This window comes from Pseudonaja textilis, chromosome 7, assembly GCF_049901715.1.
Source record: "Pseudonaja textilis isolate UNSWEBS1 chromosome 7, rPseTex1.2, whole genome shotgun sequence".
Taxonomy (NCBI): domain Eukaryota; kingdom Metazoa; phylum Chordata; class Lepidosauria; order Squamata; family Elapidae; genus Pseudonaja; species Pseudonaja textilis.
The window spans coordinates 34,219,972-34,292,060 of NC_141996.1; the positions used below are offsets into that span (position 1 = coordinate 34,219,972).

The following is a 72,089-nucleotide window of genomic DNA, read 5'->3' on the forward strand; positions in this document are numbered from 1 at the left end:
ACAAATTATATCAAATTTTAATTTCCCTAATTTATGAAAAATCTTCCTTCTCTTAGCAGCTGAATTCAGTCCATTTATATTCATTGTAATCAGTTTTTTCTCTTCCATGGTTATATTTTATATTTAGGTTTAGCCGCTCTCGTAGACCTTGGTTCCCGCTGATCTTTAATATCCACCTGTCCACCTACTGCACCTTCTTCTTTTTCAGTCTCCATTTGTTCCTCTTGGAATTCAATTAATGAAATCTCCCTTTCTGCCTCTTCTTTTCTCCTTCCAAAAAATTCTGCGTAAAAAAGTTCTGCTTTCTCAATTGAATCAATTCTGTGTCTCTATTCTTGCCATGTAAACATCAATCCTTCTGGGATCAGCCATCTGTAATTCACCTCCTTTTTCAATAGCATTTTGGTCAGAAATCTGAAAATCAATTACTAATATCTTAGCTGCCATTGAACAAGCCTTTACTGGAATGAGAAATAGCAAATATTGATATAAATTCTAAATTGCACCATTGGGCCTGCAAATCAGTACAACAGAAATATGATTAACTCCGTTTTCCTCCATAGGAAGAATGTGTATTCTTGCAGTCTCCCTGATCTGGCAGATTCAGAAATATTATAATAAATGTTTAAATGTTTATTGGAAAACATCTTCTGCAACATTAGAGACTGATTAGTATCTATATCATTACCTTGTGTGAATTACTCTCCAAATTCCAGCAAATATATAAATATTTATTTATATATATATAAAATTGTGGCTTTAGAGAATTAGCAGTAATTAAGGGATCAGACACTAAACCCTAATTTTAGTGAAGGAGTGAGATGGAATCAGAACTTACTCTGATCAGGCTTCAGTGTCTAAGATTCATAATAAATCTTAGACCACCTGACTTCACATGATTAACTTTAGTCCCTAGACCATCAGAAGTGTCACAGTTTTTCAATATAAAGATCTATACTGCAATTAGAAAGAAGCCAAACAAAATTGTTTGTTGTCAATAATGCCATCTGTATGAGAGTGCAAATGCCTCTTATTATAAGAGTTGGAGTTGACAAAGCAGGAAAAATAGCTCTAGAATTAAACAGGGTTATTCTTTAAATACGAGGCACATGTCAAATTTTACCAGTGTGGGGAGAAAAGACAAAAGTTGCAATTAGTTAATTATAAAGCTTGGAAGAACATGCAGAAAGAATTTGAGAATTTAAACCCTTGAATGGAAAATATATATAGAAGAGACTTGCTGTCTTGTTGAGATGGTTGTTCATCTTTTTAAGGCTAATATTATCTCCAGTAAAGAAAGGAACAGTGTCTTGACATTTATACATACAGATATTCTTTCCGTGTTTTTTTCTTCCAGTCATTCCCCAAAATTAATTAATTCTTCACCCAGAACTGACTAAATGTTTACATCACTATCAACTGCAGCTTGACAACTATTGACTTTTGGCTTAATTCTCACAAGCTCCTTCTCCTGACGCCTGTGAGTCAGACTTTCAAGTCAGTGAAAGTAAATATATTTGTGATTATGAAAACATGTTTAGGGTTCTAAGAAATGGTGCCATAGGAACTGGCTTATTTACAAAACGTCCACAATGCATTGAATAGCCTTTTCCATACAGGTTGGACATCAGTTTCAAAAAATCCCAGGCATGGAAATTAGGCATGTTTGAAATAAATAATAGGTTGGAGGGAGATGTAATCTATACTTGGGTCACTGAAAAGAATTTTTTTTCCTACTAAATAGTGTGAAAAATGTATAGGAATAAACTGATAAACAAACAGAAAATAAATATTATTCCTTGCTTTCTACTTTCTAAGGAGTTGTCTAGACTTGACAACTTCTGATGATTAATGATGCTCAGAGAACAGTCTCCAAAAGTACAGAGGGCTGAAATGCAAGATGTCAATAGAGAAGCAGGATTAACTTGCTTTTAGTCCAAGGAAGAGAAGACTGACAGCTTGTTGTCAGTTTGTTCAAAGTTGACTTAAAAGGATAATGGCAATAACTGAATGAACTTGATCACATAGAGATCAAATAAAGGATTAATTTAAGAAATAAAATGCAGAGTTCATGTGTAGAAGGAAACTGCATTGACAAGTTTGGCACCAAATCTTTTTCCCTATCTAATCAACTATCAAGTGAGTTACCATTCAGAATCTTCTAGCCTTCTCTTTCACAGCTTGCTAGATATTGTTAAGTTACCATTCTAATCAGCATTCCTCACGACCAGTACTGTCTGAATAGAATTAAGCCACAATTTCCCAAACTTTTTCAGTTCATGGTACTTTTAGTGTCTTTGTAATTTTTCTCAATTCCTAAACTGCACTATAGTGCCAGGGGCCTTCAAGCAACTCACAGGATATTTTAATTTTAAAGGGAAACACATTGACCTCAATATCTGTCCGAACGTTTGGTGATCCTTTAATGCTGTTTTTTTATCATTGGTTTGTCTAGCACCATAAAATAAAAAATAAGACTATAATTACAGTTAAGTGGCTGTTTAAAGACTCACAGTTATAGTCAAGGTGACTGACTTCCAAACAGATCATGTTATTTTATAAATAATGATTTATATATGTTCTTTTTGATCGTAAGTTGTGGATTAAAATTAGATGACTATGTGTATAAATTATACTAGACCTGAAGTATAATTTATATAGTAATATATAGTAATACTAATATATAGTAATTAGAATCTAAAGATGAATGTTAAAGGAAATTAACTCAGTCATAATTTGCTTTCCAAAGGGTAGAGAAAATTGTCGAATGTGCAGGAAAGTATAATATACTCTTATAAAGTATTTTTGAGAATTTTTTATCTGACCATATGCAGAATAACGGATAAAAAAACTGTGGGAACCAGTGGTGAGAGGTCAAATTACCTAGAATTGCTGATAATTTATTGGATAACATTCCATATTTATATTTAGGGAATTAATCTCCCTGTCCCTGTCCCTCCCTCCCTCCCTGCCCCCTCTCTTATGCTGATATGCCCCTTACCTGTGCTTCAATTGTCTTTTAAACCAGTTTGTCCTCACCTTTCCCATTCCATTTTTGTTGCCTTATTTCAGAGGTGGAATTCAGCATGTTCTGACCAGTTCCGGAGAACCAGTAGTGGAAATTTTGAGTAGTTCGGAGAACCAGCAAATACCACCTCTGACTGGAGATTTTACAGTATCCTTTCCCTGTGAAGCCCACCAAGCCACGCCCACAGAACTGGTAGTAAAAAAAATTGAATCCCACCACTGCCTTGTTTCATATATTCTGTTTCTGGTTGCATGCAGATATGTGGTTATATATGTTGAATGGATGATAGTGATTAAATAAATAGATGTAGAGAAAAAGAAGATTGCCATAAGAGCAGATGTTTAATCCTTAGGATACCCTTTAAAAAAAAACCCTATCATTTAGTATTATTTCCATTTCAAAGTATACGCTTTTCTCCCCAATTTCAGTGAGAAGCTGAGTTTCTGTCAAGCATGTTTAGAACGCATCTGTCTGCAAGGGAATAATTTCTTGCCTCGAGCAGGAACAGCTCTTGCCAAATTCTCAGAAAAAGCTTTCTTTGAAAACAGTTGAAACTGTCCCTAGAGTTCAAGATCTCTTTTATTGTGCTACTGCCTGACCTCCTGGGACCTTCTTAGGTTCAGCTTAACCACAACTGTTCCAAAAGAATTGTATGGCAATCAATGTAAGATAAAATAGAGGACAATTGGTAAGCATTTTTTTTTCAAAAACATTCATGGTTATTACTCTGGAATTAAAAGTATCTACAGAATATAACTCAAGAAGTCCTGTTGGTATTCTCTAAATGTGGGCAAAATTAATATATACCAGCCCTAGCTTTCTTAGGATTTTTTTTTTCCCAGCGAGGTAAGTGGATGATGTTATATCGCCACCTCTTGGCAATTCTTCAGTACTGTTTTCTGGGAAGCTGTATTACATGTTGTAAATTTTAAAGGATAATAAATACATTGCGATATTGAATTATTTGCAGGATATTTTTGTTGCAGCATTTTAAAATGGTTTTAAATGCAGTGAAGACAGCTTTAAAAGAAAACTAACTACACACTGTTACCACTATATAGAGAAAAATAATGTTTTATGGTTAAAAACTACAGAAATTGATTCTCAAATCCTCAAGCTATGGTTATATTAGGACCTCATGGTTGTATGCAATACAATTATAGTCATAATCTACAGGTAGTCCTCGACTTACAACAGTATGCTTAGTGACCATCTGAAATTACAATGCACTGAAAAAAGTGACTTATGACCATTTTTTACATTTCTGACTAGTGCAGCATCCCCATGGCCCTGTGCTTTACATTAAGATGCTTGACAACTGGTTCATATTTATGACAGTTGCACTGTCTCAGGGTCATGTTGCAACCTTCTGATCCTCAAAGTAAATGAGGAAGCCACATCTACTTACAACCATTTAACAACTGCAGTGATTCACTTAATGAATGTGGCAAGAAAAGTCATAAAGTGGGTAAAAACTCAATTAGCAACATAAATTTTGCCCTCAGTTGTGATCGTAAGTCGAGGACTACCTGTATAGCTTAGTAAGATTTTTAAACAAAAGGAAAGAAAGTATTTGTTTGTTTATTGTCTCTTCTGATACCTATACAGCAGGTATTATGAAATGTTGTAATAAAAACATCTAGAGTTGGATGTTAGTAATAAACTCTGTTTACCAAAACACCTAAATGCTGGATTGATGGTTGGATAGAAGCAGGGATGGGATACCTGCCCAGTTTTACAGAGCCAGTATCTCTGAAGAGCAGCAAACACAGAACCGGTTCTGTGTTCGTTGTTGTTTGTTCGACCCGCCCGTCCGCCCACCCAGGCTCTTACCTGTCCTTTATTTCCTGCTTTTTCACCCTCAGCTGCTTTGCACTGCACAGCTGAGGTTGAAAAAGCAGGGAAAAAGAGGCTTTTTGAACACTGTGCATCTGCGCACAGCACTTTTAAGCTGTCTGGGAGGCAAAGCCTAAGGTTATTTTACATGCGCACACAGCGTAATCACCAGTAGTTACACCGGTTGAATCCCACCCCTGGATAGAAGTCACTGTAGGAGCCTGTCTAGATACTTTATTGTTAGTGGGGATAATCTCTAAATATAAACTGAATAATTACTGTATCCTTCTTTCACAGAGCACTTCGATATCAATTCCATTTTCACTTCCTAAATTTGCCGAAGTAACGTAGAAGTGAACTCTGATTGTGAAGTCTTTCTAATTAGACAGATTAGGAAAGCTAATCAATGCCAGAAAATGTTAACATTGTTAAAGTTAGTTGCAGAATGCAGGAAATAAGAGATAGCTTGTCTTTGCTTATAGCCATCCTTAAATCTAAAGTACATGCATAAAATGTCAGGTCGTGGACGAGGGATAAAAAAGAGGGAAATGAAAACAAAACTATTTTGGGGAAGAGACATAAACTAACCAAAACCACAAAAATCTCCATTTTGACATGGCAAAAAGAGAGAGAGAGGGAGGGAGGGAGGGAGGGAGGGGAGAGAGAGAGAGAGAGAGGGTAGGGTATTTTGGGAACTAGTACTATTCCTTATTACATCCTTTATTCCAGTGGCCCCCAACCTTTTGGGCACCAGGGACTGGTTCTGTGGAGAGAGGTTTTTTCCGTGGACCAGAGGGGGTGTGGTTTCATGAGCTGCCTGCATCCTGCAGATGGGGTTTCCCTTTTTTTGTATGGACTAGTTTCTGGCATGCCACGAACCAATGCCAGTCCATGGACCAGGGGTTGGAGACCCCTACTTTATTCCATTACATGGAAACACATAAACAAACTCTTGTTTCACTGATAATTAATTCAGCATTTATAAGAAAGTGAAAAAGATCTTTTGGAACTTTAGATTTGCATAGATTTTCGCAAGATTATAAAGAAATGCAATGCCAAGAAGGAGAGGGAATATGCACAAAATCTGCATTCTCTCTTACATGACAGATACCACTACACTTTCATGATTGTTGCAAAGAAGTGTCAGACAAAAAGATAATCACTAGCCCTGTGGTTCTTACTAGTTTGAATAATGCGACGTTCGCAAAACAAAAAACAAAAAAAACCCTGCAACTAAGCTCAAGAGCCACTCAAAAAGATAATACTGGCAATCCAAAATGTATTTTGAAAAATTCCCTTTTGCTGATTTATTTTATCTCACATCTAAGTAATTACTTATCCTGTGCGTCCTAGCTTAAGCAAGATAAATTATTCTTCTCTTATCTTCACTGACTTGTAAATTCCCAGTGGTATGACAAGTGTCAGCATGTATGGTCCACTCAAAGCCAATGCAGAAGAATAATGGTTTTCAGCATGCCTCTCTGAGGATAGGAACTTATGACCTCCGAATTACTGAGACTGATAGATCAAACCTCTTGTGTTCATGGCAAATATCATGTTGTGTGTGGCTGTCATGTCCAATTGTGATGAATAGTTATAGGATCAATATAACTGTGATGAAGCTATTTTTCTAGAGAGTCATTTAGATAGGGTATATGTTGACTTCTTGCTCTCCTCCAGATAAGAGAGAAGGAGTAAGGGAAGGAGATCTGAAGAAAGCAATACAGAAAACAGACGCTGGTGTCATGAATTTAATACCCTATAATATAAGAACTAATGGTTTAAAAAAGGCCAGCAAGTTAGAGGTTCCCTATTCTTTAGTCATTCTAAGTTTTTTCATATAAGGCTTTAGATTGTTTAAAGCACTTCACACATGCTATGTCAACTTTCTTTCAACAACTCATAAAAACAGAAGAGTTCTTCCAGATTTGGCCCCAACCTATGCAATCCAGGTTCACCAATGACCTTTGTTGGGTTTGTTTTTGTTCAGATATTATATTACCTAGGCTCCACAAATGTAGATCAGTGTAAAGAATAAAGAGTAAAAAGAATCCCTAATAATCATGTTTGTACACTATTAATAACACATCCTAAAACTTCTAATAAAGTAGACTTCATTATAGTTTCCATTATAGTTTTTCTTGATTTAAGTACTGCTATGAAAAGTCAAATTCATCTAGCCAAAGTTGTCTAGTCTAGAACTTGCTGTAGAGTCAGGTATCTAATGCTGAATTTCTAGCACAGAAATGAAGGGTGAGGGAAGGAGCACTAATGATGATCAAACACCCACTGTTATTATGCATATTATATCACTAATCAGTCTACATGTTTTTCAATAAGCTTTAAATTCTACTGTCAATAGTCACTGGTTGCTATGGAATATTTTACTGAGAACTGAATTCTTAAACTCTGCATGTCAATAATATTTGGGGAGTAGGACAAGTTAATATAGCATGTGATTTTATTTAATCTTTTTTAAAAGTCAAAATGCATTTACATTTTAAAAACACCCTCAGTGGGTGGTTTCATTTCCTGTACGTATGTTTCTTCTCAAATCTGCGAAAAAGAAAGTATAAAAAACATACTGTTGAAAGAATGAATCTATCCATTGTTGAATACTGAGACAGACTGTTATTAACAGTATTTATTTTTTTATACAATTGGAAGATGGGATTTCAGGTGTCTTACATACTGATCCTAGTATGTATCCTCTGTGGTAAGTTTTTTCCATAAAATGATGATATCTAGGTGTATAAATTTGTTTTCTCAGTTCCTTGTTAGACTGCAAGGTAGTGTACATGGTTATTGTTTTTGTTTAAACACAAAATTATATTTTCTAGCTCAAAGTGTTGGATCTTTGCTCTTATAAGGTGTTTAATCTACTAAGAACCAAATTAGTTTGGTTGCATTATGATTTTTCTAAAAAGTTAAGAATTAAAAGTTTGTTGGTATTATGGGATTAAACTATAAATGTTCTTAATTAAAGAATGAAATCATCTCATTAGTGGATAACCAAATAAGCTAACAAACTTAGAGTACCTTGAAGATACAATCAGGAAATCTAGTCTGTAGGCTTGATTGGGAAATCCAAAGGAGTTTGGGAGAAAAGAAAAAAAAAATATAAACCATCTCTCCCAGGAAAAAAAGGCAAAACTAAATCTGAAGTAAAAATAAGCTGCATGAAGAAGTTCAGGAAGTCATCAGGAATCAAGCTTGACCCTTGATTTACTTAATAATTCAGTAAATACTTGAATTATTTGTTATTTTTTGTGCCCCTATAAATATAGCTTTTGCCCTAAATGTTAGAAAAAATGTCTTTAAAATGAGGATATGAACTGTCCATCTGTGTTAACTGCATTGTTATAGTGAAGCTTACATGATGTCTCCTTCCCACAATGCAGTTTAATTGAGCATGAACAGCAGATCATTCTGGGATGTGACCTAAATCAATGCAAGAAAAAAATGTTTTTGATGCTAACAGTCTGATTTTATCCCCTGCTCATGCATGAGAAGACAAGCAGGTAGTGTAACCAGATGATTCTCTATATAGGATATTAGCCTGATACAAACCAGTTAGACGTCTGCCAGCCAGCCTTAACAACTTTGGCCTGATAATAGAACATTCCTAACTTGAAAGAGAAAGTACAAAGAGTGGCAACACATTTTAAAGTAAAAAAGCTATTAATAAAAGTTACCTATTAAAATATTTATTCTTAATGCCCTGAGTGTTGCACTTTGATCCTCCATATGAACCATAGATACTTACAAGGAAGAATTGCCTGTGCCAAGCATTGTCAAAAGTAGAGCAGCTTCCTGAAACTAAGATGCTGAACAAAATAACCATTCTTTGAATTTCCAGGCCTCTTTATATACTGCTCTTTTTGTATCTTTTTGTTTAGACATATACACCTGCTTGTTTAAATTTCCAGTCAATTTCAGTCCCACCATGTTAGAGCTCAGAAGAAAGCAGAATTTTATATTAAGAGTACAAAACCAGTTTGGTTTAATTAAAAGAGGCCAGACTTGAAGGCAGGAAGTTGTGAGATCTAGTGCTGATTTAGGCTGTAAGTAGGCTGGATGACTTTCAGCCACTGATTCTTTCTCAGTCTAACCCACCTCCCAGGATTGTTGTTGTGTGGAAAATAAGAGCAAGAAGGAGTACTAGGTAACTGTATCAACCTATTTATACAAACAGCAAAGGTGGCATTTAAAAAAAATCTAGCGGGCGGAAATTCCTATTAGGACTGCATGCAGTCTTTTTCAAAATCTTAGTTGTGACCAGGGATGGGATTCTACTGGTTTGGACTGGTTCTATAGAACTGGTTGTTATGATTCTGTGAGTTCAGAGAACTGGCAAATCGTGCCCTTGGCTGGCCCCGCCCCTCTCTGCCCACCCCACCCCTCCCACCCAGTCAGTCCTTATTGAGCATGCGCAACATCACATGCATACACGACATCACTGACTGCGTTCTTCCCTGCCCAGTTATTCCTTAAGGTATTTCTTTTTTCCCCCTTCTGATGATCAGCTGTTCTTAGAATCAGCTGTACCAGGATTCCCCTCGCTGTCTTACTGTTTCACCTAGGAGGCTTCCCTGAGGCCTAGAAGGCCCCAAAATGGAGCGTGGTGGGTGCTACACGCACCCCAGGCTCCATTTTTTTCCTTCCTGAGCCCTAGGGAAGCCTTCTGGGAGCAAAAACGCTCCCCCAGGAGGCTTTCCTGAGTCCCAGAAGGCCCCCAAAACAGGAGGGGCCTGCAAAAAAAGCAGGTCAGATGGCCATGCCCACATAGCCATGCTCACAGAACCAGTTGTTTAAAAATTTGAATCCCACTCCTGGTTGTGACTCCAGATGACCTGTACAGTTTGCCAAAAAAGTTAAAGTCTAATGTGATAGAATGGGGAGGAGCATTTTAATGAATTGCACTTAAATATTTAAATTTTTATCTAGTTTTTGTCAGGTTTCTACCCATTGTTAGCAGTGCAACCTTTGATAAGGCTCTGAATTAGTTATTCTTTTAGATGGTAACTGGGTGAGTTTGGGCCATTGTCATCTACAGTTATTTCCTCTGTACAGAGCCAAAATCTTTAATATACTTACTTATAAATAATATAAATATTATATGATATTTATTTATGACTGTTTTAAATTATAAATCATAAATATAAGGATATGGACCTTTTTTTCAATGAGAGCATCAAACAAGTGAAGGCTAAGTTAATGCAATGACTATTATACATGACTGCGATAATATGCACATTATATTGATTTGTAGGTTGTTCTGCGGTTATAATTACAAATGAAGAAACTGTCTATGCTTTGGCTGGTAGCAATGTGACTCTAAAATGCAGCATCTTGCAAGGAAAAGAAACCTATGTAACACAGATTCAGTGGTCTAAATATGCTGATCGTCAATCAAGAATAATAGCTGTATATAACCCTCTCTATGGTACAAAATATACTGAAGCAGCCTATAACAATACAGCAAGTTTTGAGAAAGGCTTCTGTGATTGTTCAACTGACTTCAGCAGGACTTTCAAAGAGGTTAATTCTGTAGCAAACAACCTAGAATGCAACCACTGGGTTCTACAACTGAAGAATGTCACACTTGAGCTCTCTGGCTCCTATGAATGTATCTTTACCACATATCCAACTGGAACAAGCAGTTCAAAAATACGTCTTTTTGTTAGGAAAAGAGGTAAGTACAGTAATAGATTTTTTTAAAAAAATGAAGAAAAAATATACAAAAAAGTAATGTAGCATAACTCTAAATTGAGGGAGTAAACCTGAATGTGGTCCTCAGAGTTGCCATTATACAAGTCAGATTATAAATTTATTATCAGCATTGTTATTTTTATATTGTCATTGCTACTGTTTTTCATTTTTCTTAAAAGTCACTTGACATCATGTGACTACTCTCAGTAAATGCAACACTTGGATACTAAAAAATTTCAAGCTTTACTCTTTTTATTTTTATGGTCCTACTGATTGTGTGTGAGTTTGTATTATAGCTGTTTTGTTGTAAATGATATAAGCTGATAACTACTGACAAGAATTGGACATGATTCTTATGTAGAAACTATAGAGAGACTGCTACAAGGAGACATTAAGCCAAAACTGGGGTCAGAGGTCTAGTATTAAATGGTGCAGTGGTTAGATTGCAGTACTGCAGGCTACTTCTGCTGATCGATGGCTGCCAGCAGTTTGGCAGTTCTATTCCCACTGGCTCAAGGTTGACTCAGCCTTCCATCCTTCTGAAATCAGTAAAATGAGGGCCCAGGTTGTTGGGGGAAATATGCTGACTCTCTAAATTGCTTAGAGAGAGCTGTAAAGCACTGTGGAGTGGTATGTAAGTCTAAGTGCTATTGCTATTAAGCAAGAGTTCCTACAGTGTGGCAATATCAGATGGTAGTGGGAATGTTATAAAACTGAAGATCAGAATTTATAGTCATTATAACCAGGCATCCAGTTAGATAACTGGGTAAAATGGCTAGTATGAATACCCCCAGAAACATCAACTCTATTACCCACCTGTTCTGTCTCACCTGTATCCAAAGGTGAGAATCCAAAGTTCCAAAGTTCAAATATTCAAGCAAACAAAACCAGACCCAAAAGAGTTAACTGCTTCTGTTTTCACAGTCCTTGGCAGTCTTCCTGGAATCTGTCTGGCAAGTCTGAACTGTCCATAAATCACGACGACGCAGCCAAAAGAGTTATACACAATTCTTTCACACCAAAATACACTTTGCTTCCAACAAGGATTACGAGATAGTACGCTTCCTTATATCCCCTGAGGGGGCGTGTCAGTCTCACTAATTAATCACTGGCTTGACGCTTCTTTTCAAATTGTGATTGACGTTTCAATCTTCTTCTAGCCCTAGCATCAAGCCAACATCCGTCAGTGTCGTCATCGCTCGAAACCTCTGGCACATTCTCCTGATTGTCTGTTAACAGCTGAGGTGTAATCAGGGAGGGAGATTCAGGGGAGGGAGAGGACTCCAAAACCTCCAGTAAAGCAGGCTCATCTCTCAGAGCCAACTCCTCCCACTCTTCCTGACTCCTCTCTAAGTCACTTAATAATGCAGGCTCGAATCTCAATGCCAGATCTTCTTCATCACTCGAGCCTACATCTGCTGACTGACCAGGTTCAAGTCTCGGAGTCACAACACCCACCTTTGTGCCATCAGCAAAAAGATGAACCTTATCTAACAATCCTTCTATCACTTATAAATACATGAATAGAATAGAATAGAATAGAATAGAATAGAATAGAATAGAATAGAATAGAATAGAATTCTTTATTGGCCAAGTGTGACTGGACACACAAGGAATTTGTCTTGATGCAAATGCTCTCAGTATACATAAAAGAAAAGATACACTCATCAAGAACCATAAGGTACAACACTTAATAACAGAATCTAGAACAGAACAGGATCTACGACTGAGTCTTGTGGTACACTACTTGTGGACGTTCTTTGTTCAGGTAGTGTCCCATTAACAATCACACAATAGGATTTACCCCTTAGCCAACTGCAAGTGCTTGTCCACTGGATCACCTAGTAGTTAAGCCCTAGCTTGTACAGCTGTTTTACGAACTCACTATGTGGAACTGAATCAAAAACTTTGCTAAAATCAAGACAGTTTAGCACCACCTTTGTCCAATACATTTGGGACATAGTTTTAAAAAGTCAATCAGATTAATTTGACAATTTTAATTGAGGGACTATATATCACAACCAAGACAGATCTACACATCAAATGGAAACAACACCAGTCTATCTCAGAGCTGAGGTTATTTTTTTTAATCCAAATATTAATAGAGATAAGGTAATCTGAATACTGTATCACATGTTTTTCCAGATGTTGGATGCTACAACAGAGAAGGCATGCTTCCTACTTAGTTGCTTATGAAATGAGACACAAATCTGCCAAGTTTATGTATTTAGGGTAGCCATAGATGAATGCATGGACTAGTCCACAGTTGCTTTTATACAACATTATTCTTTTGTGACATGTCCTTTATTTGATATTGTTGAGGGTTTTTTAGAATCGGTTGTTCGGTTTTTCCACTCAGTTTGTGAGATGGCATCTTTCTTTGCCATGTTTCTTTTGCTTTTTGGATGCACTATGATCTGCCAATGTTAATTGTGTGCATAATTTATTACAAGTATTGAGATAATTTGGTTAGTCTTTAATGTTTTTAGTATCTCTCTTTCTTCTTCTCTGATGGTTCTATGTCTATTTGACCAGGGGTATAATACATTTTATTGCTTCTTATTGATTGGTTCACTTGTTTTGACTGACACTGTAAATATTCAAAGAATTCCGGTGGTTGACATTCTTTTGTGTTACAATTTAGTGCTTAATTTAGTTTACTTTATTGTCATTGCACCTCGTACAATGAAATTGAATGTCATCTTCAGTGTACATTATAACTATAAAAATAAAACACAAACACACATCCTTCACATTCTATACAATTGAATTGAAAACCCGATATTGCATTAATATTGCAGTATACAGTAGAATTCAATATAGTTGTTGCCCTGGGATAGAAGCTGTTTTTCAGCCTATTTGTCCTTGTTTTTATTATCCTGTACCATCTGCCAGATGGTAATAGTTCAAAAAAAGGGTGCCCAGGATGAGTTGGATCTTTAAGAATATTTTTGGTGGGCGTGGCTTGGTGGTCATGTGACTGGATGTGAACCAGTGTGAACCAGTTAAATACTACCTCTGACGTGCATGGTTAAGTTAAAATACAGTAAGTTAGTAAGTTAAAATACTCTATGATGCAGCTATAGAAGGTCACCAGAAGTTTTTCATTCAGTTGTTTCCTAAGAAGTTTCAGGTAGTACAATCTCTGCTGGGCCCTTTTGATCTGTGCTACAGTGAATATTGCAGAAAATATTCTGGAGAATATTCTGTTCTGAATATTCTTTCTAGAGAATATTCTGTTCTGAAGTATTTAAGGGATGATTGGAGATATTTACCTCCCATTCTAGTTCAGTTTTACCTTTATTCAGGCTAGCTTCAACAATTTGGTTTACAGTTTTGTTTTTCTTCATTTCAATTTGTTTTTGTATACCAATTTTGATGGTAGTTGTTAAAGTCTTAATGAGTTCTATGGTTGCTCATTTTAATTTCTGCTTTAAGTTATTGATAGTGTGCTGTTATTTATGCAGTCTAAGATGACCATCTGCTCTCAACTGATGTTCCAGTATTTAGTCTGTTTATTCTATTTCCTTTCATGCTGCCTAGTTTATGAGAAGTCTGTTTCTTATGCTAGTAGGCAGGACTATGCTCTCATAGGCATTCATTTAGAAAAAAAAGATAAATGCAATTTTGTTTGTAATATGTATACTTTATGCTGTGATTGCCAGAAACAGCTTGATAGATTGATGTCTATGGAGATTTTCAGTCATCCAGGTCATGGTTGTCCCCAAGATGCTTTTTCAAGAGGCACTGGACTTTCAGTCAGAACTGAAGAAACTTCTTGGATGAGAAGCAAAACATCTTCAAAGAAAAACAGGAAGGTCCTCTAAAAAAGCACCTTTGGGACAAGATTGATAGATTATAAAAAATAACATCAAGCTGATGGCAACAACTGGGCAAAGGTTCTACTGGAATTGGTTAGTGGTCCAAATATATATCTTTCTGCTTCTTAGTTTAGTTTACTTTATTGTCATTGCATCAAACACCATCTTCAGTGAATATCATGACCATGAAAATAAACACGAACACACATCCTTCACCCTTCACACATTGAACAGGAAATTCCCGACACCACACCAACACTGAGCTATACAGCAGAATTCAAAAGAGCTACTGCCCTGGGATAGAAGCTGTTTTTCAGCCTATTTGTCCTTGTTTTTATTATTCTGTACCGTCTGCCAGATGATGGATCTTTGAGAATGTTTTGAACTTTCTTAAGGCAGCGGGAGCTATAAAGCTCTTCCAAAGAGGGGAGAGGGCAACCAATGATCTTCTGGGCAATGACATTAACCCTCTGGAGTGCTTTCCTATCTGCCACTATGCAACTGGCAAACCATACAGAGTATATTAAAATGCTCTCTATGGTGCAGAGGTAGAAGGTCACCAGCACTTACTCATTCAGTTGTTGTTTTATGAGAAGCCTCAGGTAGTATAATCTCTGCTGGGCCCTTTTGACCAGGGCTGCAATGCAGGCACCCCAGGTCAGGTCCTCTTTTAGGGTAACACCCAGAAATTTAAAACTGGCCACTTGCTCCACTCGGTCTCCTTTGATAAGCAAGGGCTGGATGTCTGATCTGTTCCTTCTATAATCCACTATAAACTCCTTGGTCTTATTGGTGTTGAGGACCAAGTTGTTGCCTCCATACCACGAAAGCAACTGGTCTACCTCATCTCAGTAGGCAGACTCATCCCCCCCAGAAATAAGTCCCACCACTGTTGTATCATCTGCAAATTTAGCAATAGTATTACTAACGTGAGTGGGAATGCAGTCATTCACATAAAGAGGATAGAGTAAGGGACTCAACACGCAACCCTGTGGTGTACCAGTGTTAAGAATAAGGGTTGAAGAGGTATGATTACCTAATCTGACCCTCTGTGAGAGGCCAGACAGGAAATCCATAATCCAAAGGCAGATTGAATTAGAAAGCCCAAGGTCCAGAAGTTTAGACACTAGTCTATGTGAAAGAATTGTGTTAAACGCATAACTAAAATCCACAAAAAGCATCCTCACATAGCCCTCCCACTGTTCTAGATGAGTCAGAGCAGTGTGAAGAGTGATGGCTATAGCGTTCTCTGTAGATCTATTTTTTCTGTATGCAAACTGGTGTCTATCATATGTGTGTGGAAGACCAGAAATGATGTGCCAGCAGACCAATTTCTCAAAGCACTTCATGATGATAGGAGTGAGTGCCACTGGTCTGTAATTGTTGAAGTTATTGATAGGGAACTTCTTTGGCAGCTGAAACAATGGTGGAAGCCTTCAAACAAGATGGAATAGTGGACTGGGATAAAGACCGATTGAAGATCCTGGTAAAGACTCCAGTCAACTGATCAGCACAGTCTTTAAGCACTTGCCCAGAGATACCATCAGGACCGGCAGCCTTTCCAGGATCCACAGCCCTCCGAATGCTGGTAGTTGTGTTTTATCTTTCTCTGATGTTTCCACTTCAAAATGAGCAAAGAAATGATTCAGTTCCTCTGCCAATGAAGCATCACCCTCAGCAGGGATGACATTGGTCGGTTGATGGTTTGTAATTTGTTGAATACCTCGCCACACCTGCCTCATGTTATCCCTATAAAAATTATCCTCAATCTTCCTCCTATGATCAGTCTTGGCCTCCCAGATATCTTTCTTCAGATTAGCTCTGGCAACACTGTATCTTGCCCCATCACTGGACCTAAAGGCCTTAGTCCTGTCATGCAAGAGGTGCTGGACTTCCTTGGTCATCCAGGGTTTCTGATTGGGATAGATCTTAATACATTTATCCACAGTGACAGTATCTGTGCAGTGTTTGATATAGCACAGAACAGTTGCAGTGTGCTCCTCTAGGTCAGGGTGATAAAGGCGTCCTGATTTGTGTTCTCAAAACAATCCTGAAGTTGCTGGGAAGCATCTTCTGGCCAAGATTTCACTGTCTGTATTATAGGCAGAGCCTGTCTCCTAAGAGGGATGTACGTTGGTGCTAAAAGCAGTGACATATGGTCTGATTGTCCCAAATATGGTAACTGTATAACCTTATAGCCATGTTTGATGTTGTATATACTTTGTCCAATATGTTTGCTCCTCTAGTAGCACACTTAACATGCTGATAGAATTTAGGGAGCACTTCTTTTAAATCAGCTTGATTAAAGTCCCCCGCTATGATATGCACAGCATCAGGATATTTATTCTGCTGATTACTAATTATGTTATACAAGAATCTGAAAGCTATGGTAGTATTGGCACCACGCTGAATTCCCGCAGAAGATATATGGGTCTACATTTAAGAGTCATATACTCCAGATCCATGGAGCAGTGGCTGTCTACACTCTTTGTATTGATACACCAGCTTTTGTTCACATAAAGGCTTAAACCTCCCCCTTTGATCTTGCCAGAATCTCTACTCCTGTCCTGCCGGTGAGCTATGTAGCATTCCAGCTCAACAGCTGCATCTGGAATGAGTGAATGAAGCCAAGTTTCTGTGATTCGCAAAACACCAGCAGTTCTTGATGAATTTAGTCTTTGCAATCTGTAACCTTAATTTATCCTTTTTGTTAGTCAGAGATCTTGCATTGGTAAGAAATATACTTGGAATTGAAGGCTTGTGTGGAACTCAAGCCTAAAGAAAACCCCAGTACCACATCGTCTCTTCCTCTTCCTGTTCTTCTTTCTCCGCCTCTTCCTCCTTCTTACAGGGATAGTGATCCATGGTTTCACCAAGGGCCTAGCTGCCTCCTTTGGTATGTTATGAGAATGTGTAAAATCGTCCGTAATAGCCTTTTCACATTTCAGTCCGATTTGTAACAAAGCTTGCCGACTATAGATGTTCTTGTTGTCCTGATCAGCTATGAGATGGGATTAAAATCCTGCCTCATCAGTATCAATTTTGCATCGACAGAGAAAGGCTTTCATTGTGATATTGAGCCAACATTTTGCTATTATTACAAGTAAAGCAGTCTTAACACTGCTATTTTTACAAGTAAAGCAATATTGTTCACAAATCATTTATTCCTGTCTACTGTGTAACATCATTAGATTTCACTTCTCTGTAGCACTTATTGGTAAAAAAAATTGTTTAAAAAAATTAAATTAAATTCAGATTCATTCAAATTCAGCTTTCCAACCACCTAGAATGGAACATGTTTAAAATTGAGTTGGAAGAAATAGGATCCTAAACAGTAAGAAAATATAACATTGTACCAAAGGATAATATACTATAGGAAGTCTATGATTTATTATCACAATGGAGCCCAAAATTTCCATTGCTAAGCAAGACAGTTGTTACGTGATTTTCAGCCGATTTTATGATATTTTTTGCCACAGTTATTAAGTAAGTCACTGCAGTTGTTAAATTAGTGACATGGTTGTTAAGTGAATCTGGCTTCTCCATTGACCTTGCTTGTCAGAAGGTCGCAAAAGATGATCTCTGGGCCCCATGACACTGCAACCATCATAAATACATGTCAGCATCTGAATTTTGATCAAGTGACCACAGGGTTGCTGTGATAGTCATAAGTTTTGAAAGTGATCATAACTCAGTATTTTCAGTGCTTTTATAACTTCAAACAATCCCTAAAGGAATGGTTGTAAGCCAAGGACTACCTGCATGCCCATCTGGATTAATATCCATCCCCAGATCTTTAAGGACTGATAACCCAAAGTAAAGGGGAAAAGCATTACCATAAGGTCAACAAAAAAAAAATGAAGACAACAACAAGGAAAGGCAACAACAAGATTTATATGCCATTATGAAAATGCAGGGTTTTCTTAAATATTGAGTCATTTAATCAAGAACTTCCTAACCTTAATGTAAGCTAGTGATCTTCATTTTCTTCCATTTGTCTGCCTAGAATGTTTGCTAACTAGATGAGGTTTGTTTATAGAATTCTAAATCTTATTTTGCTTCCAAAACAATTTAACACAAAAGCTGGAACAAGCTTAGTAGCTTTTAGATATTACTGTTAGGCATAGAATATTTTCTTTAACCATCTTTCTTATATAATGTAATGAAAGAGAATTAGCTTTGAAATTCCTTTTAAAGAGGACATGAATTTCAGAGGATTCTTTATTTATTTATTTGATTTGTCGATTGTTTACAAGATAATAAGTATAAGTGTATACATAGTTATGAATGCATGAAATGGGTACATATAAGAAAAATAAAAGAAAAATAAAAGAAACAATAGGACAGGGACGGTAGGCACGTTGGTGCGCTTATGCACGCCCCCTAGAGACCTCTTAGGAAAGGGGTGAGGTCAATAATAGACAGTCTAAGGTTAAAGTTTTTGGGGTTTGGGGAAGAAACTTATCATACAAGTAGTACTCCTTTGCACTATTTTATTACAGTATTTAATAACGTTTTCCTCTTTAGATGTATGCAGCCCCCTGGACTTCCAATTCAGTCCCAGGGAAAACATTAAAAGCAACATTACTGTCAGCACAAAAGAGGAAATCCTACTCTTGATACGTTATATGTTGAAGAAACTTTCTTTCCACTTAATTTCTTTAACTGCCAAATTTGGGGGGGGGGGGGGATGAAATATTGTGTGTATTAACAACATGAAGCATAAAATTGGAAGCAAATTTTTTTGATAATTTGACAAATACATTCGAGGAAGGAAAAGGGATTTTTGACATTGCCCAAGTTCATTCCTATAACACTAACTAGACTAAACGAGTGTTACTGTAAGTATGTCTGACTAGTGTTTTGGGTTCTTTTTTTATATAATTTTTTTTTAAGATAAACATATACAGACAAAACATAAAAACATAAAAACATCTTCCAGTTATATACATACAGTGTGTCAGTTGGTTACAAATCTTTTGTGCTATCCTTTCATAGTCCTTACTCACAAGTTGTATAGGTTCTCACATTGTCAATCTAACAAATGCTTATATATTTATCAGTTATTAATCATTCATTTGACTCAACTATTATTCCATCATTTTATACAAGATATTCTAGATTTTATTATAAATTTATATTATAGTATTCTGGGTTCTTATGCTGTTTAATAAACTCTGCCTTCTTAAGAAGACTTTTTGCTTTCATTTATGTTTTATTATATGCACAAATCTATTTTAGAGCCTAAAATATGTTTACAATACCAAAATAAACTGTTTACCTGCTTGTGGCAGTGGCAGATGAAAGAGCTACAAAAGAGCTAGTTTGTTCTAAGCAAAACATTTTAAATCTTGAAATATCAAGAAATCACTGACCTCTCTGTATAGTTATCTATGAACTGTTTTTCATCTCTCAAAAAAGGTCTATTCTTATTTTGGAGAACTATTCTTTTATATTCACAATGCGGATGAATGTACTAAACAATAGAGCAGAATTTTACATGCACTGTACATTGGTATTGTCTACATAATATTCTTCTTTTTATTTTACTTTTTGTAAATAGATTACAAGACTTCTGTGCTACAAGCTTTATACAACCAGTCCTTAGAAATTCCATGTGGGAACAGTATGCCCCATTATATAAACCTAACAAATGCTTCTGTAACGTGGTTATTGGTAAGAAACATTTACTCAATAAAATAAGGGGAGAGGGAGACCTAAGTCCAAAGCGGCTTCACCAAGCCTGTCAGAATATATCTTATTTGTTGTTTTGCTTTTTAAAATGGCTGAAAAATTATCATTAAAACTTAGTTTGCTCTGAAGACTGTGACTTTGGAAATCCGTAATCTTGAGGATCTCATGTGTCTTCCTAGATTACCCATGTTTAGGAGATATCTGATATGAACCAAAGCATCTCATATTCAAGTAACAGTAATTCTAAACTGCAGATAAAATATTTTTTGCAGATTCTAAACTGCAGATAAAATATTTTTCAGTAAACATATTTAGGCAGCACTTCAAAAATATTTTATATAAAGTATCTAGCATGCATGTTAGTGCTATATGGATATGGCTGTTTCTAATAGATTTTTATTTTGAGATATCAAATTTATATAAACTTCTTCATTGAACCTCTTGGTTTTTAGAGTTTTTTAAAACCCTCCCAATTATTTAAAGGGCCCAAAAAGTCCAGCTCCATTCTTATTAGCATATAATCATACCACTACCATGATCTGGTCATCCAAAGGATGTGGGGGCGGAGAGGTCAATAGCTTCAAAAAACAAGTGTGTCTAGGCTATAAAGTGTCATCCTTTATTTTAATGTGCATGAAATATGCATCATACTTACATAAAAATGGATGGAGCTTAAATTACTCTGGTCATACCTAATAATTTGATAGCATTGACACATAATATTTGTCCATATGTCCCATATGCCCCTGTCCAGGAGCTGGAAATTCTATAATTTCTCTTTTCTGGGTGAGCAACAACTCAAATATTTTATTCTTGCATTGCAGTTCTGCAAATTTCTACTTTATTGCAATATAGTTTTAATATTTACATGAAATTGCTAAATCAAATCATATTGTCATTAGGTCTGATTTGTCCTTTGAACTTTTAGAACTTTAGTAATGCAAAATATGTCTGGGAATTTTCAAATTGGGGCCAATGCCAAGTATCAATATTAGTCATCACTTCAGCCTTTACAGCTTCTGAAGCTTTTTGGAAACCATTAAACCATACACTGACTATTGTATAATTGTGTGGTCTCTGGGTTTGTGGGTATGCACAGAGAGAGAAACACACTGAGACACAGGTTCTCAAGAAAAAAAAATCTTTATGCATTGCTTTAGCAGAGATAGCACTTGCAGACTATTCAGTACTTTTTTTGTTAGAGAAGCTTGCTATTTTATTTCTATTTCTAAATAAACGTTCTAATTGCTGCTGAGAAGACATTAAAAAGAAAAAAATGTTTCCTTTTTTCATTCTGCAGTCCAAAACTATTTTATACCAGAATTAGTTAACAAAAGAGATACGTCCTAAAGTGAAATTTATAATAAAAAGGGACTGTTCTTGAGACAGATTGTGAAAGAGAGATAGGCTATCTAATAGCTAATAGCTCTTATAGGAAGGAAGGCAGAATCAGTGATTCACCTATTCTAGTTGTACAATAGCTATTATATCAGCACCTTCTATTACATTAAAAAGAAAGAAATGATGATAATTCATGCTTTTTCTTGGCAATGCATCATTGACATATCTCCCATTTCTAGCAGAAAGAAAATGGAAATGAAGAGATCCTAATCAAGAAAACGTCCTATTACCTTCAAGGCTATACGACCAATCTCACTGTGTACAAGGACAGAATCCAAATGAGTTCAAAAAATGCGTTATTGATTTCTCCGGTGACAGTTATTGATGATGGCAAGAAGTTTGTCTGTTCAATTGCCACTCTTTCTGGAAGAATTCAGGAAAGTGCCACTCAAGTGAAAATATTCGGTGAGGAGGAGCTACTGTAATGGATTAAAAACTTAATCGACACTTTTTTTTCAAATGTTACTTTATAAAATCGACTTGATTCCCTTAAATGCTTGTTTGCTTAAGTAACGGTATTTAACATTTTTCTATTTTGTACAAAGAAACTTCTTGCCATAAATTGGTAGCAGAGCACAATATGTCTCTTACTCATGATGTCATGTAATCACCTAAGACCACTGTCCTGTATATCGTTGATTCTCAAAAGTTTGAACATTGGATCAAATGCAACAGGATTATGTTAGATTTGGCCCAATAATATTTTTAGGGTTTTGAATCACAAGTATAAAAAATGTACATAGTTCAAGAACATGAAAACCCATTTGGTGGCAGTGCATATAATGAATATCTGGACCACTAGCTTAATATGAGCTAGCTAAATAGGCCAAGATAATCTTGGACTATATTAATGGAAGAGTGCATCCAGATTTTGTACAATTCAATTCTACTCAGCATGTATCCAAGTTAAGCAAGATGCCAGCTTTTAAGTGAAAAAAAGTCAATCCTGGCATTGATGTTTGGCAGATTGCACTGTTTTCCTAAGGGTACTAATTGCTGCTAACTGTGTCCAGTTCTGGGCAAAAGCTGAAATGAATTCAAAGGAAAACTACTAATATATTAAGAGATTTGGAAACCAAGTCTTATGAGGAACAGTTGAAAAAGGATTAGGGCATTATTAACTTGTAATAAAACAAAATGAATAAGGAATATTATTGTGCTCTCATGTTATCTAAAAAGCTGCCATAAGAAAGAGGAGGCATATTATTTATGTGTTATAAATATCTTTTAATATTACTATCTGTTTCTGATTTTATTCTCACAGTGATTAAGAATGTTATGTTGATTTTTAGTGGTGCTATTACTTGTTTTTGTTTTCTGTTAGCCATCGTTTGAATAATACAGTGTTGCATCTGATACACATCTTAAACCAGGGGTATCAAACTCAAGGCCCGGGGGCCAGATCTGCCTGCGGGGTGATTAGATCTGGCCCGCAGGGCCACCCTGGAAATAGCAAAAGACTGGCCTGCGGTGCCTCTGCCAGCAAAAACAGAACTCGGGTGGGCTGCACACAGCCCTCTTGAGCTCTGTTTTCGTTGGCAGAGGGTACTTACAGGAGGCCGTTGCAGCCGAAAACAGAGCTCAGGAGCCTGTTTTCTCTGGCAGAGGGCTCGGGCCACCACAGGCACCCCTGACACAAGTGATGTTGAGCTGACCACACCCACTCTGGCCCTCTGAGGTAAAATACAATCCTGATGCAGCCTTCAATGAAATCGAGTTTGACACCCCTGTCTTAAACAGTGGTGAGATTCAAATATTTTTACCACCGGTTCAGTGGGTGTGGCTTATTGGGCATGCTTTGCATGTGTGTACACACTTTGCATGCACACGTATGCCAAATGTGCACTTTGCACAGGCGCAGAGGCATTTTAACTCACCTCCTGCAAACCTGCACTCTCCTGGTCAGTTAAGCAGCTGCTGCACAGCACTCTGCTGTGCCGCGCAAAACAGCTGCACTTCAAATTCAGAGGATAAAGGTGTGTATGGGAGCCTGGGCTGGCAGGAGAGCCCAACAGCAGAGTGATGGAGATAACTGGTTTGGTCTCTGCTGTTCATCGCCGCTACTGGCTCGGTAGAACCAAGCTGAACTGGTAGAATACCACCACTGATCTTGAAGTATTTCATCTTCAAGATCTTGACAACAGTGTATCTTGATTAATTTACCTAGTAAATATAGATGCAATATGTCTTTTTGAAGAGAGAAGTAATTTATTCATAGACAGAGAAGGATAAGAAGTACAGTGTTTTGATTAAACATGAACAATTCTTTCAATCAACTTCCAGAACGAATTCAATTAGTTCATGCAAATTGAAAATAAAGGTTAATAATATAGATCACTACTAACAAGTGGAGCTAAGCTTGTAGCCAAATTGAACTTCGCTGTTTTTCATGAGCAATGATTGCACAGGTTCAACTAAAAAAAAAAAACCAAGAATAATTAAAAGCCATTAGGCAAATGGAGTGTTATGATGTACCTGGAACTTTAGAGAAAGAGGGAAGAAATAGAAACAAAATGAAATTGGAAGAAAAACTAAAGATGCTGTAAACACTTGCCCCCTGTTGGTATTTTTCATTTTGAAAGAAAAACCATAGCTATATAAAAGAGGAAGGAGAATTTAACTATGGAAATATCTGATCCTTCCATAATGACTTTAGTAATATTACAAATTTCATCTTTGGATAGTTCTTTCTTGGGACTGTTGGTAGTGCAATCATTTAGATATATAATTTGGAACATGTTTACTAACCTAAAGTATGTACCAAATATATTGAGTGGGTCTTCTTCCAAGGGGAGCAATAATTGGGCTTTCAGTTTACAAAAAAATGGGAAGCAACACAAGAAATGTCCATTAGTGGACATTTCCAGTCCATTGTAGATGTCACCATATAGTCAATTCTGATAGATATTACCAATTCATGATAACTTGCATAACAGCTTTTAGTGGGGGCTGAGGTACAAGATGTGGAAAATCTTGCAAACATACAGAAACCAGTGGTCTTGATGGGCCGTCAGGGTGGCTTAATGTGATTGGAAGTTAATAATATATAAACCATCTGCAACAAAGAAGAATATGAGGCAATCAGATTTATTGTGTGAAGTCATTTAGTGTGAACAAGGCAGTGTGGTTTATAAATCATGGTTTTGGCTTAGAAATAATATCTAAAGTTCAAAAAGAGACATTTTCCCCCATAACTCCACAAAAACCTGTAATGCAAACTTAGCATTTTTTCCTTTCCTTGCAGAGTGGAGAGATTGGAGAAGAAGGGATGATAAGAAAGCAAGCATGTACACAATGGGCAAAACACTAGCTGGTTCACAGCTGCCTGTGCTAGTGAATTCCTTTCAATTTGTATTCTCCATATTGTTGTAATCTTGATTAATCCTTCCTGCCCAATGAATGTAAATGCAAACCTTAATTCCCTTCTTGCTAATGAACTCAGAACTTGGGTGAGCATGCCAAAGGGCAAAATGAAAAACTGAAATAAAATAATAGGCAAAGGCCTTAGAATGGAGCCAAATTTTAAGGGCTCATTTAAAAAAGGACCAGAGTGATGATAATTTTTACATCATCATAGACTGCTGCAAATACCTATCTTGATTTAATATTCTCAGTACTGATTAATGCAAGCATTGCAGTTTTATGATCTCTTTCTCTTTCTTTCCTTCTTCAAATTGGAAAAATTCTGTTGATTAAATTGTTTTTTTTATCCATATTAGGTTCTGAATGCCAGTTTTAATGTTACTGAATTCCCTTTAAGTTTGTGTTAGGGGATAAATAGGGGATGAAAATAGGGGATAAATTGCAGACTAAAAATGGCTGTATGAAAAGCAGAACCGATGACCCCAATCAGTGGTGGGATTCAAATTTTTTTACTACTGGTTCTGTGGGTGTGGCTTGGCTTGTAAAATCTCCAGTCAGAGGTGGTATTTGCCGGTTCTCCAAACTACTCAAAATTTCCACTACCAGTTCTCCAGAACTGTCAGAACTGCTGAATACCACCTCTGAGCCCAATGCAGGAGTGTCAAACTCATGTCATGACACAGCATCACATGATGTATCTGAACGTTTTCCCCCTTCACTAAACTGGGTATGGCTGGCACATGATGCATCCAGCTTGCAGGACAGGAGTTTGACAGCCCTTCCCCAATGGAAGAGCTGAGAAGTAGACCAATAATTTTTAATAACTATCTTCAATAATTTCACTTTGGGTAAAGAGAGGTATTGAGATCACCCAGAAGAGCCTCAGACAGCTGCTCCTTGTGAGCAGCTTACAAGATAGCCATCTCCAGTCAGTTTAGAGATGAGAGAATAAGCACCTTGCTCCAACTGTGGTTAGTGCCTTTGAAAGGATGCTAAGTGTGCATATTGTTTTCTAATCATTTTCAGAAATTGCTTGTTAACCACTTTTCAGCTATTAGGAACTTTAGAATGAACACAGCACCAGATGACTTTGCTTTAATCTTTAGGGTTAGGACTAGGGCTAGGGTTAAGGTTAGGATTAACTACAAATTTTAAAACAATTTTAAAAATTGTTTTGAAATAAACTACAGAATTTAGACCTTTTTATTTTTAACAGACCCAAGAACAACACAGAATAACCCAGACCTATTTTAAGAGAAAGTGATAAGTTACTAAAAAAATATACTTATTACCATGTTTCCCCAAAAATATGACCTTCTCAAAAAATAAGTCCTAGCTTGATTTTTACATGTATATCCAATATAAGCCTTACCCCTAAAGTAAGTTCTAATTAAGACCCTGACCATTCCAGGGTGCACAGGTAAAAATTAAGCTAGCATGGGGTTGGGGGGTGGAATTATCTTACCACTTACCTTTGGATAGTTGCAGCCAGACCTCGCACACCTTGGCCCATTTGTTTTGCTGCAGCCAGCAAGGCTTTCCTGAAGGCCTCAGTAGCCGATAACAGAGCTCTGTAATCAATCTGGAGCTCAGATATCGGATGAAGAGGCCTTTCCTAAAGGCCTTTTCTGAAGGCTCTCTAGCTGATAATAGAGCTCCAGATTGATCCAGAGCTCTGAATAGGCTGCAGAGGCCTTCAGGAAAGTCTTGCTCGCTTTGCTGGACAAAGAAGTTCCTGAAAGCTTCTGATAGTGAAAAAGAGGCCAGGGGTGATGCACGCAAGTGAGGTGAGTCAGTGGACAACTCCCCCCATTCCTGAAAATAAAATGTGGTACCTTTTTGGGTGGCAAAAAATATAAGACAGGGTCTTATTTTGGGGGAAACACAGGTATAATGAAAGAAGTCAGGGGTTTTTTAATATTTTTTTTTCCTTTTCTTTACTATGTTCTTATTTTTCTTTCATTTGTATTTTTTCTTTTTTGCAGCATCATTTTTTTCTTTTTATCTATTTTTTTAGTTTGTATTGTAATGTTTAGTTTTTAATACTGTCATTATAAAGCTTAACAAAATTATTATAAAATTCTGATATAAATAGGCAAATGCACCCACATACATGATACACACACACATACACACACACAGTATATATGTATATATATTTACATTAAAAAGTACAAATAGATTTCTTAGATGCTAAGCATCCAAGGCGATAGAAACCACAGGGTAGACTGATGAGAGATATTTTTGAAATTCGCTAAAATAACTTATACTAATCAGACAGTATATGGTATTCCTGATATCGCATACTCTTTAGATATTGATTTCATCTATGTTCTATTATTTTGAACACAAATTGATATTTTCAACTATAAAATAAACTAATGTTTGTTGTATACCGTTTGTTGAAGGTCGTTGTGTGCTGAATTAAGTCCTGTATAATTTGTCTTTTCCCCCTCTTTGGTGCTGCAGCAAAACCAGAAATCTCTATTGCGTTCCATACAGATTCCAAAGGAAAGGTGGGTTAATTTATGTAAATGTTTGTGCAATTTTATATTATGCCTTGAAAGGAGCGAAAATTAGTTTTTCATGTTTTAAACTACTTTACAAGTAAATTGAGATTTTGTACTTTTTGTTTAATAATCTTTATATGTTTTTCTGAAACTTGCCCTCTAATTTCTAACAGTTTCTTCTGCTGAAAAAAAAACCACTTCTGTTTTTCCCCCTCATTCTTAGGATGCTCTAGAAAAGTCAAAAGATTGTACTTGGCTGAGAAAAGAAAATAGGAAGAAATAGAAGTCCTTCATCTGGTAGTGCCCTAGAAGGAAAAAAATAAAAGTGAAAGAGAGGAGTCCTTTTTTCCCAAAGTTTTTTTTTTACATATCTCTTCACATGAGCAACGTGATTCCAGATTACAATATTTATGCATAGTCATAATCACACTTTCAACTTTCATCATCAGGCTTCTAATTGTGTTCATCTGTGAGTCAGGATTTCACAGCTGTTTCTGTTTTAAATTTGGTGCTAGCCTACTGCTGTGCCAGAATGGTTTTTTCTTCATCCTGACTGGTTGGGAGTCTTGGTCTGTATTTATTGGTCTTGGAGTTTGCTGTGTACTGCTTGATTGGTGTTTCTAATACCTTCTGTCTGTTTTGTGGCTTTTTTTGTCTTGATTGGCTGGCAACATTGTGTTTCCTGTATTGGAGGCTTTTAGTGTGGCTTGGGTTCAGGTAAACAGACGGCTATCATTTATTAGGAAGCTAGGTTTTATCCATAGAGATTGAAAAAAGACCTGAAAGCATGAATAGAAGAGATAATTCCACCAGACTGTCAATTATCTGGAAGCCTTCACTCACAAACAAAAAAATCTCCACACCACCAGCCATGCAAACACCTGGGCACAAACAGTCTCCCACTGATACCTCTAGCTCAAACACACCCCAACCAAGCACCCAGATGAAACCTAGCTTCCTAATAAATGATAGCCATCTGTTTACCCGAAGTATTTTGTGCTCCAATAACTATATTTTCTACCTCAGATATCTCAACCAAATATTGCACAGATTTAGTAAGCATGTCTGTTACTGTAACAGTTTCCTTGATATTTCATCTTCACCTAAGCAACAATATCTTACTTGATAAAGAACAAGATTCTTGTGATTTTAAGCTCTGTCACAGAAGCAAAACCACATGGTAGACAGAACCACAGTGCTGTTTTTAGTTTCCTTCCTGTTATGAACTATTTAAATATTAAATATGGCATTTATGTGGCTTGGTTATACACCCAACACTGCATGTTATATTCAAGAGGATTATGGAACAGGTGGTCAGATTTAATATCTGCAAACTTTTGTGTCATTCTAACTAGTTGTACTCTTCTTTTCATTGTTATATATTTATGTACATCTGAAAATTTTATACACCATCGTCAATCATTACAACAGAATAGATTGCAATGAATAAACTTCAGAAGGGAAATAGAGGTGGAGGTAACCAGATGGATTGGGATGAACAGGAAAATAATATTTTAGCCTTCCAAATTTGTTGGGATTACAAACTACTTTTCATTGATAAAAGCAAGCCCAAGACTTGGATACAAACAATTTAAAAATTACAATAAAATCTATTGTGCAATAAAAATACTCTTTAAAAATCCTTAAAATGATAAAACAGCTCAAAATCTAATAAAGTGAAAAGCCAGCTAGAACAGCCAACCTTGGCAACTTTAAGCCTGGAGGACTTCAACTCCAAAATTCCCCAGCCAGCAAAACTTGGAGCCCTGAACTAGAACATCGAAACAACAACAAAAACAAAAAACAATTAAAGAATAGTTATAATACCCCAAATAAACTAAAGTGGTGTGACCATGAAGTCAATTCAAAGGAGATTTTCTTTATCAGAGGGATTAACCCAGATAATCAAGCTTAAGACAAAGGCAGACAAACTATTTCCTTCTGTATACTATTTGTTTGAACTGCTGATTTCATTTCTGTTTATTTTTACTCAGGCATACTTCACATGTGTGATAAAGAAGGCATATCCAAAGCCAAAACTTATGTGGTACATGGGTGGAAAGATTCTGAATGAAAAATCTGAAGGTAATGCAAAATAAATGTTCTAACTAGCACAACTGGTATAAAACAAATGCCCAACTATTAAATGTAGACGTCAACTTCTTCAGGAATAGTTTGGGAAATTGTAATCCTTCTATTGGTTATCTCTTCCAATCAGTGCAGTTATTGGAGGGGGCAGGGAATACTGTAATACTGTTGAAAAGCTGCAGGTTCCATACTTATTTTTTAGAACACATTGCATCTATTTTTTATTTCAGGGGATTATACATTTCCAAATATTTGTAATCTATGGATGCAATTGCTATATTCTCCCTACTTGTTAAGGCATTTTACAAATAAAAATGATATATTATCCTGATTATGTAATCAAACATTTTACAGCTTGTTTTCAGGAACTTATTTATTTAATTATTGCTAGAGGAAGGAACATAAAGGAAAACCTGTTTTTAACCCTTTTTTTCTTTCAAAGGTTTATTTTTTATTATTGAAAATAAAAATATTAACCGAGTAGGAAGTTTTTATGAGAAGACATCATTCTTGTCAATATGGAATATAACTCATTCATCCATTAATCAAGCCTTCAAATGCATGTCTGCATACCACTTCACTAGAAAGGACAGATGGAATTGTTCATCTAAAGAAATATTTATTCCACATGGTAAGTCACTTTTGGAAATTAGGGGCCATTTATAATCCAAGTGGTGTCTCATGCATATATGTTCAGTCAAACATGCTTTTGGCAGTGTGAACTCTGCAGAAACAAATAAAAATGCATGTCTTCATAGAAAGTATAGTACATGTGTTTCATCCTATTAAGAGAATTGTTGCATATCCAGCAGTTACATTGTTCGTTTTTTAATTGAACTGGCAACTATGTAAAGCTGAATTTGGAGGAAGTTTTAACTCTAGAGACTAACAGTTTACTGGAATTTATTTTGCAGTCAACAGCAATCTCAATTTTGCTCTTGCTGATAGATATTATTTCACCCCAGCATATATATAAAGGTTGTGCAATATATGAAGGTTGAATAGTTTCAATATGTGCTGTGTTCGATGAATGCAAATGCAATTAAGGAATTGAACATAAGAAAACTTCAAGTTGGATAATCACAAAACTTCCTTAACCTCCATATTTATAGCTGGAAATCTAAAGGGGGAATGATTAAGTAATTGACTTGTCTCTAAATTCACCTCTTTATGCAAAAAGGGGCTTATAAATCAGGTTCTTTTAATTGCATGTATAGCTGTAGCTACATTATAACTTCTCTTCAAGTCTTCATCTGAATGCAAACAGATTGAGAAGAAACAGCAAATGTGCTATTTCAAGCCATTTTGAACTTTCCATGAGTTCAACTAGAGATCTGAATTTTTATTTTTATTAATCTAGTGCAGGGGTGTCAAACTCATGTCGTCACAGCTGTATCACGTGATGTATTGGGACTTTTTTCCCCATTGCTAAACTGGGCATGGGAACGGCCAGCATGTGACACATCTGGTCCATGGGCCAGGAGTTTGACAGCCATGATTTAGTGCATTATAAATTATCTTGCTCACCTGGTGGGTTTCAGAAGAAGAAGAAGAAGAAGAAGAAGAAGAAGAAGAAGAAGAAGAAGAAGAAGAAGAAGAAGAAGAAGAAGAAGAAGAAGAAGAAGAAGAAGAAGAAGAAGAAGAAGAAGAAGAAGAAGAAGAAGAAGAAGAAGAAGAAGAAGAAGAAGAAGAAGAAGAAGAAGAAGAAGAAGAAGAAGAAGAAGAAGAAGAAGAATTATTTATTTGTCATTACACTCGCAAGCGGGTGCAACGAAATGAGGTGCTCTTCCACAAATAAAACTGGACAACACCATTGAAAGAAAAATAAAACTAAACACAACAAACCATACAATAATCTCTATACAATTTAAAAATGTAAATGTAAATACCCCATTACTCTCAGCCATTAAATTCCACAAAAATCTTATGACCCAGCATTCAAACTCAAAACTGCACTTGGATAAAAACTGTTCTTAAATCTAGTTGTCCTTGTTCTTAATACCCTGAATCTCCTTCTCGATGGTAATAGTTCAAAGAGCTGATGTCCCGGATGAGAGGAGTCATTCAATATATTAAATATCTTCCTCTTACATCTATTCCTATACAGTTCTTCCAAAGAGGGGAGTGAGCAGCCAATGATGTTTTGGGCCATCTTAATCACCCTCTGAATTGCCTTTTTCTCTGCCACTGTGCAGCTCGAGAACCATACACAGAGACAGTAGGATAATATACTCTCAATTGAGCTCCAATAGAAGGTAGTCAATAGACTCTCAGCCAGTTGTTGTTTCCTAAGAATCCTTAGTAAATACAACCGTTGTTGTGCCTTCCTAATTAAAGCAGTGGTGTTTGCACTCCAGGTCAGGTCATTTGTAATGATGGTCCCGAGATACTTACATTCAACCACCTGTTCCACACGAACTCCCTCTATATACAGTGGCTGAATGTCTGCTCTTTTTTTCCTATAGTCCACTATAACCTCCTTGGTCTTCTTAATGTTAAATAGAAGATTATTATTTTTGCACCAGTGGGATAGCTGTAATACCTCATCCTGATATGCAGACTCATCATCCCCAGAAATAAGTCCTACAAGACTCAGAAATGGCAAGGGAAATTAGCAGTTGTCCCATTAGATAATTTTTAAAGATTGCCCAGATGGTTTTTACTTATAATTCAGCCTAACTTCAAATTAGGTTCCAATTTCTTTAATTGTCCTTCTCTTGTTTGTATACAGCCACAGATAAATTTAACCAAATGCAGTTGTTTTATCTGTATCTCAAGTGTTAAGCATTGATCAAATGGTACTCGGTATCAATTTAAATATATATGTAATATTTTAAATTTTTGTTCTAGTAAGTTACACTACTCTGTGTAAAATAGTGTTTCCCTGAAAGCCATCATGCTTTTCTGATTTTAAATTTAAATTTTATTAATTAAAATTTAAAATGCATAATATTTCTGGGTTTCCTTGAACATTAAAGTAATTCTGTATTTCTTCAAATCTATTTTCATTTCATTATGTTATCTATCTGTGGGAATGCTACATTTAGAATGAAAACCTATGATTTGTAATACTTTATTGGTTTCTATTATTTTATTTTTTTATTTTATTTACTTAAAACATTTATATAGCCACCCATCTTATAACCAACAATATCATGATGCTGTTCTTAAGGATTATCCACTCTCTGAACTGGTTATTTTAAACAGGATTTCAGAATACATCATTGGCATATTCAGAATTCATTAGTCACATTCCTGCCATTTCAGATTCACCCACAGAAAGTAAGTAGTTGTTTATTAATTTCTATGAAATATTACTTGTTCTTTAAATATTTACAAAATAATGGTATAAATGCGAACACCAAAATAAAATACAGTTATGAAAAGTGTTCCAACAGTTACAAGTATTATAAATTATTTTATTTTTAAAAAAAGAAACAAAAAGTTGTGATATCTTTATTAGAAAAAAGTATAGACTATATCTATATATTTATCTCATGCCTATATGGCAAATATACAAAAGATAGGCACATATGTTACTACTTGCATCATTAAAATGTTGGTATAAAGTCATGTTTATGTCATTGTTTATGTCATGTTTATGGCTCTCCACTGTATTTCAAACCATAGTTATTTTAATCAGGGTTACAGACTAGACTTTCTGAAGTCTCAGAAGAAACGCTAGTACCAGATTCCTCTTCAGAAAGTAAGTCAATTATAAATTTTATGTTTATTTTTCTTCAGCTTACATCCACAATAAAAATATAGTCATACACGAATCTTTTTTGCCTCAATACTTCTATGGTTCATTTATTGTTAGCTTTATTGTTTCAGGGTAAAGTATCTAACCCTTTGCTATTTATGGTGAAAGCTCCCACAAGTGCATAAAGAATGGGGAAATCTTTATATTGCTGGAGTCTGTGAGACAAACCCTTATCTCACATAGGTCCTGTTCTCCAGGACTTGTATATAAGAGAAGGCAGAACAATAATCTGTCATCACAATGCCTCTTCTTTCATTTTTATATTACCATGGCATTTGGCATTTCTAGGCCAAAAAAAAGGATCTATATCTGTTGTTTTATAATCCTTCCACCTTTCTAAATATAATACTTTTAATTAATGTTGTGTCATTATACAGATTTTTATAAATGAGCAATAACAATGCAATAACGAATGGTTGCATCAAGTTTTATTATACCCTTCAAGGTTCCAAAAGAAAGTATAACTTATTTTGTTTTTGTAGTCTTTTTTTTTTCTCCTTCTAGACAAGTCACAGATTTGGCAGCCCACTTCTTTCTCAAATTTTCTCATATTTTAATTGCTGTGTGGAGTGGAGTGGAGTGAAATGAGGTGGGGTGGAGTAAGGTGCGTGGAGAGAGGAGAGGAGGGGAAAGGTGGAGTGGGGGGAAAGGAGGGTAGAAGAGGAGAGCCATTGTGTACATGTGAAACTATATTAAGAACTGTCATGGTCCAGTTGGAGTATATAGTATAATTATATAGTAGGTTTGCTGAACATTTGCTTATGTTGGTTCAATCACTACATATCATAATTTAATTCAGTGGACAACGGAGACAAAGCTATTGAACAATCTCCTCCTCTTTCTAGCTGTATTTTTGAAAGGATCTTAATCAACCTTTATTAGAAACTGATAATGGGCATCAGTAAGATTCAAATTGTACTTTTAACTGTGGATATTAAAATAAAATGTATAGAATAATATTATTTTTATTTAGTTTAGATTTACTAACATCTTTTTCTCATCCTGCATGTGCAAAATGTTACATAGATGGATTGGATTGGATAAGAACCATATACTATAGATTTCAAATCCAATTAAGCATAGTGGATTAGCTGTATCAAGAAGTAGAAAAAATAGTTTTATATAATTTCAAACCGTGTTCTCCTGGTAGAATCAAACTAACAAAACATTAAATAAGGAATTTAAAGACAAATTGTCTTCTACAGAATACTTGCATTCTACTAAAACCCTGCAAAGTGATACTACCACAAAGTTATTCAGTGACTCCACAGTACTGCAAAGTAAGTGATGTACACTTTCTAAATTTTTGGTGTGGAAAGTAGAAACATAATACATTTCAATAATTGTGACTGACTTATCAAGGATTTTATTTTTTAAAAAATCAGCTTTATATACTTTCATATGTACTTTCACCACATTAAGAGCTGCCATGGTGCAGTGTTTAGAATGCAGTACTGCAGGCTGCCAGCAGTTTGATTCTCACCGGTTCAAGGTTGACTCAGCCTTCCATCCTTCCAAGGTCGGTAAAATGAGGATCCAGACTGTTGGGGGCAATAGGCTGACTATGTAAACTTTGTAGAGAAGGCCATAAAGCACTGTGAAGAGTTATATAAGTTGAAGTGGTATTACTATTGCTATATGTGAGAGTTATTAAGAGAGCCTTTCTGAATATTGTGAAGTTGGCTCTTCTGTTTTCTTTATAGTGCTGAATAGGAAGTCTGCATTTTGGTTTTACTTCTCCTAGTGGCAATAGTCAATAAAACATTGAATAGTCATGTTGAACAGGGAATTTATGGGCAATTTGTCTTCTACAGAAATCTTGCATTCTACCCAAATCCTGCAAAGTACTACCACTACTATGTTGCTCCATGATTCCACAGTACCACAAAGTAAGTTATAACACTTCCTGAATTAATTGTATTTAGTGTGGAGAAGGTAGTGCCATATTTCTTTCAAATCAAAGGAATAATAATAATACCTTAAAACATGCAGAAGTATAAATATCATTTATATAATTTCATATTATTCAGTAGTTATTACTATCAGGGAAATCTTTCCAGAAAATAGGAAATGATAGATTTGTTCCTTTAATATTCATTTTATAATGTGAAATTTGTATTATCCAAATGAAGTCTACATTTTAGTTTTACCTCTGCTGGTAGCATCTAGCTAACAAAGCACCGAATCATCACATTGACAAGGAATTTAAAGACAATATGTCTTCTACAGAATCCTTGCATTCTATGCAACCCTGGCAAAATGATGCTATTACTATGATGTCTGGTGAGACCACGGTACCCCAAAGTGACTCCACAATACCACAGAGTAAGTTATAAACATTTTTTAAATTATTTGTATTCAATGAGGGAAAAGCAGAACCATATTTATTTCAAATCCTACGCATAATCATAATTTAGCTACATAAAAAAGTAGAAATATTCACTTTACATAGGAAAGTTACTCTCATTAGGAAAACCTTTCCAAATAATATGGAGTGTTAGATGTATTTCTTTACAGGTTCCCTTTATAGTATTTCCTGAAAATGAAGGGTCCACTTTTTTTGAGATCAACCAAGTATTGATCTATTGATTGCAATAGAAACTGGCTGTTACCCAAGTCTAACATTATGGGTTAAGAGAACGTGACTGGCTCAAAATTATCCAGCTGGTTTTCATGACAAAGGCAGGACTAGAACTCATGGTCTTCTGGTTTCTAGCCAAGTACCTTAATCACTAGGCCAACTGGCTATGATATTGTACTTACAGTTCCCACTCAATGGATTCTTTAGCATCCATAATAAAACATATGTATCAATTTGGTTAAATATCAGGAGAATGGTCTTCAAGGGAATTTACTTGGAATGCAATTTACTTGAAGCAGAAAAGCAATGTTTGCAATAAATAACAGGGATCAATATCACTGTTAAACTCATGGACTGCCTATGCCTGATCTCACATTATCAAAGCAATTTGTTTGTTCCTTAAATTAATATAGTTTTTGAACCTGGATTACATATTCGGCTGTCTGATATGCTACATAGCATGAAAGAATTTAATGCTAATGCTAAATTACTCATTGGAGTCTAGAAATTCCATAAATATATTTGACTGGATAGCAACAAAAGTATCCAATGTATAATCAAAGAACAAGGTTAGATTAAAGAAAGTTGGTTCTTGATAATCATTATCAACAACAAGAATAAGAATAATAATGATAGTTTTCACTCCTTCGTTCGTCACAGCATCAAGGAAGCCAAGAGACAAAACTTTTCTTCCCAGTGCTAAATCTTCACCGACCATGGCATAGAGCTATATTTCCTTAGATAATCTGATTTTTACTGCTGCTAAGAATAGTTCTCATTGAGAAACGTATAAGCAGTGACCTGAGGTTTCATGCCTGCTGCCCACAATTACAATCCTCTTAATGTGATCATTTCCCATGTCTAACATCCTTAAAGGGCTGCTGCTTGTTTATGCTGGAGAGGCTTACTTGATTTATAAGCTGTGAAAAGGTATTCCTTCTGGCAAGTCATTCTGTTTTCACATGTATAACACACACACACAAATAGAATCAAGCAAAATAATATTGATTACTCATTTTCAAACTGATTTTGACATATATTTCTGAATCTTAAACTTGTAAGATGTAGCTCAAGGTTCTTGTATGAATTTCTAGTAGGAATCCTACGTTTACCACAACACTGTCCATCTTGTATTAGAGTAAAAAAATTACATTAGTACCACTACCTCCTGGAGCAAAAGTCAGAAGTTCCATGTTTAGATGATAAATCATTATTTCACTGATAGTGTAAATTGTATGCTTCTTATCCTCTGTAAGCCCTGGATCAAGAAAGCAAAAGACACATGAGAGTTCAGAATAAAAATAAAATATATTTCAGTACAGAAAAAAGATTTTGTTTTTAACAAAAACTAAGACATTTAATTTATTCTAGCAAAATGTATATACTTCCAAATTATTACAATACTGTGTATCTGCTGAAAAGCTACCATCATAGATGAAGGTTTTAATGAAAATACCATGGGTTAACATGCAGAATATCTGAGTCAGATTCTATGTCTGGCATTTCCTAATAACAAAAGAAAAATTCCTGCTGAAATGATGAAAAACTAATGTCCATTGAAGGCTCACAGTTTTTGAATTTTATGGGAATCAAATTGGATAAGGTTAGTTAGATGATATAAAAGACTTCTCAGTAGTGATACATCTGTAATGATGTTTTATATATGCAACTGATGATGTGAAATTGCAGACACCAATGAACAATTATGCAGTTCTTAACTAGCTGTTAAATACAGCTACTAGACCTGGGTGAAATCCGGACAACCTTTAGATCAGGGCTCTCCAACCTTGGCAATATAAGACTTGTGGACTTCAACTCTTTAAGACCTGTTGAAGTCCACAGGTCTTAAAGTTGCCAAGGTTGGAGACCTCTGCTTTAAATCACAGTAAAAAGGTAGACTCTTCTGTGTCTCTTTGCTGCCATCTAATGATCACAGGACTTTTTACAGCTCAGATCTAATAAAGTATTACAGCCCAGGTATTGTTCTTTTTTTTCTTTGATTCCCACATTTGTGCTCGAGCAGGAGTTACCTGAATTTATTTTCAGTCATCTTTAAGTAAAGTCTAAGGGGTAAATATCCTTTCTAATAAATATTACTCTGTTTAAATTGTCATGATTTAATGTCATTATCTTGACAAAGGGCTGAAGAATTCCAGGGTAATAACCCACCAAAATGCTGCCACTGTTACTCATTTCCAGGATAACTCCATACCATCACAACGTAAGTGGATGATGTGAAAGTATTAACATGATTTTTGCATAACTATAAATTAAGATATATTGTCTACATTTTAATTATGTGTAAAATTAGGTTTCTTAAGTCAGGATAGATAATTTGGAATCACTAATGAGAGAGAAAGGGAGAAAGGGAGAGGGAGGGAGGAAGGGGGAGGGAGATGCCAATGCTGTAATATTATTATATATAAGCACCAGCAAGAAAGAAATGCCTCTCTCTCTCTCTCTCTCTCTCTCTCTCTCTCTCTCTCTCTGTGTGTGTGTGTGTGTAAAATGAGTGGACAAATGTGTCACCCTATCAACCTGGGGAAGGGGATAATGAAAACTGAAGGAATCAAGATCCTTATGGAAATAACATCAAGAGTCTTAATGAAAATGATTGCTATAAATATGTGGATATATTTAAGATGACAACATCAAGTACATTGAAGTAAAAAAGGAAGAATCAGAAGTAAATATATCATGGGAATTAACAAGATCTTAAAGCCCAAACTTGGTGGAGGAAATACCATCAAGGCAATTAAAATATGGGCAATTTCAGTCATTAGATACACAGCTGGAAGAGTGGACTGGACTAAAGCAGAATTAAAAGATCTGAATAGGAAGACCAGAAAAATAATGACAATGAATTGAATCATGCCGGTCATCCATACAGTGATGTTGACAGACTCTGCTTACCAAGAAAAATAATTGGATGTGGAATATTGCAATAAAATGGAAAACTAACATGCTCTGGCACTTTAGAATTCAAATAGGCAAGCACTGCTACATAATAAACCTCAGACTAAGCAACTGTCAATAAGAAAGACAAAATAGTTTGAATAGTGGAATTGACACTACCTGGATGAAGTAAAATAGAAGAGAATGAACTGGCGAAATATCACAAATACAAAGATCTGCACATTGAAGTAGAATGGTTGTAGCATAAGAAAACAAAACACAATCAGCATTGACAAAATCATCATCAATCAATTGCAAAAGGCATCTTTATTTGCAACAGCTAACGTCCTGCAACAGTATATGTAACAACAAACAATAAAACTGCCTACTCTGGGTCTTTAGGAAGGACTCAATAGGTGAATAAAAATGTCAAATTCAATCTAAGCATTGGACTGATTGTGTGAACAACTGTAATATATCCCATCTTCTATTATGGTTGGTTGCCTAGTCAGCCAGATGCATAGTAATCATTATTACTATTAATAATACTGATAAATGGTCTAAAATCATAAAGAATGTAGATTTGTCTATTTTAAGGAAACCTGCCCATCAGAAGAATGACTGAACTACCCACAATAAATAGGCCTACTAATTCATATACTGTAAACAATGCCCTTAATACTGGTAAGTTATTGCTTCAATTGTAAAGGAATCTCCATGAAAGGAGGAGCAGAGCAAAAAGATTGCTACAGCTGGTTTTGGCAAGATTGCTCTACAGGGAGGAGGCTGGGGGAAGGAAGGTATGAATCAATTTCCTCACAATTTCTATGTCATAATCAAGATAATAATAAAGACTGTATTTCTCAAATTTACTCAGTATGTGACATGTGCCACCAGGGGAAACATCACACTTGATCATGTGTATTCTAATGTAAAGCATGCATGCAAAGCAGTGTCCCTTCCACATCTAGGACTTTCAGATCATTTATCACTGTTCCTTATACCAGCATACAACCCCCTCAGAAGGAAAACTAAGCCTGAAATCAAACTCATCAAAATCTGGCCAGAGGGAGCACTTGATCAGCTGCAGGATTATTTCTCAAATACTAATTGGAATTTATTTGAACAAGAGGATTTGGAGGAATATACAAAAACTATACTGTTTTACATCTTGACATGTGTAGATATGGTTACTGTGAATAAGCGCACCCGGATTTTTCCAAACCAGAAGCCCTGGTAGAACAAGGATGTGCAATTACTTCTCAAGACATGTGATATGGCATTCAGGTCTGAGGACAGGGTTTGGTATAACAAGGCAAGAGCGGAACTGAGGTGGGGCATCAAGGAGGCAAAAAAGGACTATAAAAGGAAGATTGAGGACTACTTCACAAATAATGATCCATAATGGGCTTGGCAGGAATTAAACACATCACTAATTACAGGGGCAGCAGCCCCATATTGATCAATAAGGATGCATCACTGGCAGAAGAATTGAACTGCTTCTTTGCCCAATTTGAACTGAATAGGTCTTCCTCTACAAACCACCGGTACTCAACTGTTCACAGTACAAGAGTATGATGTGAAGCAGGTGCTTAGAGCAGTGAATGTGAAAAGGGCTGCTGGCCCTGATGGGATGCCTGGGAAGGTACTCAAAGCACATGCTGACCAGCTCTCAGTTGTGTTTACAAATATTTGTAACCTTTCTCTTACACAAGCCATTCTTCCATCTTGTCTCAAAACTTCCATAATTATTCCAGTTCCCAAAAAGCCCTTTCCTGATACTTTAAATGACTATAGACTAGTAGCTCTCACACCCATAATTATGAAGTGTTTTGAAAGACTGGTCTTAAAAGATATACAGGATTGTCTCCCATCAAATCTTGACCCATACCAGTTTGCCTATCAGAATAACCGATCCACAGAGCTATTGCCATGGCTCTCCACGTTGCACTGAAACATCTGGAGCATAGTGGGAGCTATGTAAGGATGCTTTTTGTTGATTACAGCTCAGCTTTTAATACCATCATTCCAGATATACTGATTAAGAAGTTGCTAGAAATGGGCCTCTCCTCTCACATCTGCTGTTGGATAAAGGACTTTCTTACTAACAGACCCCAAACTGTTAGGATTGGCAGCTATTTTTCCTCCACTCTTGCTCTTAGCACTGGCTCTCCACAGGGCTGTGTGCTGGGTGCCCTTTTGTATTCACTCTACACCTACGACTGCACTCCCTCTTGTCCCACTAACTCTATAATAAAATTTGCAGACAACACCATGACTCATATCAGGAAGAGACAAGACAGCCTATAGGTCAGAGGTTCTCAGACTGGTCTTGTGGTGCAAGAGTCATAACCTCACCCTAAACATCAAAAGGACCAAAGAATTGATTATAGACTTCAGAAGATGCAAAGCAGAGCCTCTCCCACTATATATCAATGGAGTCTGTGTGAAAAGAGTTCATAGTTTTAAATTTCTAGGAACTCATATTGCTGACAACATTACTTTGTCAGTCCACACTATGGCCACTGCAAAAAAGGCCCAACAGCGCCTGCACTTTCTGAGGCTGCAGAAAAATAGTGGTCTGGGTGAGAAGTTGCTACTTACTTTTTACTGTTCTACCATCGAGAGCATTTTGGCATACTGTGTAACGATGTGGTATGCTGGGTGCTCTGTAGCGGATAAGAGATGCTCCAGAGAGTTATAAACACAGCACAAAAAATCATTGGTTGCTCTCTTTCTTCTTTGGAAGAGATTGCAAAGACCAGACTTCTCTCTAGAGCACTAAAAATCTCCACAGACCATTCTTATCCTGGACATTCATATTTTGAACTGTTACCATCAGGGAGGCGTTATAGGTGTCTTAAAATGAGGACTAATAGACTGAGAAACAGTTTCTTTTCCAAGGCAATAACTGTCTTGAATCAAACAATGCATATGTGATTTAGCCCTATGTATATAGTGGCATTTTTAAACTATCTAACTTACTACATGTTTTAGATAGGGTTTAGACTAGGTTTTTAATTATTATTTTAATTTTTAAATACTCTGTAGTGTGATTGTGTTGTGGTGTTTGGGAGACGGTGCTGGAGTAGCTTTCAAATTTCATTGTATTTGTAGAATGCAATGACAATAAAGGTATTATATTCTATTCTAAGATTGAAAAGATTTATTTCATAGCTCTAACATGTATCATCCTACCTGTACCTGCCATTAAAGAATGAAAAGCTGAAGATATGGTTGTCCATATTCTGAACAGAATTATTGAGATAATTTACAGTTGCCAGGGAAGCTGATGTGTTAATCCTTGTTAGGATCATTCCAAGATGCCCGGCTTTGTTTATATAGCAGTATAGAGTTTAGACATCTTCATCCTTGGAAATCATTTTCACATCTAAGCCAAAGACTCGGTCTTTAAAAAGGGAGGAAAATAGATGGGCTGTACTTCCAGAAATTATTTCAAAAGTTGCACAAACAAAATACAAGTAATCCTCATTTAGTGAATGTCTCATTTAGCAACCATTCGCTTATGATGGTTATGAAAAGGGTTAGGGTTAGGGTTAAGTTCTTTTTTGTTTCTAATTCATCTTGTGTCGGTATCTGAGTCTTATTAGAGCCATGGTGGCACAGAGTTCAGTACTGCAGGCTGCTTCTGCTGACTGCCGATTGCCTGCAATTTGGCAGTTCAAATCTCACCAGGCTCAAGGTTGACTCAGCCTTCCATCCTTCCGAGATGGGTAAAATGAAGACCCAAATTGTTGGGGGTAATATGCTGACTCTGTAAATTGCTTAGAGAGGGCTATAAATCACTTAAAGCGGTATATAAGTCTAAGTGCTATTGTTAAACTGCAAATGCCAATGTGTTACAGTATAATTCTTACCCCTATAAATGCCATCCAATGCCACACAGCATTGCAAGACTACAAATAAAAGGTTTTTTTAATATCATGCCTCTTACCCATTGAAGTAGCATAAGCCCCAATATATTATTGTAAGAGATATGAAGTGCAATAGGATAACAAGTTGGAAAATAGATCATGTGTTATGTCAGTAAGCTGGACATTAAAGTACCAGGGATAAGGCATTAGTTAAAACTCTTACAAATTTTTCCAGCAAGTCAACCCAACAGATATATAGTTATATCCTGTTTTTATAACTGTAGGTATCATTTTTAAAGCTGTTGTGAACAAGACTGGTGGCGAAATATCCTTTTACTGCTGACAATGTTTGTGGTCTCCTTGGTTGTTAAAGACTGCAACCAGCACAAAGAGCACAAGATGGATTGCATGGCATCCTGCCATCTCTTGCAACATCCAGGGCCTGCCGCTAAGATGGCTCCTGGATCCTGTCTAATGTTGACTCCATTATAGTTAATTGCTTTGAATAATTTGTCTCCATGTGATAGTTAAAAAAAAACCCACTCATAATTTAGAGATGTAGAAAAAATAACTGTTCAACGCTTGCTTATAGTTTTCGTTATAATAATTTTGGTACTGTACCCTTTCCAGGTTCTACAATGGTTCCAAAACACAGTACATTTCCCTGGCCAGGAGTTGTGACATTTCTGCTTCTCTTCTGCACATGCTTAATTATTTGTGTGATCAGAAAATGGTGTCAGCATCAAAGAAAAATGTAAGTACTCTGTATGCCCCTCAAAATTGCTACTTCATTTTGTGTATCATTGTGAAATTACTCCTATACAAAACAGCAAGATTAATTGCAAAAAGAATTCTTTATATTTAGAATGAAAGAAACCAGCAGGCTTTTTTGTATTTTTAGAAAAGTTATTAATAAGATACAACAAAGAGTTACTATGACAACAAAATATGGCAGTGATTGCCCACTAAAAATCCTACATACCTTATAGTTATTTAAATAAGTAAAAAACACACAGTAAGGTCCATATAATATTAATTATCAGCATGAGACTAAACTATTGAAATCTGGGTCATATTAAGTGATATATTCTCATGTTTAAAGAATGGCATATCTATAATATTTAAAAACTATGTATGTCAGGGCAACTGAATAAACCATTACTGTAATACTTTATTCTTGATTTACCTTGTGATTTCATTATCACAAATCAACCCAGTGGCTTTGATATGCATTGATTTGGTATTACTCAAAAGAACAAAAAGAAATTCAAGTATCTTAGCAATACTACTAATTTTAATAGTTCAGAAGTTGTGGGAGCATCATCACCTGAGACTTTCAAGAAGAGATTGGACTGCCATTTTTTAAAAATGGTGTAGGGTCTCCTGCTCGGGGTTGGGGGGTTGGACTAGATGACCTAACAAGGTCCCTTCCAACTATGTTAATCTGTTAACCTTTCATTGAAAGGGTATATTAGGTCCCTGCTTCAATGTAAATTAGTGACAGGATGGACCTATTTTTATGCCTAATTATGTTTTCATGGTATTCATTTGCTTCTTAATTGTATCTAACTATTCTGATTGCTTATTGTGTATGTTCATTTGCTGCACATTTTAAACAGGATTATTTCCATTATAGTATGAACAAACCTCCGTCTTTCAAGCCACCTCCTCCACCAGTTAAGTATTCGTCCATCCAAGTCTATAATGAAATTTACTCATCCAGTGATGAATTGGAAAATCTGAAATCGGCCTGAAAATCTATTACGATCCAGCATCAAATGGCGTGCTTCTACTGTATGGCTTTTATAATAAATGGCAAGCGTGGTAGTGTCGCACATTCCCATTTGGACTGCTTAATCTTGTATTTCTGCTAAAGTATATGACATTTAGCATAGTCACAAACCCATATTGCCTTTTGTAATTGGCACATAATGAAATCAAACATATGGCAAATGAGAGCTAGTGAGCCTTGGCAGAGGAACACTGAGTCTGTATTCAATATACAAATGTAATTCATTGTTTGAAAGACTAGGGATGCATGAAAGACTATATGTATGATAGCAATAATCTCAACTATGTTTCTTTACATCTTATAGCTACATGTTTGCTAGAGTGGAGATGCTTGCAAGGGTTACCTGTTTTTCCAGACGGTGGCTTAAAATGAGAAAGCCACATTACTGTATATGAATAGAAAGAATCAGAAGTGGTATTCAGCAGGTTCTGACCAGTTCTGGAGAACCCATAGCAGAAATTTTGAGTAATTCAGAGAACTGGCAAATACCACCTCTGACTGGCCCTGCCCCCATCAATTCTCGGGCAAGTCCCAGCTGATTGGCTGGGTCTTCTTTGTTTGCCCTACACAGGAGAATGGAGCTGGAAAGCAGGTTAGTGGGGTGGGGAGGGAATGGGATTTTGCAATATCCTTTCCCTGCCATGCCCACCAAGCCACGACTACAGAACCAGTAATAAAAAATTTCAAATCCCACCACTGGAAAGAATCAATAATAAATTAGGCACAAATGCAAAGATTCCATTAGGGAATTCACTTCCACTAGCTGTATGTACAACTATGTGTAGAAATAAATGGATTTGCAAAAAACTGAAAATGAAAGAACAAACTCCAATAGAATAGAATATATGTATCTCCAAGTTGAAATGTGGAGTCCTTGGTGCTCTTTGAGTTTGACTGTTTGCTTGCAGATGTCTCATTACCCTATTCGATAACTTCATCAGTTCAAGTAGTCCTCAACTGACAACAATTCATTTAGTGACCAAAGTTACAGCTGCGCTGAAAAAAGTAACATGACTATTTTTCACATTATCGTCACAGCATCCCCATAGTCATGTGATCAAAATTGATGATTTTATGATGGTTGCAGTGTTCCAGGTCATACTATCACCTTTTGCAACCTTCTGATAAGCAAAGTCAATGACGAAGCCAGGCTCATTTAACAACCATGTTGCTAACTTAACAGCTGCAGTGATTCATTTAAGAACTGTGGGAAGAAAGGTCATAAAATGAGGCAAAACTCACTTAACAACTGCTTTGCTTAGCAAGAGAAATTTTGGGCTCAGTTGTGGTCATAAGTTGAAGACTACTTGTATGTAATATCCCTGGTGGAGACTGACTCTGAGGGAGAGGAGGAACAGCCAACAGGGAGTGGAAGTGTGGCTCCGGAGGTTGTGGAGGAGGCTGGGAAAGGGCAGAGGCTGGCTGGGCAGTCAGAGGGCCATCCCCTCTCCATCCTAGGGCACACAGGGAGGAGAGGATAAGGGAGAGATGTGGTCTACAGGGGAGGAGAGGGCATTAATCCTCTTCATGGGCTGCAGCTGTGACAACTGGATAAGAGGACAGACATGCGTATGGGCGAGTGCTGGAAACAAAGCATGGAAATATGTCTAGTTTATTGTTCCTCTCTGAGTTTGGCATCCTTCCCAGTATGTGTTCTGATATCTATGGACATCTTCAAGCCCTTATCTTGCCTAGTTTGTTTTTTACTCTTTATAATTTAAACAGCATTTCCTCCTTCTTGTAACTGCTTGCGTGGGAGTTTTTTGTCTCCAGTCAAGGATATTTGGAGCTTGGAAGCAATGTGAAGGAATAAAAGGGGCTTCATCTGTTTTTTGTGATTGTGTTTATTTTGTGTACCACCCTGGGTCATCACATTGTAATAATGAGTGTGAGCTTTGCTTCCTCTTTATATGCAGTAGCTTGCCCTGTCAGTGTTGGTGGGATTGTTTTTCCTTTGCTAGTTCCTTAATCAACGTTTTGTTTTCTGCTTGGTTGTTTCCCTGGTGTTAATCCCTGCTTAGCTGGGTATTGGCTGCTGGAGTTGATGTATTCTGGTCTTTTTGTTTACTCTGTTGATGGCTGATCTGTCTGAATGTCAAACTTCTTGGAGTTCTCTAACATTTTTGGATTTAGCTTGATCTAGAATACTTGAAATTTTACAGTTGAGAACTTGGTTGAATCTGTCCATATGTTGTGAGATTAAGCAGTTTTCACTGTGTCTTCTGACTGCTAATTGGTGTTCATGGATGGGCTCTGCCAGTTTTCTGCTTGTTTGTCCTACATAATATTGTAGGACTTACATAGTAGGTTGTAGGTGATTCTTGGTTTTTTCCCCCTTCAGCTACTGGGTCTTTTGGTTTACTTATTTTGTTATGGTCTGTTGCACAATCAGCCAGATGTTTAGACTGAATTTGGCATTTTTATCTACCTATCAAGTTCCTTCCAAGAATAAACAGGTGTTGTTTGTTATATTAAAAATAACATTGTAAGCTGTCCCAAGGAAAGCTGCCTTTTGAAACTGTTGATAATTTTGTCAGTGCTAATGGTATTCAAGAGATGCTGCAATTGTTTTGTGATTGCACCGAAGACATCTATTACTATTGGCACCGAAGACATCTATTACTATTGGTACTACCTTTGTTTCTTTTGCCACAATCATTCTATTTCTATGTGCAGGTTTTTGTATGATGTTATCTTCTCCAGTTCTTTCTCCTCTATTCTGCTGTCTCTGGGTTTTGCCATGCAAATTGTCCAGACTCTTTTTTTATTTCTTCTTCTCAGTTTTGTATGCTTTTCTTCTTAAAGTTTGGTCTTGTGCAGCAAGAATTAATCCCTCTGTTTCTTTCTATAACTTTGCTACTCTTAATCAATTTGTCTATTTTATTATCCTATTGGTTCTTGTTTGTGCTATCTGCTTTGCCTCGTGTTTTTTTTTAGGTATTAGCCATGTAATATTTGTCTTGCCATGTTTCTTTTCTGTTCTTTTTGGTCCTTCCTGCAGTCCATCCATATATCATCCACTTCCCTGTTTGGAGCAACACTGGCCTTTTGGAGGGCTTTACAATATTTGTATGCTACAGTAATGATATGTGGTCATAATTTTGAGAGGGCATGGTTTCTGTTTGGTAGTATTATCTTTTTCATAGCTTGAGTTGGCTGTGTTGTAGACAGATCAGTGGTTGGGCACTTAAGTTGGGCATCTACTTAGTTAAAAGATGTTGTATAGGCGGTGTGTTTCCTTTTTCTGGTGTTCTGGGTTGCTGCAATGTGTTTGTGTTCATCTGAATAATGTTCTTACATAGCTCTCTTATGGGAAGTTGAGTTGTTATTTTGGTAATGGAGCACTTGGCTATCTACTGTGGTTTGTTTTTCAATAGGCTTGCATTTCTAATTTGCTATTGTATGTAAGCAGGAAGCAAACTGCACACACACTTGTTCTAAGGTTGTTACTTAGTTGAGTAGTGAAACATCGGCAAACAAGCCACCAAACTCAAAGAGCACTAAGACCTCCCCAATTAAAACTGTTCATAATTTCTCAGGTCAAAGCATTTCTTTTTAGAAATTGCATACTTTCCATATCTTGACTAAACATTGTTCAGGGGAGTATATTTCAGTTGTGGAGAAAAAAAATTGCAGGCACTGATTACCCTGCGGACTAGATAAGTGTTTATTTTTTAATGCTTAACTGATGAAACTGTTAAACAGATTCATTTCTTTCTAAACCTAAAGCCTAATTTATGTTCAAAATGTTGCTATTATATTGCTCTGTTTATGGCTACTGTAATGCTGTATTATACCCCTCTCCAACCCATTACTGAGCCAATCTTAAATTCACATAAATCTCTAGAGAAAGATGCTAATTCTGGAAAGGTAGAAGGAAAGAGAAGAAGAAGGCAACCAGCAGCAAAGCAGATCAATTCATTTTCTGCAGCAATGTTGGAAGACCTCAAAGTTAGAGATATATCATTATATATCATTATTGGTGGGGAGGAATCTATCTAAATGGCTGCTGGGAGTCCAAAAGCCCAGTTTTTAAATGGTATTTTCTCTCTTATTTCATCACTGTCCAAGGGCAGACTCAAGGTGCATAAAATCTATTTGGCCTTGTGATCTATTATCTTGGGATGAAGTCAGTGTGCTGGAAATGACCAGCAACAGTTGCAGTGAAGGTAGGAGAGCAACAGTAGCAGTAACAAATTCTAGACCAACATAATGTTCTGCCAACTCAAAGATGAGTAGATAAAAAACGCTATGCAACCATCTTGAATTTGAAAGGGAAAGAGGATTGTGAGTGCAGATGATATATATGTTGCATTTGTTTTAAATCCAAGAGATCTTTCTGTGAGAACACGTGTCTTCTGCTACATTTTCCTTGCATAGCCTTAGAAGACAGTACTGACTCTTCAGTAGGGAAAGCCTCAAAATTAGGTTTAAGTATTTGATCGTTAATTAAGTTTCTTTCAACATTCTTAGGCCAAGCATGTTAAGATAATAAATGTGGCTTAAATGTCCCTGATTTTAGTGAGCCTGGCCTATGTATGACTCACAATGAAACCAATTCTTATTCCCTTCTTAGATGACTCAAAGGGGAAACTAGCGGACTTTCCCACATGTCAAGGACCCCACTTTTAGGAAAGAGATCTGTATAAGCTCACAGAGTGCCCAATTGTGTCCTGAATGGGATGAAGGTTACCCACCCAATAACAACTCAACATATTCGATATAGTCACTTTTGCAGGGGGCGGTATTCTCTATGCTGAGCAGCATTGGCAAATGATAGAATCACAATGATTGCACCACAAAAAAGAAGATGGGAATTAGGGTTAAGAATATCACTCCCCTCCATTCAACTTTATTCTAAATTCAGGTCTCTGGTGCACAAGGATGTTCTCTCCAAAATGGAGAGAGACAGTGACAAACAACTAAATGCTCTAATAGCAGAACATGAAGGATATTACCATTTCATTGTTACCAAATCTTATTTTAATCCCTGATTCATGTTCTAGTTATGATTTTTATGAGCATTGGGCAATGATATTTTTCTTTCAGTGTTCACATATAATTCAAATTAGTATTGCATATCCTAAACGGCATTTAGAGAGTAATTTGACAATTTATTATTTTGTTATATATATGTAACTGTTATGTCATAGTCACTTAATTTATATATACGTACATGCACATTTACACATAAACTGAAGTATATATATTTGAAGCATGGATGGAAAAACTAATAAATTATGATGTTGATGTATATGTAATAGTGCCCAATCACCACAAGGTGGCTCTATAGTTCAACATTTTATCTTGTTTCAGGCATAATAAAAATAACATCTTTCAAGGATTTCTGGTGATTTTTATCTACAATCTATATAGTTTTCTTGGTAGCAATTTGGAAGTGATTTGCCGTTGTGATCTGCAATTTCCCCCCAGCTTCATGCTCAACATGAAACTCTATAGTTTATTGAAGCATATCTTGAAGATACCCAAACTAAGTATAGAACCATGCCTAGTCTCAGAAATAGTCAACCACATGTTTTATGATAAGAACTCAGACTAATAGTAGTCACTAGTTTGCTAATGCAGTAAAGTGAAAAATGAATATGTGAGGCTAAAAAGAGATAACCATACAGACAAAATAAACTGAAAATAGTATTTATCAGAGGGATTTTCAAGAGATTTGTGGGTGTTTTCAGATCGATGGTTTGAACAAAAAGTGTGCAACAGCTATTCTGTCTTTCTTAGCAGACTTTAGTAGAAGGTAAAAAGATGAGAAAAGCTGTAGGAGAACACAGGGCATTTACAAGTAAGAAATAGTATTTTCTGGTCACTGTTAAACTTTGTGAATTAACGAGACAGAGCAATGGTGTAATAAAAACTTCCTTGGAAAGCACTTTGTATGATATAGAGCAATTTTTCCCAATGTGGTGTCTCTGGGATTTGGGGAGATGGGCCAAGAGATCAGAAGGACACAAGCTTGAAGAAAAATAATTGGACTAAAGAATCTGCCTGTTACCATTCTGTATATTCTGCAAGAACCATTAGACTCTTGAAAAGTTCATCTTTCATCCATTCAGGTCTCTCAGCTTAAGTTCAACCGACAAGATGCTTTAGGTGTCACTAGTGTGCCATTTCAACAAGTAAAATGATCTCCCAATCTTTACAAAATTAAATTGAAAAAAGTATTTGGATGCTTGTGCAAAGTTGTTGAGGAGGATATCAAAAAAATTGTTGCTGTCATCCTAACTTTCATTTTCCCAGAAGCAAGTAATTGGCTACTATGAGAAACAGGATACTGATAAACTCTTGACTTGATCCAACCGGCAACATCCTGTTGATGTATTTGAGCCATGAAGTTCTGTCCAGTATGATTAACCAGGCATAATTTCATGGCACAAATATATAATCTGGACATTGCTGGTTGGTTCAGATCAACAGCTTTTTTATCAGTATGCTGTTTCATTTGAATTTAAGATAAAAAAGATAATTCAAAAGTAAAACATAAATGCCAAACAATTGAAATAGATAAATTCATAAAATCATCTGTGAAATGAGCAAACAGCAGCTATTGGAACACCTCTACTTTTGGTTGAATGTTCCACATAAAGGCCTGTTTTCCTGTTATCGTTACCTAGATTTTTCTGTATTTTAGTTTTTATTATGGATTTTCAAAGGAAAAAATGGCCCAAGAAGTTAAAATGGCAAAACACTCAGCTGAACTGCCCTAGAAGCCTCCTCACAAAATAGATTTTCAGTAAGTTAGCTTCTTAGGCTTCAGAACATTCTGATATGTGGGTAGCACAAGTCTCCATTTTTATATAAAGGTGAAATAATTGTTTAGCCACCACTGCCAGTTGATTTTATAAGCATGTTATTTTTGTATATATCTTAATGCTACAAATCAGACTTGTATTTGAATATCTGGCTCATGAGATCAGTTTACTACAGTAGTAAACTTTAATGTTGATATTTTATTTATCGAATTATTTTAACTGGAATGGGAATCATTTGATGCTGAGTATTTACAGCCTATACATAATAGAAACTCCCAAGAGTGGAACACTGAATTAAAATGCCGTCTTGGTTTTCAACAGCAGTATTATTTCTCCAATGAATAAAAACTGATTACTATTCCCATGTAAAGCTCCCAAGTGGTTTATTGGCCATGAGACAAGAGGCATGCTAATAAGCAATACAGGCGAATGTTTTCTACATGTATCATGTAAACCGGCACTGAATAATACACTTTAATGGGTTGCACAGGTATCTGTTTCAGCAATGTGGTGAATCTAGTATGTTCTGAAATAAAACTTGCTTCCATACTGATTGTTTTGTTTATATTTAGAAGTGTGTCATTGCAGTCCAAATCAGTCATCTTAATTATGCGGCTAAGCTATAATCAGGTGTTCAAGAACAATGCTAATCATAAAAGGCTTACCATCACTGAAGAGATAAATTTCTCGGGGAAAGAAGAGGAAAGACAATTTGATGTCAACTGTGCATGAAGCGTGCTCATAGAGTATAAAAATATGCTTTGAATTATGTCATGCAAACCATTACTTTACTCTTGAAGATTCACTCAAGCTTCAGCTAAATGAAGATCTGAATATTTAATCAAGGCATTACATGCAGTTTAGAACCAATGCACTTGGCATAAAAATGGAAACCATGTTATCATTAAAAATTAAAATTAATCAGTGATTTTGATAAGTTCTGGGGGTTTAGACTTAAAGAAAGGGACATCGTTCAATGTGAAATTTCATGTTCAAGTCCTGCCACCTCCAGGAAAGAGTAGAAAGGAGAGAAACCCTGTATAAAATGGAGAGTTGCTGTTATAATAAATTTCCCAGGTTGTGGAATAAAGTCCAATATAGCTAAAGGATATCAGATTGGAGGAAGGTGATGAAAGTACGGTACCAAATGAACCAGTATAATATAGCCTCCTATGTATAGGTAGTTGTCAACTTATGACCAGTTGAGCCCAACATTTACTGCTGTTGAGTGAAAGATTTGGTAAGTGAGTTTTGCCCCATTTTATGACTTTTTGGCCACAGTTGTTAAGTGAATTGCTAAAGTTAAGTTAGTAACATTGTTAAGTGAATCTGGCTTCCCCATTGACTTTGCTTGTCAGAAGGTCACAGGAGGTGATCTCATGACCCAGGCAACTATCATAAATATAAAGCAATTGCCAAGCATTTGAATTTTGATCATGTGACCATGGGGATGTTGCTATGGTCAGAAGTTTGAAAATGGTCATAAATCAATTTTTTCAATCCAATTGTAACTTCAAATGGTCACTAAATGAACTGTTGTAAGTCAAGGACTACCTGTACTATATTATAGTGCCTCTGGTCAATATATATGTATGTAGATTTGTATATATGAATGATCATACACACTCACATATACAGACAGTGGAGAACAGGTTCTGGAGAATTGGTAGCAGAAATTTTGAGTAATTTGGAGAACCGGTAAATACCACCTGTGGTTGGTCCTTCCCCCATCTATTTGCTGCCTCCCAAGTCTCAGCTGATCAGAAATCCAGTTGATCAGCTGGGTCTTCTTTTGTTGCCGTGCACAGGAGAATTGAGCTGGAAAACAGGTTAGTGGGGTGGGGAGGGATTTTACAGTATCCTTCCCCTGCTATGCCCACAAAGCCACGCCCACAAAGCTACACCACGCCCCCCCATACCACACCACGCCCACCAAGCCACGCTCACAGAACCGGTAGTAAAATAATTTGAATACCACCACTGACAGACAGCTACATGTCTCCTCAAAGACAGACAGATATATGTCTCCAACAAAGAGAAAAGCGATACAATATATATCAACTGCAAATTTAAATTAAGAAGTATAGTTGTGTATGATAAGTTTTTAAAGGCCTGTTCTACAATTAGTCTAACACATTTCAAATCCTGTTGAGTTAATAATATTGAAGAATACTTTTCATACTCATGCAGTAAGGAATTAATGGACTCTGACAACTAGTAAGAGCATTTAGGTAGTTCTCTGATTGATTTCAAATACCACAGTGAGGCAATTTAACCTGCAAATTAACACTAAGTTGAATTCATAGACTCTTGTGATAGAAGTAATAGGTGAGCATTTAAATGTGAGCATTTAATGTTCTTAAAAGTATAAGAAACAAGAGCTTTCACAGAACTATTTTCAGACATGCAAATATAACCCTGAGAAAACTTGTGGTTATGTCACATTGAGGGCCAATGTGTCTATTAATTTGGAGACACTAATATGTAGAAACAAATGCACATTTACATCTTTTATTGTTTGCCTCCTGATTCAAACGTTCTACTCATACACCTCACACCCACACCATGAATATCATTCCCTCTTAATAACCAGCCTATCCGGCTACATTTGAGTTCCAGAAGAACAGGCCAAAGGTCAATACAGAACACTTTTCTCTATGTCCCAAGGATTTCAGATTCCATATATGCTTATAACTTCCAGAAGATTTGACACTCTATCAAAATTTAGCCAGTCCCACCTGTGAAATACTATTTCACATTGGCAAATTGTATGTTGAATGTCTGTTTATGAAATAAATGGAAATAGCACAATATTTTGTTCTTATTTGTTCACTCAACTTCTTTATAAGTTGTAGGACCAACCTGAAGCTCATCAGATAACATTTAGTGACAAAAATAATACAAGAATTCAGACACTCTGAAAGGATGTGTGTATGTGTGTGTTTCTTTACAAAACTATACATCTGTTTGACAGCTGAGGTAATTTGGAGTTGTGGAATTCAATGTTGTTGTATGCTGATATGATGTATTAACACACATTTGCACAACACATTCAAGATTATTGAAATAAAGTTTATTCCACCAAATTTTCAAGGATTGCCATTACACAACAGACTGGATCACACAAACTGGATACATGCAGTAATGACTCAAATATGAATGGCACGGTTTATGTTGTAGGAGCACATAGCCCTGATTCTTTCTATAGAAAGAAGGAAAGTGATGGGATATGTAATGGCTGCCCGCCCAAAGTAATGCTATACATGGGAATGTATTCGACTGAATCACTTTTCAGTTAAGGCAAAGGCACACTTGAAGGCTCTTATGTTAGAGAAATGTTATTCAACTAATTCTGAATTCTCTAGATGGTTTAGACTCCCTCCATTCTGTCTCGTGGACAATATCAATAGGACATTGTCCTCATGAACTTAAATTATTTGCATGCTTATAATTATTATTCTATTAGCCTCCTTTCAGAGTATGTTTAGCTAAACAATATAAGTCTCTAATACAGCTAGTCCTTAACTTATGACCACAATTGAGCCCAAAATGTATGTTGTTATGTCAAACATTTGTTAAGTGAGTTTTGCCCCATTTAACAACCTGTCTTGATCAATTGTTAAGTCAATCACTGCAGTTGTTAAATTAGGAATGTGGTTGTTAAGTGAATCTGGTTTCCCTGTTGACTTTGCTTATGAGAAGGTCACAAAAGGGGATCGCATGACCCCGGGATGCAACAAATGTCATAAATATGAACCAGTTTCCAAGCATCTGAATTTTGATCATGTGACCATGGGGATTCTGCAATGTTGTATGCGTGAAAAACAGTCATGTCTCTTTTTGCAGCACCGTTGCAACTTCAAACAGTCACTAAATGAACTTTTGCAGGTCGAGGACTGCCTGTAGTAAAAAAAAATTCAGCTTTTTAAATAGCAATATAACACAGTCCATTTTACATCTGACGTGTGCTGGCTACGTGTATTACAACCTTATGATACATTTTAGTAGAGACATAGTCCCATATATAAATACAGGTGCACATACAAATCAGAACGCAATAATTTATTCCACTGATGCACTGACACTTGGAAGAGCGGGAGGAAGTTGCATGGAACTGGGTGACACCAAATCAGAATGACTCAGGGGAACTTAAATAGCCTGCCATTAGGAATAAGATACTCTTTTTGGTGCCTGGGGGGAATGAGATTTCATCTGAACAACAGCTGATACTTTATTGCATACCTGACTTTGTGGATCCACATTCATCTTGCTCACTGAGTTGTTCTCATTCTCCCACAAACAGAGAAACTCTGCTTCAATATGCCTTTTTTGAAAGATTTAATTGAAAATACTGTTATTCATTATCAATAGCACCACACCATAATGTATTTTCAAGGCTGTTTGGTTTTGGAACTTTATTAACATAAAGGATTATTTAAAACCCACTAGAGATCTTGGGATATCACATCAAGACTGAAGCTGATGTCTGGTACATTACAAAGAAAACAGTACAACAACCCATAGCACCGAGAGCCAGCCCATAAATAATATTGTTTGTTAGGTTTAGCTAAAATGCTGGAAAACAGAATGTGGGTTTTTTTTTAATCTCAGGAATCTTTATCACGCTGGAGTAGAAACTCTCCCAAGAAATGCCAATAATTACATCCAATAATAATATTGAAGTTGTAGAAAGCCACAGCTGACAGACAGACAGTGGTACTTGATCTCTATTACTGGTCAGCAGTGGCTCAGTGAATGTAGTATTGCATGCTAATTCAGCTCACTGCCAGAAGTTCGATCCTCACCAGTTTAAGGTTGACTCAGCCTTCCACCCTTTCTAGGTCCGTAAAATGAGAACCTAGATTGTTGGGGGCAATATGCTGACTCTTTAAACCACTTAGAGACAGCTGTAAAAAGCACTGTGAAGCACTACATAAGTCTAATATGTATTGCTATTATAATTGCCTACCTTGAATTTTTCTGTAGAATGATAACATCATAGAGAAAGGTGCAATTCTGTGAAAAACTTAAATCCTATAGAAATTTGTTATAAGGCTTCGAACAAGTTAGATGCTATATAATATATACTGCACAGAACTAACACTTGAGCGTATAGAGAAAATGTTTCAGAGTTTCCTCCCATGGTGCTTGGTGGGGCAAAAACAGATGTTTCTGTTACTCTGTCAGTGCAGTTTTATTTGTGGTGTCCTAGAAAGGAGGCTGTTCAGGAATATATATACCTAATGGAGGAAAAGGTCATCTGTTCTAAATGTAAAGGTGTTTTCTTTCTAACCTCATCCTATCACCAGGTTGGTTTTCCTTTCCCACAAAATGTTTTAGATTGGTGAATGAGTCTAACAACAGGGCAATTATTATGCCAAACAAGTTGGAACAGAACTAACTTCATCAATATTAAAATTATTTGGGGAATCCTACTGAAAAAAAATATTAAGTCATAAATTACAAGATTCTTGTAATTTATTGAGAAAGAGAAGCAAAGAGAGGGAAAGTTAAAAAGAGAAAGGAAAGGAAAAAAGGAAAAAGAAAGGGAAGGAAGAAGGGAAGGGAAGATAACCTATACATAGAGTAAACTCTTAACCAATTTTTATTATTTCTGAAATTTGCATATTTATATATCACCAAAATTTGGTGGCAAGTGGCTAATTTTCTACAACTTGGCCTGCTCAATCTAATAGTGTAGCTATCATCAGCCATGGTCCACACAGTGGTTCTTACAAATAGTGAAATACAAATTAAGTCATATGAACTAAACTTAATCAGGATCACTGCTAGTCACTTCAAAACTATCCAGCTTCATACAGTAGACATAGTGATCATTCAAGAATGAATGAAACCTAAATCTGTCAAATGTTTGATAAAGTACATGTACCCTTTAGTTCTACCGACAGTGGGCTCTCTTCCAAAGCATTGTGTCTGTCTATTAGTAAACTCTATTATCAGGTTGCAAGTGCGAGAGGATTTTTTGGAAGTGACTATGAAACTATGTGATACATCCTATGATGAAAAAGGTTATGAGTATTAAATAAAGCCACCAAAGAATTTTCTGGATATTTCAGAATGTGGAATTTTCTGAATGCTTCCATAAATATAATGTAGCTTCATCACAGTGGTAAGACAATAAGTGGGATTATACATAATACTAAGTTGCGGTTCATGGTTTGCTGAATAAAATATAATTGGTAGGTTCACACAACATGCTAAACCATTAAGAAATGGTTAAAGCCACAATGGCTGAGTTCATATATATTTTAGGGCTCACATCAGAATGCATTTAAGCAAGACGTTGGTTCCTAGTCACATCTTCATATTCAGAACTTGAGAGTTTTTAAATCTTCAAAGAAATTCTACTTACCAGCCACAAATCTATGTCTTTCCCACCATTTTTTAAAACTTCGTTCCTTTCTTTGATCAAAAGAAAGCTAGAATATAGTCTCCAGTTTGGCTAACCTTAGCTGGGACTAAATTCTGTGATTAAATTTACAGAACTTATTAATTGCAGTTATTTTAATTGCTATTAAGGAAATATTACAGTATCATAGAGTTGGAGCCTGCTCTGTGCAGAATCCACAATGGCATCTCTAAGATACGACTATCCAGCCTCTGAGCGAAGAACTCTTATGAAGACTATTTTAATCATTTCAGCCTGTTCCATTGGCTGCCAGCTTGTACAGTTAAGGAAGTTTCTCCTCATGTACAGTATATCTTGAACATCTTTCACTGATTCTTATCCTGTCCTCTGGGTCAATAGAGAATTCCACTCCTTCTGAGTGACAACACTTCTTTGGCAGTCACAGAATTGTTTGTCTCCTCTGCTCTACTAATAACATTTGGCTTGAAAGCTATATCATGTGGTAACTGTTGGCAATTTCCAGGCCTGGTGATTTCCTACCTACCAGAAATGTGTGCAGGGAAAGATGGCAAACTGCAAACTTTCACTTTACCATTTAAATTTTGTAATTTAAAAAAAACTGAACTCTTGACTATGCGTAAGAAGAACTCAATTTGAGGGATATATGTGCAGGCAAAAATTCTTAACTTATACTCAAGTATATATGGTACTCCTTGTAGAATCAGTGGCATTCTGGAGCTGGACCTTAGGGATATAATTCAGGTTCTTCAATTTATTCAAATCTTTCTTTCATCCTACCCAGTTGGAAAGTGGCAGGAACAGGCAATTGAAGAGTGAACAATGGCAAACACCTAGGCAACAAGGTATGCCATTGTATTATTAACTTCTCATTTTAAATACTTCTCAGTCAAGGACTGGCAAACTTGTTCTTTTCACTTAAAACAAATACTTCTATGCAAAAACATACAAACACACCCTTATTGTTCTAAGCAACATGGAACATATGCTAAGTAGTGTTCACAGCAGAAAAACACACACACAGTTATCTCATTAGAAAAATTCATAAATTGTTCAATAGCTAGCAAATTATACTTTTAGACATATTGTGGACATTCTTGTATTTTTTTACAGAAATTATTCTCTATCACCAATCCAAGATGTTGCAGGAATAGAAACACTTAAAGTAACACTCTAAGATTCTAAGAGAACTATTTAATAATGTAGGAATGAACACATGTAGAAATAATTCTGTGACACTTTTACTGTGGCATAACCTTTGTAGATTAAAATCAGTTTCATTAAATATTTAAAAAATGAATATTTGGATTGCAATTTCTAGATTTTTGCCTTCTTCATTTGTAAAGAATGTATGCATTATTAAAACAAAACATAATTAGGAGCATCTCCACATAAAAAGTTTTGCTTTGCTATGGAACTACCACTAAATTTGGTTGCTTGTATAATGTCAACTTATTTGAAACATTTAAAAAAATTTTTTACTTCCACTATATTTTAAGAGGAAAAAATTATTTCTTGCTTTTTAACATTACAGCTCTGGTGGATTTTTCCTCTTACAACTAGCAGGAAATCCTAGTTCATCTCCTTACTTCTCACAGAATAAATTGAAGTCAATCTCCCCCAACACCCATCACCATCTTGTTTAAAATTTAGAATCATGTTTTTCAAAACTGGGTGAACTTCAACTACCAGCATTTCCCAGTCTGCATAATGGCTTGGGAATTCTGGGAATCGAAGTCCATCCATCTTAAAGTTGCCAACTTTGAAAATCACTGATTTATATCCTCCACTTCAGCCATCACTAGAACACAGATCTATAATTTGAAGTATACTGAAGAAAGGACCTGGCAGCTGGGCTGCTCTCCATTCTAGGTTACAGTTCTCATGGGCTGTGCAGTGCTGCAGAAGATTGATCACCTGACAACAGCAAAGCTCAGCAGTTTAGCAATCACTCAGATATTTGGCTGGTGGTCAAAAGCGTGCAGTATGAACACCAACTACAGGGTGGAATCCAATAATTCATTTTATTTCTGTATTCTGCCATGTGTTGGCCAGACACTGTGTTTCCTAGTTCCAGGAGCTTGACTAAATGCTTTCCTCCTATTAGCCAGTTGGGGGAGGGGAGGAGAGAGAGAGAGAGAGAGAGACAAAGGACCTGTGGACTTATCTGAGCATCATCAGGAAAACTGAATAGAATAGAATAAAATAAAATTTAGTAGGGCGAGTAGCAGTAGCAAAAGATCAAACAATGCCAGTGTGGACTTGGCTCCATATACTGATTTGGCGATTTTGCTTTGGGGGGGCGGTCTGTTTTTTAAAAAAAAATATAGTCCGATGAACCCATCAACAATTGTGATTCGGTCAGGAACTATAATTGACAAAGGCTGTCAATGTGTTATCATTTTTGGACGATTCTCCGCCCTCAAAGTGTATCACAGAAAACCAAAATTCAGAGTTTCCGCAAGAAACAAGCCGTCGCGGATGAGCTCAGCCGTCCTGTCAGGCCAAATCGCCGACCGCCACGGCTGTCACGAAAGCAGTGACGCCACGGCTTGACGGCCAGCTGGTGGCGCTGTCGATCAATCCCGGCGCCCAGCTTTGGTCAGGCGCGCCAGGATTCGGGGCCGTTTCATGAAAGCCAGAAGGGCGGCGGGAGGGGAGCGAGTCCCCCCCCCCCAAAAAAAAACAACCTGGCAGCTCTTCCCGCCGCCCGTGGAGCGAGGTCGATGTCCTCATCAGGCTCTTTTGCCCTCGCCAGCGGGATGCAGGCGACTTTAAGAGCCAGGCGGGCTCGGCGTTCCAGGCAGGGTGAGGCAGTCGCTCTCCCGGTTTGGCTAGTTTCCCGGAGGATGACCGAAGAGGAACCACTGCCGGCGTTGATTCCAATGCGCTGCAGCTAAGGACTACGAACTGCCGAGGACGGGAGAAGCAGCCGCTCGGCGCACTGGCGTTCCCGAAGCCGGAGCTGAAGGCGAGGAATGGCAACCCAACGCAGCAACGCAGACTGGATGGGCTCCTTGTCGCCCGTCCTCAGTGCCCTGCCGCTTTCCACGCTGGCCATTCCAGGTAATCGACGACCCAACCGACCTTGTCTGTCTTTGCGTCCCTCGTTTGAGAGAGGTTGCACACCTGACGGGGCTCAGCCTGCATCCCAGAAATATGAAACGTGCTCGGCAATTTTTTTTCAGCAAAGGGCACCTCCGTCCCTGGAAAGAATACTTTCCAGATGAGCTGAGACCCGTGGAGAGGGCATGTAGGAATTGGGAGTTTGATACATCTGGAGGACAACAGATTGAGGAAAAAGGCCAGTTGAGTTGTAAAGAATCAGGAAACCAGGAAGTTTTGAAAGTTGTAATTTAAACGTATCTGGAGGGTGATGGCGGTTATGATAATGTGAAGGCAGGTGCTATTAATTTAAGTGAAATCCAGAAGTCAGGATATGGGGTTGGGCAGATTAAAAATATACTTATTATCTTGCACTTAAGAAAAAAAATTAAATAACTGGAAAATGAAATGTGATTTGCATCTACTAAATGAGTTTCTTTGAAATGGAGTATAAAACATTTTGTAAATGTTTCCTTCCTTCACAAAATCAGAATGTGTTTTATATATCATTAATAGTCTAAGATTTACAGAACACAGTGTGTGTGTGTGGGGGGGGGGGGTTGAGAAGTTTTATCCCAGAATAAGAATTTGATACATTTCATTGAAAGAATGAATGAAAAGTTTATTACAGTCAAAGGACTAATAGCCAAGAAAAAAAACAAGATACATGATGACATTTCATAGAAACCAAACTCATTCAGGAAATAGTTTCCTCCTGCATATAAATCCAGCAGCAACTGGAACTTTGACTACAGATAGACTAACCTTAAGCCTAAATTTGGACAAAAGGAAATTTGCAATGTATAGTTTAAATTAGAGCCAGTTTCATCTAATTGTTAAGGCACCAGGACAGAAAACTGAAGCCATGACTTCCATCTTAACCATGAAAGCCAGCTGGTGACCTTGGGCCAGTTGCACACATGCCCAATTCACCTCACAGGGTTGTTGGGAAAATAGGAGGAGGAAAGTGTCTGGATATGTTTCCTATCCTAAGTTATTGATAAAAATAATATAGGTGGGATATAAACAAATAGGTATGGTTGAAAAGTCAATGAAGGGTACATTTAATTTATTTTTCCCAAAGTTAGAAAGCAGTTAAAAGATCAGCCAAAAGAAGAAAAGAAAAGAAACCCAGAGATTGCAGGCCTGGAACAAGTATCTACTTGGGAGCATTCCTTTCTCATTGGCATACAAATAACAGATTTGTTTGTTTGTTTGTTTGTTTTACTATATCCCAAGAAAGAGTTGTCTGTTATTTCAGAGTCCTGTTTGGACAAAACTTTTGTCCATTGCTTCCAAAGTCTGCTAATTGAGAATCTATTAAATCAAGTATTACTATATCTAAATATTCAGTTATCTATAGATGATATTAAATATGGAAAATACCTTTTCTGCTTATTAAAATAAATAGATGTGGCTTAATAGTAAATATAAATTAATGTTTATCCATGATAAAGTATTCAGTAAGACTTATATCTCTTTCATAAAAGCTGATCATTGCAGAGCTCAAGCAACATTCCCATATTATATTAGATTGAAAGTATATAATTGCAAATGTAAGCTCATTAGGAGAATTGACCTTTACTTAGCAATAACCATAGTTGACTTCAGTTAATCTCAGAATACCAGATTAGATGAATTATTGTTCTTAAGTCTAGTCACCTTAAACAACTGGAAAATCCATAGGTGGCATATGGTGATCTTTGATTTGGGTTTTACTTGCATTTAACAAAGAGAATGTTAGCAGAACCTGCCCTTTCATCTTGCTGCTAAAGATAAAAATGAGGAAATGGGCTAGCAAGTCATAGCAGTAACTAATATAAATGCTTTGTTAAATGTTTGCTCAAAATTCCCATTTCAAATATTATTGACAAACAAATGGGGCTAGAGAATGTATCATGTTAAAAGTAATCTGCATTGTTGCTATAGAGAATCTACATTGTAGAGAATGAAGTGAGAGAGAAAAGATTACTTTTAATTCACATATCAATTTTGCTAGATTTAAATCCTGTTATTTTTTTTCCTCCCGAAGCCTTCTCATTTGAAATGAAATGTAAAACTATTTTTTCTGCAGAATTGCAAAACAGAATGTTTATCTTTATCGCAGATTACAAGGATTTTATTGGTCTACTACTTCATGTAGGTATAAAGTTATTCAATGGATGTAGCAGATGAAATGAGCATTAAGACACTCAATATAGAATAAGCCAATTAGAAAGCACCCTTCTGTTTCATGCCTATAAGCATCTACTTAAATTTAATAATTACCACAAGAGCAAGAAGAGTATTTAAGTACTTGACACCAAACATAATGCGTTTTAGTAGGACAAGATATCATAGCATCTACATTCTCTTATGTTCAAGCCATCAAAGGGATGAAATTGATAGGACACTAGAATCGGTTTTAAAAGTTATTGGCAAATCCCAGCACTTGGTTTTTAAAACAATGATTTACCTAATTTGCAATATCTCAAATATCAAATAACATTTTTAAAATTTTTGTAATTTAAATGATTCAAAATAAGCCAATGGTATGAATATATCCACTGCTGATAAATAATATTTCTAATAAGCAGTATCTCTTTTTTAAAATCTATTTTATTAATAAATCCAACAGGAGAAAGCATACATAGACTATAAGTACAAGTCAATATATTTCTTCCCACCCCATCTTCTCCATGTACTCTTTTATTCCTTTATTTAAGAACAATACTTATTGGTTGTTCTTCCTGTTCTAAAGGAAGGCTGATGGTATCCACTATTTTTGTCTCTTTTTACTTTTCTTCTAGTAGTGGTGTGTGTGTATGTGTATGTGTATGTGTATGTATGTATGTATGTATGTGTATATGTATGTATGTATGTATGTATGGCATTCAGCTTTGGGTATTTTCCCACGTCATTGTAGTTGTGCTTTTAAAGTTGTAGCAACGTTTTGGCAGAATCTCATCTGCCATCATCAGATGGCAGAAGCCTGATGATGGCAGATGAGATTCTGCCGAAACGTTGCTACAACTTTAAAAGCACAACTACAATGACGTGGGAAAATACCCAAACAAAGCTGAATGCCATACATGTAAGTACCCGCGAAAACTTACTATATATTTAGGACACACACTATACATACATATATACATGTATGCATGTATAGTGTGTGTGTGTAATTCTGTAAGTGTTTAAGAAATACTGCACATTATGAACTCTTAATATTACATCAGGAAGATTTATTTCTGTTTTGAGTACATTATAATTTACTTCATGTGCTAATTTACCTTGCCTATGATGTAATATGAAAATATTAGCACATAATGTTCTTATATAATGTGACTAAGCTGCATATTAATATCTATGAATGTTAACCATGAATCACAGTACACGTGGAAAATAACAACCATTAATGGCTTACTATTTGATAGTTACATATTATTTGCTTGCTCATGGATACATTTTTGAGCACTGTTTTAACAATGAAAAAGTTGAAATATTGTGACAATAGGCTTCTCCAGTAACCCAAATTACAGAATATCAATAACAAACCGAAGGTAAGGGAAAGGTAATGTTATATTTGTTTTAGTATTACTATCTTGTGAATATTTATGGTTTGATTTTAGGATTAATTGTGAAATATTGTGCTTTGATACTTGTAAAATATATATGAGGGCCTATGAATTTCAGTTTCCAAGGAAATGTATATTTAAGCACGTTTTTAAAATATTATTTTTGTCATAGCTATCATACAGTTGAGAGCTATGCTCAAGGTGCTCATGGAAGAGCCACCTGGTGTGCAAATTGTGCACTGCACAAGATTGCCCCATGAAGCAGGGCACCACTTGCAAGTTTAAAAAAAATACTCAAAAACTGCATGGCATAGTCATATAAAAAGAGTGCGTGAGAAAGAGATACAATATTCTAAATACTAAAAAATGGTTAGGGATAGGCAGTTAGCGAATTTCTATACAAGGGGATCTGGTATGCCACTAATGGCCCTACCCAGTTGCATGCAGAATATTTCAGATAAGAATTATTTTTGTGTGCAGTGCCATTTCATTTTCAAAACATTTTTTTTCAACATTCCTGTCACATTACCAATAGGCAGTTTCAGTCATCCTGAAAGTGTTCTGAGATCAGAGAGCTGTTTTATGTTTTAAATACTCAACCTTGTGGTCAAAATACACCCCCCTCCATACACACACATACCTACACAAAATGTTTGAAATAGCCCATTTTTGAATATGGATCACTCTATAAAAAAACTTTTTCCACTACACTCTTTACTGAAATAAATATTTTTAAGACTTCTTAAATCTGTTAATTCTCCTCCATGCTGCATCGAGAGCCCAGGATGGGTTGACTCCTTCCAATGATGTCATTTAGCTGAGTCTGTACTAAGATATAAAAGCCAGCCCCTGGGAGAGACCCCAGCTTTTGACTCAGCTCCTTTCAGTCAGTAGCTGTGTCTCTGAAAGCGTTTCTGTTAGATAGCACTCACCAGTGATCTTCAGTACTTTTTTCTTGCTTCAAGCAGCTCCCAAGGATCTGGGCAGCTGCTCTTCTAGGAGAGCAGGGCTCACTCTCCTGCAACGTTGGGAGTAGCGTTACAGAGCTCTGTGCAGGCAATGTCTGTAGACCTCCCCCACACCTGCGGTTTGGAGCGATCGTAAAAATGATTGGCAAACTCATGAGAGCACAAGCCAGATGATTGTGTGGCTGGTTGCTCCGTTTTCCCTTGCTGACTTCGCTCAGGGCTCTGTATAGCCTAAGGAGCGATTCTTCAGTCTTGGAGCCTGTTTCCTGTAGTCAGTGGCCATCTTGGATTTAAGCCTTCCACCATGAGGTGAGCGGCCATTTTGTAAGCCTGGGGGCTCTCACAGGCCGTACTCCCAATGCCAAGACCAATGGGTGGAAGCATCTGGCAGGCAACAACGTTCTACTGGTAAATGGTCCTTTCAGGGGGAGGGGGCCATTCCTTCCGTCACTCAAAGTAATCCCTCGTTCTCCCCATCCATCTGAGGTCGCCTAGCCTTCTTTGCCTCCAAATGGGAGGAATCAACGACAGACGCTTGGGTGCTCAGCACTATTAGGTCAGGGTTACAATTGGACTTCCTAACGCCGCCCCACCCCCCCCAAATTTTTTGATCTGTCCTGTTTCTCGGGACATTTCCAGGCAAGCCTTCATGAATCAGGCCATTCAGCACCTTCTTGAAATCAGGGCTATTCAACCTGTTCCCCCCTCTCAATGGGGATGTGGGCTTTACTCTCACCTTTTCATCGTTGCCAAAGCCTCAGGGGCATGGCGAGCCATCCTTGATCTAAAATTACTCAGCCAATTTGTAAAATACAGGCGATTTAAAATGCAGACTCTGCATTTTATTTAGAGAGCGTTCGGAGTGCGACCTCCTCTCTTCCATTGATCTCACTGAGGCTTACCTCCACATCCCAATTTGGCCTCATCATCACCAGTTTCTCCGTTTCTGTTATCAGAATACCCATTACCAGTATCAAGCACTTCCCTTTGGCCTCTCATTGGCTCCAAGGTTCTTCACAAAGGTTCTGGCAGCATTGATGGAATCTCTGCGTTCTATTCCAGTAAGGATCCAATGCAACTTGGAGGACATTTTGATTCTATCCTCTTCCATCCATGTGGCCCATCGGGATCTGCAAATTATCCTGTCGTGTCTCCAGAACTATGGATTTTCCATCAACACCAAAAAGAGCCAGCTCTCTCCCACAACCAAATTGCAACACTTGGGAGCAGTCATCGATACCATGTCATGCCAGGTCTTCCTGTCCCCAGCTCGTGCCAAGAGCCTTGCAGACATCATCAGCCAGATCCAGCAACATCAACTTGTCCCCCTGTTGCTGCTGTCCAAACTTCTGGGGAAGATGGTCTCCTGCATTGGCATCGTCCCGTGGACTCGGCTCCACTCCCGATCCCTCCAATGGTTCCTGCTTCCTTACCAACGAGCAGGAACCAGCCACTCCTCCATCAAGGTCCCATTCCCTCCACAAATCCGGAGATCTTTCAATTGGTGGCATTCCCCGTCAATCTGGAGGGGACTCCTGTTCCGGGACCCAGGCAGGCTACTAATTATCACCGATGCCAGCCTCCTGAGTTGGGGTTTCTATATGCAGGGCCAGATAGCTCAGGGCATTTGGTCCAGATCAGAGCAGACTCTTCCCATAAATTGGCTAGAGCTCAGAGCCATTTTTCTGGCTCTCAAGCATTTCAGGCAATCAGTGACCAGCTCTCATGTTCTAGTCCTTACAGACAACATGGCTGCAAAGGCTCATGTCAGCCGGCAAGGGGGGACAAGGTCCAAGGCCCTCATGAGAGAGGCTCTACGGTTGGGGTTATGGGCAGAGAATCACCTGTTGTAGATCTCAGCAGACCACATCTCTGGGGTCTACAACTCCCAGGCCGACTGGCTCAGCAGGAGCCTAGTCGACCAGGCAGAATGGTCCATTCCTCCATCTCTATTCAGGGATCTTTCCCTCAGATTCGGAGCACCGGAGGTGGATTTCTTCTCCACTCCTCAAAACGCCCAAGTCACCAGATTCTTCACCAGGTTTCCTTGCCAGGGATCGGAGGGGACCAATGCTCTTTGGTGCAGATGGCCCAAGGGTCTCCTCTACACCTTTCCACTGCTTCCCATCATTCCGGCAGTAATTCGGAATATGTTGAAGGAACATGCGGAGCTCCTCCTCCTGGTACCCTATTGGCCAAGGAGGCCCTGGTTTGCAGACCTGGTCAACCTATCGGTGGCTTCTCCTTGGAGGATCCCAGCCCATCTAATCTCCCTTCATCAGGGGATTCTGCTCCACCCGGAGCCCCAGTGGCTCAAGCTGACCATGTGGCACTTGAACAGCAGCAGCTAGAGGAGGCTGATCTTCCAGAAAGGCTCATCCTCATTATCCTGGCATCTCGCAAACCTTCTACAAGACACATCTATGATGCCACCTGGAAGGCTTTTTCCCAATGGTGCCTCAGGGAGGGTCTTTCTCCTGCTTCAGCCCAGTTGGCAGAAGTTCTTAGCTTCCTTCAGCATGGGCTGGAGAAAGGTTTGGCCTCCAACACCTTACGCAGGCAGGTTGTGGCCCTCTCCTTGGTCCTTTCATGGGGTTCGCTTCCTTCCTTATCCCATCACACTTCAGTCAGGAGGTTTTTGAAAAGGGCTTCCAACCTGCACCCTCCGGTGATTCACAGGTATCCTTCTTGGGACTTTCATATGGTCCTTAATGCCCTTACAAAGCCCCCCTTTGAACCCCTTAGAACAGTGTCTTTCCATTTCCTGACTCTGAAGGTAGTGTTCCTTGTTGCCATCACTTCTGCCAGGAGGGTTTCCGAGCTTGCTGCGCTTTCCATCAGACAGGACCTTTGTTCCTTTCATGATGATAGGGTTGTTCTTCATCTGGACCCCTCATTTATTCCGAAGGTTAACACCTGGTTTCACAGGTTCCAAGACATTGTTTTGCCTGACTTCTGTCCTCTCCCGCACCATGACTTAGAGCGGCAGTGGCACACGCTAGACGTAAGAAGGGCTCTTAGAATATACATTAAGCGCACTTCCTTCTTCAGGAAGTCAGAAGCCATGTTTGTTTCCTTTTTCTCTTCTCACTTGGGGCACAAGGCCTCTTCTCCTACTATTAGCAGGTGGGTCAGGTCTTGCATTGAGCAGGCCTACAAAGCTATGGCCCTTCCCATTCCCCGAGGTCTGACGGCGCACTCTACCAGAAGCGTGGCCACTTCTGCTGCCTGGACAACCCAAGCACCCTTGGAGGAGATTTGTCGTGCGGCCACATGGACATCCACGTCTCCTTTCATCAGACACTACTGTCTGGATGCCTTTGCCTTGGCGACTGCAGCCTTCAGCAGATGGGTGCTTCAACAAGTGGTTCCACAGTTGGTGTGATGAGCCAGACGAGGACCTGCCCATGGACATGCAAGCTTTGGTATGTCCCATCCTGGGCTTTTGATGCAGCATGGAGGAGAATGGGCATTGGTAGAAGTTACCGTGAATGCCCTTTCTATCTATGCTGTGAGAGAGCCCAGCCCCTCCCTTGATTCATCCGGAGAGGGTAAGACATATTTCTGTATTTATTTTGGGCTTTCAGAGACACCTTTCAGTCTGTCAAGTATCTTCTCCAAAGCTGGGATCTCTCCCGGGGGCTGACTTTTATATCTTAGTACAGACTCAGCTAAATGACATCATAGGAAGGAGTCAATCCATCCTGGGCTCTCTTGCAGCATAGATAGAAAGGGCGTTCACAGTAACTTCTACCAATGCCCATTTTTGTTGTTCAAAAGATACCAGTAAGCTGCTTCCACAGCCTAGAAATTGAGTCGTTTGTTTAATTTTATGTATGTGTTTTGAGAACATTCGACATCAACACAATTCCTTGACAGACTTCAGTTCTTCTTTCCCTTGAGAAAATGGGCCGTTTACTCCTTTTCCTTGCTTTCTGATTTTAGTTGTCAGCAAACCAGTTAAAGAACCAATCCTCTTATAATTGATCCTTAGATCTTAAGAACTTTTGTGGAGGAATGTTGTCAAATGCCTTTTGAAAATCCTGGTAAATGATGTTGATATAAGATTGCCCCCATTCAGAAGCTTGTAGAAATATTAAAAAATCTACCAAAGGTTAGTGGGGTAGAATTTAGGTACATTGTCCTTCCACAAGGTGGCTGCAGTCAGCCAGCTATTTAGTTTAAATTTGGCATCTTTAGCCATCTATTAAATCCTTCCCAAGCATTATTATTATTTAAATGTATATGCTACCCAATAGTCTTGCAGCACGTCTATCTTCTTCCAGTTTTTGTTGTTGTTTTGCACAGAAGTAACCAATTATTGAAATAGAAAATTTCAAATTAATTATCATACTTTGATATTGCTTGGTATTGGATATTTAATTATATTTATCATATTATTTTAATGAATTAAACCATAATTAGGTAATTGCTAGGATTTAAAGGTTTGCCCTGAATGCAGTCTATAAAATTGCATTTCTGTTAGGTTTTTTTGTATACCTGGCAAATTAAACAATCTACATACTGTGTACTTGAATATAATAATGAGACACCATGACATTTGAGGAGCTGCCCAGAGTCATGCTATTTTCCAAAGTGCCTGAAGACTAGACAAGGAATAGTGAATGGAAACTGATCAAGGAGAGATTCAACCTAGAAATAAGGAGAACTTCTCTGACAGTGAGAGCAATCAACCAATGGAACAGCTTGCCTTCAGAAGTTGTGGGAGCTTCATCACTGGAAGCTTTCAAGAAGAGATTGAACTGCCATTTGTGAGAAATGGTGCAGAGCCGTGATGGTGAACCTATGGCACGTGTGCCAGAAGTGGCACGCAAAGCCATTTCTGCTGGCACTCGAGCCATCGGCCGGAATAGATCCACTGAGCATGCACACATGCCCCCTGTGAGCCAGCTGATTGTTGGGTACCTGCCATGCATGCACAGGGGAAGATGTGCACATGGGAGATGTGTGTGCATGCGCAGGGGGTGGGTTGCACAGGTGGGTTGCACATACATGTGTAGAGGTGCAAGGTGCGCATGTGGGGAGATGCACATGCATGCACAGTGGGTGGGGGGGGGGTCATGCACACATTGCATTATGGGTGCAGGTATGTGTACGGGCACGCACATACTTTTGGCACACGACAACAAAAAAGTTAGCCATCACTGGTGTAGGGTCTCCTGCTTGGGTAGGGGGATTGGACTAGAAGACCTACACGGTCCCTTCCAACTCTGTTAATCTGTGAAATTGTGGTGATGCAGTATACATTGTAATAATAAACTACTTTGTAAAAGGAGGCTCAAAATTTTCAGTATGAGTAGTCCAACTGAACCCCAAAATTTTATTGTTAAGCAAGATAATGATTAAGTGAATTTTGCCCTATTTTAAATTAGTAACATGGTTGTTGAGTGAACCTGGCTTCTCCATTGACTTTGCTTGTCAGAAGGCTGCAAGAGGTGATCACATGACCCCAGGGCATTGGAACCGTCATAAATATGAATCAGTTGCCAAGCGTCCAAATTTTGATCACATAATCATGGCGATGCTGCAACAATGGTTAATGTGGAAAATGGTCATAGGACACTTTTTACAGTGCCATTGTTAACTTTGAATGGTCACTAAACTAATGGTTGTAAGTCAAGGACAGCCTATACAAGAAACACATGCTAAAAGAGTTATAATTTGTGGAAGGAGATAAGAAGCTTACCTGAGATCTGTTCTAAAAGGTGTAAAGAGTAGACTTCATAGATCTCTTATGAGATCATTTTTCAGTACATCTAAAATTTGATTTACAATAAGATTGGATGGAATCATTATATCTAGTAACGGAACTCCATTTTATTTTTTAGCTTGTATGCATTACTGCATATCCATTAGTACATATATACATATGTACATATAGTACATATATTAGTACATTTTTAGCACATATGCATTATATGTATGTAGTATTTATGAGCTACCCGTGCTTTGTCACTTAGTTTAATGAAAATAGCAGTAAATTCCACTATTTGGCCTCTTTGCTCTGATATTTGTTCCATCTTATTGTCACCTCATACTGGAATAATATAAAATTAGGATCCCATTTGGAAAGGCAAGGATTTTTAAAATTTTGTGTGTATGTGCATGCGTGGTGTGTGTGTGTGAAATGTATGTATGTATGTAATGATTCTAACTACTGCTGGTATTCTTCATATATAGCCCCTCGATATCCAACTTGTTCAGAGATGAGTATCCAGGCAGATTCAGGATTTGTAGTAAGCTAGTTCAGTTATTTAAATTCAGTCTCCAAATGTACAGGAGTGCTACATGGTTCTGTTTGCTGTATTTTTGAGCTAGGTTTTCTTTATTTGATCTTGGCAGAGTAAGGTGATCTCCAATATTTTTCCATAAATTAAATATGTACTGATCAAGAACAGAACACACACACACACACACACACACACACACACACACACACACACACACAGAGTTTAGTTGAACAGAATCCCTGAAAAAGGAAGATTTGCAAGAGTAATATATTGCCTTTTCTCCCCCTCATATAGGTTCACATGATTCCTTCAGCTACTGGGTGGATGAGAAATCTCCTGTGGGACCAGATCAAGTCATAGCAATTCGGCGGATAGCTAAAATTCCTTTGGTAAAAAAGCTAATGAAGAAATGGTCAATAACACAAGATCTGACCTTCAAGGAGCAGCTTGATAGTGGAATACGGTATTTTGACCTCCGTGTATCTTCCAAACCAGGTGAAGCAGGACAGGAAATCTATTTTATACATGGCTTGTTCGGAACCACAGTATGTGATGGACTTGTGGAGATAAACAACTTCTTAACCCATCATCCTAAAGAAGTAATTTTCCTGGATTTCAATCATTTCTATGCTATGGATATGAATCATCATATGTACCTTATCAGCAAGATTGAAGAAATATTTGGATCAAA

The 72,089-nt window shown here is 37.2% G+C and overlaps 2 protein-coding genes across 2 annotated transcripts in view; both read left to right on the top strand.

Moving 5' to 3' along the window:
* The first annotated feature begins 7,453 nt into the window (after positions 1–7,453).
* On the top strand, positions 7,454–49,685 carry CD96 (CD96 molecule). The gene is made up of 15 exons (XM_087937412.1): positions 7,454–7,580; positions 10,137–10,559; positions 19,961–20,073; positions 21,672–21,897; positions 27,325–27,371; positions 29,360–29,450; positions 29,896–30,084; positions 32,661–32,735; positions 33,097–33,159; positions 34,422–34,496; positions 35,031–35,105; positions 35,446–35,541; positions 37,938–38,018; positions 43,198–43,321; positions 44,204–49,685. Exons 1-15 carry the CDS (start codon positions 7,532–7,534, stop codon positions 44,319–44,321), a joined length of 1,845 nt encoding a protein of 614 aa, XP_087793538.1. The 5' UTR covers positions 7,454–7,531; the 3' UTR covers positions 44,322–49,685.
* A 10,412-nt stretch (positions 49,686–60,097) lies between these two features.
* The window catches only part of PLCXD2 (phosphatidylinositol specific phospholipase C X domain containing 2), a 23,798-nt gene continuing 11,806 nt past the window's right edge, over positions 60,098–72,089 (top strand). Inside the window, exons 1-2 of the mRNA XM_026700783.2 lie at positions 60,098–60,586; positions 71,693–72,089. The exon at positions 71,693–72,089 is cut by the window's right edge and continues 64 nt beyond it. Coding sequence (XP_026556568.1) covers positions 60,499–60,586; positions 71,693–72,089 — 485 coding nt within the window. The 5' untranslated portion in view covers positions 60,098–60,498. The remainder of the gene's footprint in view (positions 60,587–71,692) is intronic.

Excerpts from the sequence above, each read along its gene's own strand:
- CD96 (XM_087937412.1), top strand. The coding sequence starts at position 7,532 with ATGGGATTTCAGGTGTCTTACATACTGATCCTAGTATGTATCCTCTGT. Across the intron at positions 27,372-29,359 it reads ATACAGATTCCAAAGGAAAG|GCATACTTCACATGTGTGAT; the intron begins GTGGGTTAATTT and ends ATTTTTACTCAG. Across the intron at positions 32,736-33,096 it reads TTCAGATTCACCCACAGAAA|GGTTACAGACTAGACTTTCT; the intron begins GTAAGTAGTTGT and ends TATTTTAATCAG.